Genomic DNA, 50,661 nt, shown 5'->3' with positions numbered 1-50,661 from the left:
CGCACGGCAAAAATACTCATTTTTTTGCATGTCCGCATGCATTTAGTGTATAATGTGCATAATATATTGACTAAAGGTTAGGGTTAGAATCACCATGGTTACAAAATATATACATTTAAGGTATTTTTGTTCAAATTTAGTTAATCCGGTATATACCGGAGTCTGTAATATATCACGGGCGCACCAACTCTGTATTTAGTCACAGCCTTTGTGATAACCAACCGCTGTTTTGACGACGTCCGCGTATAGTCAGGAATAACGTTCCTTAGATGACGTCGCAGTTATTCCGTTTGGTGAACAGAATGGCCGTGAAGCTGATTTTAATGTTAAATGCCACAAAATATGTGCAATTTATAATATTATCTTGTTTACAAATGGAAAGGAAATATAATGTAAATACAAGGAATGAAACTTTTTTTTCAGTGTTCATGCGAAATGAACGACAGAATAGGATCGGCAAATTAAACATGAATCGGTAGCGCTATTCATTGATTTGCCGATCATATTAGTAATTTAACAAGCCTTAAAAATATAAATGATGAAATGTAAAAACTCAAAAATTTAAAAACTCACACCTGCTGTTATCGCATTTAAAACAATTATAAAAAATTTAAAACAATGCCATAAAGTCTCTAAAATACAGTGTCTTAAGATTTTGTTTGAATGTATCAAGTTATTCACTTTTGTGTTATGCTTATTCCACAGTTTTGGACCAATAGTACTTGAATGTTTTGCACTTGTTGTATGGAACAACATAACGACATTCAGAATTTTCTGACGCTCTCAAACCTTGTCTACTATGAACATACTCTGTAAGCAGTGCTCTGCCAATGTGGCAGCTATACATGAAAGAAAGGATCTTAAACTCAATCCTTGCTTTCACCGGCAACCAGTGTAAGTCATACAATGCTTGTTTGGAACTGTCAAATTTCCTCCTGTTAACTTTTGCACACATGTTTTGAATATGTTGCATCTTACGCACCTCACCGTTAGCTACACCATACAGTATGACATTGCAGTAATCCAAATGTGAAATAACTAGAGACAAAACTAAAATTTCAGTGGCTGCTTTGGTTAAATATTTTCGGATGCTCTTAATTCGTAGGTAATTCAACACGACTGTACGACATTTCCGATTTACATGATCTTTAAAGTTCAAGGTTTCTTCAAGAAATGCACCAAGATATCTAATTGTGTCTTCACGTTTGATATCATCACCAGCAATGTTCATCGAATTTGTAAAACAGTTGTTCAATTGAGGACTGCTACCAAACATAAAAAAATCAGTTTTTGAAGTGTTCATTTTCAGTTTGTTTCTATTCATCCCAGTGCGCACCGTTCGAGGTCTCCGACCGCTTGTGATTGTACGGAAGCAGATGTGGAACGAACGCTTTTATTTGCTATATGATTATCAGCAAAACCGTAGACTGATATGGATGTGGGAATGATAGATAATTCTTCAAAACGAATCTCAGCCTTAACCGCTAGTTTGAACTTTAATCAACACAGAAAACATCAGACATTTACCGAGAAATCACCGCAAACATTCACCGTAAACATTCACCAAAAATTCGCAGCAAATCCATTCACCGAATTTTCCAGCAAATGTTCACCGAATGAATTCGCAGCAAATCCATACACCGAGTATTCGCAGCGGCCGATCACCGAGTATTCGCAGCAAAGCTATTCACCGACAAGCGCAGTAAACGTTCACCGCGTATATTCGCAGCAAATCCATTCACTGAGTATTTGCCTTGGCCGATCACCGAGTATTTGCAGCAAATCTATTTACCGAGTATTCGCAGCGGCCGATCACCGGGTATTCGCAGCAAATCTATTCACCGAGTATTCGCAGCGGCGGCCGATCACCGAGTATTCACAGCAAATCTATTCACCGAATATTCGCAGCGGCGGCCGATCACCGAGTATTCACAGCAAATCTATTCACCGAGTGTTCGCAGCGGCCAATCACCGAGTATTTGCAGCAAATCTATTCACCGAGTGTTCACAGCAAACATTCACCGAGTATTCGTAGCAAACATTCACCAAATTTTCGCTGATAACGTTAACACAAAATCTTTTTGCAGCAAATCTTATTTGCATGTGAAAAGTGAACATTAAGTTAACATAAAGTGAACGGACTGATACAAGAACAATTAATCACAGTTAGGTCGCAATTTATTCATTTCTTATTCGTAGGAAGGATTCATATGGGAGAGGGTCTGGTCACTTTTCACCATAAACATGTTTTGGAAGGCTTGACAAAAGACTTCTTGTGAGAAAGTAATGGCCTTATATTGAAATAATTTTTCATTTATTTTTCAAATAAGTGACCTTACAATTAAAGATCGTCTTAATCAACCACTCTGTGAACGAAAAGATGATCCCCGGAGCTAAGAATAAATAATCTTCTTACAACTTCTAAAGTGTTTGTCTGATTTTGAAAATATTTCATAGAAATGTTCATTGGATGATTGCTCAATGATTTCGATTTGTCAAAAACCAAAACTGGTTGCCTGAACTAAAACACAAAAGCTAAAACTAAACCACTTAAAATGATTTTACAGAAATGTTCCTTGTCTGGCCTTCTACAAAAGATATTAAAAACCAGCTTCACTGAACTTGTTATATCTGTTTCAACTGTGAAGTTCTGGTGAGTTATTTAAGGCCACGATGGCGCCATCTGAAATGTTAAAGACCACCATTTCAGCACGTGATCTTTTCGGCAAAAGCGTGTTTATGGTATAAGTTAATTGGCACACAGGGTAATAGATCCTGAAGATTATAGACCATATGTGAATTACGTATTAGACATGTAGGCTTCGGTCAGCCATATAGGATAAAAGATTAAACTTTTGTAATATGACTGTGCATTTTTTTTTCAAAATGTAATTTTAACCCACAATATTGCTTCAGGAATTTTGAACTGTCCCGTTTATCTTTGTTTATGGTCAACTTAATGAATTAGTAATTGGTTGGATATGTATTGACATAACTATGGTGACTAATTTTCGACAGAATACAAAGTCGAGATCTAGTACATAAGCATTTACTTGCTTGTTTTCTGATCCAACATTTCGTAAATGTATATTGTACAAATGTATATTGCAACTATGTTACTTGATCGAATGAAATAAATATGTTTAAAAACTAATGTAAATCTCGCATTTTGGAATGCTGTGAAACTATTTAATTTTGTGGGCATTTAATTTTGTGGTTTTGCCCAAAACGGCTATTTCTTTGCGATTAGCTTTTGGAGATAAAATGAATGGATATTTAATGTGTTCACTGGGATTCGCGATATCCACGAAAAGTGATCCTCACGTATCCACGAAAATTAGTCCCTTACATATCCACGAAAATTAGTCCCTCACATATCCACGAAAATTAGTCCCTTATATATCCACGAAAATAAGTCCCTCACATATCCACGAAAATTAGTCCCTTACATATCCACGAAAATGAGTCTCTTACGACTATTATTGATTTCACACAAACTGCAGAAATTAAAGTTGTAGAAATATCCGAAAAGCAGCCCTCATTTACACAAAAAAATATAGCAAATGTAAAAGAACTGAAAGCGCAGTTCAGAACGTGCGAGAGAATGTAAGCATGGTTAGATGAGAAAGCAGGTATTGTCCGTATAGTTTCTGACTGAGGCGAAGATATATTGAATGAATGTTGCCTTGAAGTACTGAAAGTCCACTCCAACACTTAAATCCCACTGACTGTTGAAATTCAAGTTAAAACAGGATTATCTGTCCATTCAGTGCGATCACCTCGGCCTGTATGCAGCGAAAGAGTGTATGTAGTACGGAAAACGCGGAAATATCCAAAGTTTGACGATTGCAGCCCTTTGCATGGGTCTACCTATTTATGTCATTTTTTTTGCTTAATTTAGACAATGCCTTCAGTAGTTCGTAATTGTTCAAATAAAAGTAGAACCCAGATGATTCGGTGATTTATGGAAAGTAAATTTATTCATAAAAACACACTCTTCTAGCATGAAAACTATGCAGAAAGACGCTTTAAAGCGTTAGTCACGCACTAGAAATCGGTTGAAAATAGAAGACGTTTTAGTCTTACATTAAATCATATTAAAGATATCAACTTGCGAGACATTGCATAATGTTTTTTTTTTCATATTTCTTGCATACTTAATATTTACTGCATATTATGATAATTGATATTTGTACTTTATAAAATTATGTTGTTCTTTAGTGATACTTCTTATGCTTTTCTGGAGGTTAAGTGTGGGGTTTGCTAGCCATTTACTGGTTTAGAATTATTCTACACGTTTAAACTATGTATAATTTGATCTTCTTCTTCTTCTCGTTCGCTACACTTTCAATCCAGCAGCATCGATGAAGGTGATCGTTCTCTGTAGATCCTCTGTCGTGCCGTGGAGCTTCTTGTCCAGTGATGTATTGTTGGGCCATACTCTTTTTCTGTGGTCTTCGTACAGGTGACAGGACTGGAGTATATGTTCAGTTGTTTGAATCTCTCCACATGGACAGCTTGCTGACTCAGCTATTCTCAGTTTATGCATATGTGCATTTAGCCTGTTGTGGCCTGTCCTGAGTCGGAATAGAGTCACCTGTTCTGTTCTTGTGAGGAGGTGGTAATTGTCTCCATCTGTCTTTGGCTTGAACAGGGCCTTAATAAGGCTGCGCTTTTCCTGGTAGGAGATGGTTGTCTGCCTTTGTTGTTGTTGCGCTCCTGTCTTGGCCATCTGGTCTGCATGCTCGTTGCCAGGGATTTCACAGTGTGCTGGAATCCACTGGAGAGCAACTTCTCTCTGTAATGATAGGCTATTTAGTGCTTCAGAGAGTCTGGGCAGTTTGTTGTTCTGCAAGGCTTGAAGTACAGATAGTGCATCAGTTAGAAAGACAATCTTGTCTCCAGTAAGTGTGGAGTCTTTTACAACTGATATAGCCTGTAGTATTGCTTCAGTTTCTGCGTTATAGTTGGTGCAGTATGTACCGGTGGGATGCCAAGCGTTTCTGACTGCCCCCCATGATAGTGGATGACGATTCTAGCTCCTCCATCTTTGACAGCATCTATTGCTGAGCCGTCTGTGTAGACGTGGGTCCACAAGTTGGGTGGAAAATCTTCATCTACCATGACAAGAGAGAGGGAGCGTTTCATAGTGTCATCCATGTCTCTGTGTAGGGACCTGACTTCTGTATTTATGGTGATTGCAGACAGGTCACCTTTGAGGGGGTTGAAGATGTCTGATCTTTCAAGAGGTGCTGATGTTACTTCAAGGTTTAGTTCTTTCTTTACTTTCTTTGTTTCATGTACAAAGCTGCTTCTTTTAAGTCTGTTTTCTGTGAGTCCTTCGATTTTGTTTTTCATCGGATGATGTGGGAGAGATTGGAATTTCTCTGCCTGTAGTAATGTCAGCATTATCCTTCTACTTGCAAGAGGTTGAATGGATGTGACTTATTCCATGGCCTGTATGGGGGTTGACTTCATGGCTCCTGTTATTATGCGGAGAGCTTGGTTTTGAACTTTGTCAAGCACTTGCTGGTTACTTTTGGCAGTTGTTGACCAGGTTGTTGACCCATATTCTAGTTGTGGTCTAACTGCTCCTTGGTAGAGCGTTTTGAGAGTGGACTCATTGGCTCCCCAGGTTGTGCCAGCTAATTTCCGCATGATAGCCAGTTTTCTTCTAGCTTTTCCCTCTGCCTGGTTGATGTGTGGTTTCCATGTCATTCTCTTGCCAAATGTCACCCCTAGGTATGTGGCTGTATCCTGTTGTGTAAGGTATGTGTTGCCAAGCTTGATAGGAGGTGATTTCTGTTTGTTGGAGAGAGTGAACAGTGTGGTGGAGGATTTGTCGGTGTTGATGGTAACACACCATTCTGCAGCCCATGCAGCAAGGATGTCAGCAGCTTCTTGTAGACGGTAGGCTGCGGTTGTTGCATGTTCCTCGGAACACCACATAACAAGGTCATCTGCATATATATAGGGCAGCTTTGACACCTTTTGGAAGTTCAGGTATCAGGTCATTTATGAAGATGATGAACAGTGTTGAGGCTAGGACGCCACCTTGTGGTACACCGTGACGTAGGAGAAATTTTCTGCTTGTATTTCTTCCTATGTGTACTCTGGCCCTTCTGTTAAAGAGGTAGGACTTCACCCATTTAAGCATGTTACCTCCAATTCCATTTCTTGTCAGTTTGGTGATGAGACCATCAGACCATACCTTGTCAAATGCTCTTTGTAAGTCTATCCACATTGTCATGGTGACTTTTTGTTCTTGCATGGCATCTTCTACTTATTGTGCAAGGTATGTTGTCTGGTCCTCTGTGGATCGGAACTGCCTAAAGCCAGCTTGTTCTGTGGCAAGGAGGTTGTTGGTTTCCAGGTACCATTTGAGACGGTTGTTGACAATCTTCTCTATTGTCTTTCCAACACAGCTGGTGAGGCTTATTGGACTGTAGCTCTCTGGTTTCTTGGGGTCTTTCCCTTTCTTGATTATTGGGATCATTATAGCTTCTCTCCAAATTTGTGGGAGTGTGCCCAAGTTCCAGCTGTAGTTGTATATGCTGAGAAGTTTGTTTAATGCTTGATGGCCGAGATGTTTGATCAGCTAATTTGTGATCCCATCTGGTCCTGGAGACTTCTTTGCCTTTAATTGGCGAATAGCTTGTTGTAGCTCATGCATGGTGAGTGGTTCATTCATAGGCTCTGTGCCTTTTGGTGCCCTTTCTCTTTGCTCCTTTCTTGTTTCTCTTTGTTGGTGGGAAGTAACAGGGATGTCGGAAACGTCCTTGTAGTTGGAGGCGAATCTGTTTGCCGCTTGTTTTCCTGTTAATACTTTTCCATCATCTTCAAGTGTAACTGAACCTCCACTTGTGTCATCATCATTCAACTGTTTGGTCAGTCGCCAAAGTTTGTGGCCATACTTTTCTAAGTTCAGTGAGGATGTCTTGTCATGCCAGCTTCTTCTTTGTGCTTGTAGTTTGGTACGAAGAAACTGTGCTTTGGCCTTTTGCAGCTTGATGTTGTTATCCTTTGATGGGTGTTCTTCTGCATCTTGTCTTGCTTCATTGAGCTTGTTATGAAGCATGTCCAACTCACTAGTCCAGTAGGGCTTGTAGTTTTTCCTGGTTCCTCTTGGTATTGACTTTTCGGCTGCTTGTAGCAAGCAGGAGTTGAAGTCCTTGACAACCTTGTTGATATCTCTTCCCTCTACTCTGATGTCTTTGCAGAGTGTGTTGCTCAAGTTTTGGAATGCGCTCCAGTCAGCTTTCTTGTAGTTCCATCTTGGCATAGAGGGTTGAGTAGGTACACTTTTGTTTAAAGTAAGATGTACTGGTTTGTGGTCGCTTCCACCAAGTTGGTCTCCAACTTCCCGCTTGATGTGGCCCTGTATGTCGCCAGTACATAGTGCCAAGTCAGGAGTTGATAGTGTGCCATCTTCTGGAGTAGAAGGTTGGAGGATCGTCAGGTTGGTTGATCAGTGATATGCATTGTTCATCCATCCAGTTTTCTATTTCCTCTCCTCTCTTGTCTAGATGGACATAGCCCCAGCTCTGTGAGTGGCTGTTGAAGTCCCCGGTAATGAGAGTTTTCTTATCTCCAACTGGGATTGTATGTAAAGAAAGAGGTTTGTCGTTTGGAGAATAAAGGTTAACAACAACAAGGTTGTTGTCGTTCCACTTGAGGTTCAGTACCTGTATCTCAGTCATCCATGTGTGATTTACTCTGAATGGCGTTGATGTTATTTCTTACTAATGTAAAGATGCCGCCTTTCTTACGTTCCTTTCTGTCGCACCTAAAACACTGGTATCCCCGGATTTTGAAGCGTTTTATACAACACACATTCACGTTGTGTGTTGACAGAATATTCTCGAGTTCTGCTTTTTTGTTGTAAACTCCCTCTGCATTCCAGTGCATAAGTCTAAAGGGTTGGCTTTTTGTTGAAGGCTTATGTTGGCCTTGTGGGTTTCTTCGTCTTCGCTTGGTAGAGTGAGGAAAACGTGGAGGACCTCCAGAAGTTCTGGGTGGACTCTGTCGAGGCTCAGAGCCTGGCACTGTCTCTCCCTGGAGGGAATTCAGAGATCCAGCACCATATCGATTATTGTTGGACAAACAAGTGTTCATGGCGGTTGTTGCATGATGTCATGGTTCGTTAGAGAGCGCCGTAGGCCTGACATCTCTGACTTCAGCTCTCTAGGTTTTTTTATAGGGTTACCTCACCCTACGCTTCTGGTCAAGACCTTCCCTGGAAGCACAGGGGGGAACTTTTTAGAGGTTCCCGGCTCTAGCTATTTACCCATAGCTGGGGGTCTGTTCATGGGCATCAGGGCATATCCACACGCCGGTGGGCCTGGAATGCCGCATGTCTGGGGGCAGACCGCCTCCGGGTCCCCTGTAGTTCAGCCTGAGGCCGCAAGGTGCTCAGTTGACGTGTGTCGCCACAAGGAGGCACTACATGGGGCTTGTCTGGGTAGAGGCTATGTACTGGCAGGGGAGACTTACGCACTCGGCTCCCTTTTCGCATGAGTTAGCCAGCGGCAGAGGCTGAAAGCTGAAGCATAAAGCACACAACATACAGCACACCACACTAGACGCATCCACAAACCATAAGACACACCGTATAATTTGATAAAACTTTTCGTCATGGTATACTTAGAAAATAATTCATTCGGCAAATAAAATCGATAATGATACTGTTTTTGTTGGACCGTTTTGAAGGGAAAAAAAAGTGTCCTCAAGCTTATTTTCATAATGGCAGTCTATGGGAAAATATCAATTTTGATGACGTTTGCGCGTATAAAATATCCTAAAATATATATTTCAAAGAAACGTGTTTTTTGTTTTCGTTTCAACAACCTTTCTTTAATATATAAACAGAATAAATATGCAAATGGTTGGATGAACTACGTTATAACGCTCAGTTTGCATTGCTTTTTTTTCCGTACGTATTCGTTCCTGGGTGGATGATTAAGTGACCAGAACGAGTTAATGTGTCATATTTTAAAAATTTCGTAATTTATCATACTTTTGAAATGGATGTCATTTTAATGCTGTTATGCTTACATAATAATCCAACAATTCTATGATTAAGGCTTTAAAATATGCAAGTTTATTGTTGGCCATAAAATCTGCCAAAATAGATAACGATTTCTGTTATCTTGTATTAAACAGTTAATCAAGGCCTTGGTGACATAAAACAGGGGTGAAATCACTTGCCCGATATTGAAACACAATCAGATTTTTGCCAATGTATACCCAGTGGATATATCTATATCAAATCTGTATTTGTTTCGCCTTTTTAGATTCAATTTTGTTTTTGCCTTAGGAAAACGAAAACAATTCAACAAGTTATCGAAATATTATCTTTATTTTCTTTTCACCGTATATAATTAAATTATAGCGTTAGCCGAAACATAAACTTTGTGGCAAAAATCTACTAATCACTTTGGAATCTTTCTTGCTTTTATTTGACAAACAAACACACAGACTGACCGATATCTTATTTGTTCTTCATCTTTTCGTCATATACTAGTAACACAATTCGCTTAACACAATTTGTATAAAAAATATGCAAAAATACTAAAAATAGTCACTTAAGGATGTACGAGCGTTTTCTTCAGGATATCCGCCATTTTGAAAAATGTTTCTCCGAATAGTGCTTTATAACAAAAGTTTTGCCAAAAATTAATGATAGATAATTAACATATGGCTAATAATGTACCATTTAAGCAAATAGATTCTACTTTTGGCGAAAAAAATTTTTTCTCCCTTATTTTTGGCTGGTATTTGCCTAAAATTGACGTAAGATTTACAATGGGGTAGGGGTAGGTAATGTCAAATATCTATTAAAGTAGATCAGTTTTGGTCTTGAAATTTTCCTGACTGATATATATAAAGATGAGCTATAATTGAAATAAAAGTTTTCAAGACAGCACATTATATTATCTAGAAAACATATAGTAAAACAAAAAGAACAAAAAATATCAAAATTCACCAATTTTTAACAGTTTTTTCTTAATAAATCTCTTAGACGCATGGTGACCCCAACTTTTTTCTTTCCATTTTGAAGCATTTTTGTGGGTCATTAAAGCTGCAAAATATTTTGAAAATCTTAACGTCAGAATTTTTTTGTAGATCTAAATATGTTTTTCCATTGACAATAAAGTGGGTGGGGTAATTATGTCAATATGGGAAAATGAAAGAGCATTGTTAGTGACATTTATGCTTATATAATACTGGCATCACCTTGTATTCATATTAACCTATAACACCTGAAATCCCTATAACATTAAGTGCGATATTATATGTTTTATAAAGTACCACCATTTTTCTAATTTTACAAAATTTCAGAAATGCTTAAGCAGTGGGTGAAGAAAATGCCCTATAAAATTAAATCGAGTTCGGTGACCTATGTTTTTTCTTCTCTTGTTTGTCTTGGAAACAAATGTTCTTCAAGCTCACAGAGTATGAAAAAAATCTTTACGTTAGAAAAAATTCGCACCTACATCCTTAAATGCTCTAACGAACTGGTTGTAAACAAGTCAGAGTGTTAAGGTAGAAAGTATATATTTGCATTTATCAAATATTTGTCTTCAAACATAAAAAAACATCACTAGTTTTAGGTAGAAACTGTATAAAAGCATTTCTGAAGTGCTAATCGTTTTACATGTGAAGAAGAGTTTTCTTAACCATTACCCTGCTAAATTTCTCATCTTTCAATTTGGACAGTATCATTAACTGTTAAAAGGGGTGCTTACCAAATAGATACTGACTGAATGGCGAACAGTGCAGACCATGATCAGCCTTGGTCTGCACTGGTCGCAAAGGCACTGTGTAGAATCACTTGTCGACAGCAGGCTAAACATACTCAAGGTGTTCCTTTTTATCATTTAATGGTTTCTAAATTAAGGCGCATATAAAAAATGTCGTATTAAAATGCAAATTGTTTTGTGTGTGTTTTAAGGTTGTTCTTGTGGAGATTCTATTTTTGTACCGATATCTTACTGTTCAGAAATTTTAACAACTGTCTGTATAATTCCCCATGCCCAAATCACCATCCCTGCGGTTTCAAGTTGCCTAATGAAAATTCAAATTATGAAATATGTCCTATACTTTTTTTATACAGAAAAAAGATATATGCAACAAAATAATTATAAAAAGTAGTTCGAAAATATTATATCGACAATAAAGAGGGAAAGAATGGCAAACGAACGAAGTATTGAAACTTATAAAAAGAGTTTAACTGCGATGGCACAGATACTAGTATGACATAGATGTTTAAATACTAATACACGCATTTACCATCTGCACACGTATTAGTCCATGTGCACATATAGTTAGAATAAAAAAAAAGAATGACAAACATTTGCGCACTTATTTGTTTAAAACACCTGAGCACATGTACGCACGTACTAGTTACAACGTGCATGCTCGTAGATCAGTTCAGTTATCGCCTTTTCAATATTTTAGTTATTTTGCTTGTTTTCGTTTATTCGTCATTCTGTAGTTCTCCCGTACTTAACGCGTGATTGGGATATTAAAAGCCAGTTTTTTCTGTTTGAGGACGTTTTGTTTTGCTACTCAGTGTGATATCCTTTATTTTTTTAGTTATTCCGAGTAACGTTTTTCACGTGGAGTTATTTTACGCCGAAAATAACTTACAGACCACCGCGAGCTTCGTGCGAGGTGAATAGGGATATCGTTTTTGTCAGAGTTTTTCTAAAATGACAATGGGAGTTGATGAAGACTGCATATACAGGAACATATTTCTAAGTCAAAATGTAACAATTTTCCTCATAAATATAAAGATGCTTAAATGCTGTACGCCCTTCTGTTACGTTTTTTCATCTTTCAAATTATTTAGTTTAAACATGTTTTATTTCAGTAATACATGAAATATTTTCTTATTATTTGTTTAAGCCGTTGAAAGAAACATAAATGACAGTTCTGTACGTAACAAATGAGTGTAACATATCGGATTATATAAAAAAAAAACACACTTATAAGTAAAATAAAAATAGAAACAAATATCGCTATGTAACAACGTCCTTTTGTCAACAATATCTTGATTAGATAAAAATATAAACCTGAAAGTTCTTGTACAAATATTTATTTTGGTATATCAAAAGTGGATTAACATGTTTTCTTAAGGTAAATCTGGAAGGTTTTAAGCGCAAAAAGTTCACGATATGAGATGACCTTTTTATAAATGAAAATGCTATATCAAGTAGCAAATTAAAAAAAATATGAAAGTATTTTCAACATTAACAAGCAAAAAAAGCAAAACAAGAAAATGGCAAACCAAATCAACAAAAAAAGAGAAAAACTATCAAACATTAATGTTGCTGCTGGCTGGTCAATTTAGTGCATTTGTAAACTATAAAGTACTTGAGGAGATAATTGACAGATCGTTGATTCAAGGACCCCGTAGTTGTAAAAGGAGGTAACCGAAAGGGCACCTGACGTCTTTATTCTATACATAATTCTACTCAAAAGAAGTACATTTGAAGTATTGGAGGGTGAAGTCTTGGAGGGTGACACAATTCCGAAGAAGTACCTGTAACTATTTACTTGGACCCGAGTCTACACTTTCTTATGTACATGAAGGATCTCCCATCTATAATGTGTATACACAATTCCTGCTCCTTGTCGACAAAACTGTTGTCTACCGTACTACCATTTCTTGCAGTCACAGCAAAATCGTCCAGGAAAATCTTAACAAGTTAGAAAATGGGAAAACGACAGAAACAGAGTTTGATCCTTCCAAATGCCAGAAACTACACATAAAAAAGCAAAACTCAGTGTCATCAAAACCCAATTACTACTCCATGACAATATCTTAGAGTCTCCAGTGTAAAGTATATGAGCCGCGCCATGAGAAAACCAACATAGTGACCGTTGCGACCATCCGCGCAGCCTGGTTAGGATCCATTCTGTTCGCTAACGGTTTCCCTAATTACAAAAGGCATTAAAAGCGAATAGCATGGACCCTGACCAGACTGCGCAGATGCCCAGGCTGGTCTGGATCTATGCTGGTCGCAAAGCCACTATGTTGGTTTTCTCATGGCGTGGCTCATATACAGGTGGTGACATAACTACAGATTTACATTGGAATACACTCACCACTAGAACATCTTCAAATGCAAACACAAATCTTATTTTCCTTTATCAAACGGAAATATAACAACATGAAAATGTCAACCTTAGAATGCAAAACCCTTGTCCGTCCACAACTGCAATATGTATCTACCATCTGGTACCATACGCTCAAGCAAACATGTACAAAATACACATAATTGAACGTGCACTCCGCAGGGTCACACGTGATGTTTAACATCCCTCCAGTCTTACAGATATGCAAGAAAGACTAGGTCGGCACTCGCTTTAACACAGATAAGTTTCACGTAATGTTTATAAAACCCTACCGTTATTTTCCCAACCATCTACATTATTTAGACACCATCATCTTACCTTGAGGTAAGAACAGATCAACTCATATTTATAAAGATTTGTTTTTAATTTTTAAGAGGCAACTATGGCAACCATCTAGCACTAGACCAGAAAGCAAATGAGCCGCGTCATGCGAAAACCAACATAGTGCGTTTGCGACCAGCATGGATCCAAACCAACCTGCATATCCGCGCAGTCTGGTCAGGATCCATGCTGTTCGCTTTCAAAACCTATTGCAATAAGTATACAGAAACTGTTAGGAACAGCATGGATCCTGACCAGACTGCGCGGATGCGCTGGCTGGTCTGGATCCATGCTGATCGCAAAGCCACTATGTTGAATGCCACTCATGGTCTAATCTTACTTACCATGCTTACATTCTTTTAGTCATAACATTCCCACTTTAGCTGATGTTGGACTCATCAGCTTTTAAAATTTTTTTTCACCTTAACTTAATTAGTTAATTGTATTTTGAAAGGTATTAATGCACAGCAGGCAAGAAAAAGATTGCATGCATGCTCGTGGATTTTACATTCGTTTCTACAAGTCTTGCCACATATTTTTAAGATAAGGTAAAACAAATGGATGAAATTGTTATGTTTAACTCGGGTGAAATTGTCAACAAAATTGATCCAAGTGTTAAAGACTGGATAATTTTTTTTAAAAAAATAAATGACTTAGGGTGAAATACACACTTTTAAAAATCCTTAAGATAAAAATATCAAGTACCCGGTCAACAAGAAAACGTAATACACATTCAAGCAAATTGTTATTTTATTAAGTTTCCATGTGAAATGGTCAGTTTTGTTTTGACAACTTCCATACAAGTGATTTAGATTAGATTTCGCCAAAAGCAAAATAAATATTTTTACATTTATTCTATTTCTTGTTTATGACCATGTTGTAATCACGCCCACCCGCTATACCCGGTACTATATATAATCTCCCGCGGTTGGTCAAGTGGTCATTTCGTGCTGAGGAATTTCTGTACTAAGGAAAAGGTAAGAATCTTTATACTTATTTTAACGAGAATGTATATGCTTTTATTTTGTTTTGAATATTTAATAACTAAAACAATTTGATTTCCATCAATACGGATAAAAAAGCATTTGAACTCTTGCATCTGTCTGGAACTTAGTTAAGATGTAAGTTCATCTGATTCATTATCCTGTGTGTGTGTGTGTGTGTCTGTGTGTGTGTGTGTGTGTGAGTGTGTGTGTGTGTGTGTGTGTGTCTGTGTGTGTCTGTGTTTTTATTTATTTTCATTACGTTTTAATTAATCTCATCTATTTATTTTGTGGTATATTTATTTGTTACAATGTACACATTCTATATAACATTTTATCATAGTTTACATTTTATTTCATTTTATTTTTCATCATATCTATTTCTGTATTATAGTGTTGAACTAGTAGTGTAATAAAAAAAAATGTACTGTTTCCAGCCTTGATTATAAATTTGATAAAGCTTGTTTTTTTTTATATATATTTAAGCCTAATCATGCTGGACACGATTGATTCTGCCTTTGCGACCAGTGTAGATCATATTCAGCCTGTCCATCCGTGCAGTCTGACCAAGATCTGCACTGTTCGCCATCCAGTTCTTTTTTAGTAAGAACCCCTTTAAACAGTTAATGGTACTGTTTCTAATCTTCAAATGCAGCAATTCCTTTTATTCCTTACTTTTATTTTATTCTCATTTTTATCACAATGATGCCTTATATTTAATATTTACCTACATTTCTAAAAATGGACTGGTCTATCATCCAATTTGGACAGTGCCATTATTATTCGAAAGGGTGTTCATTGAAAATTTACGGACCAAGTAGCGAACAGTGCGGACCATGATCTTCAGATTTGTGTGTTTTTTTGTTTGTCTGCCTGTTAGTGATACATACTCTGTCTTGACTGTGGGTCAATAATTTTTGATAGGAAGTGGCTAGGGTTCCGGTAACCGGACCTCTAGACTCCGGGTAATTAATATACTTGAAGTTGTAGTATTATGTACTGTGTTACCAGTGTATATGATAATTGCCGGGGGAAAGCTATAATATGTTGCCATAAAGTTACAGTTATGGCGTAGTTTTTTGTAAATATTTTGGTAAACAGCTTTCACTCGTGTTGGAGATGACAATGAATATTACATTTTGTCGGCGTTTTCCGTTAGTCACTGTTATTTACTTTATCAGTAAAACGAATTCAGCAATTTATGAGCAGAATCCAAGTCTAAAATATTAAAGAAAATTATGTTTATCATTTTAATCATTTAATCCCAAGAAAAACGCAAAATTGATAAAAAATTCTATTACACGCACAAATGGCTAATTACAATTCTAATTATGCTTGTCGCGGTTAAAACACTCTTACGCTAGAATGACGTCACGTTAACGTGCGGTATACGTCGTACAAATAATTCCACTCGGGCTGCGCCCTTGTGCAATTATTACGCCCGACGTATAACCGCCCACCGTGCATAAATAGTGATAAAGCACTCTTTTGCTATAAATTAGTAATGTAATAATTTGCTTGGTATATTCTGAAAGGTAACCGTGTTTTGCACTAGATTTTCTATTTTGCAATTTTTAAACAACTTTTACCGTGCAGTTTTTTTATAAATTTTGTATAACTTACGGTATCTCCTCAAGCTCAAATAGAGACAAATTTCAAAGTGATAGCCACTATCCAAAACATTTGCAGAGAACTCATTTCACCATTAATTTTAATAAAAGAAACATCAAACTATTGGTAAACAATTATAAAACACAAAATAAAAATGTCAATATCATTTTTTCTATGGTGCTTCAAGTAAACGGATTTAATGAGACAGAATTCATACTTCAACATTGAAAAAATAAGGTCGAATGCTGTGTTTCTGTTTTGAATTTTGCTTTCTCCATTTAAAAATAACCTTAGGACAGACGAAAAACCTACCTAAATTTCTTCAACAATATATAATCTAAGAGTGAAAGCAAAATAGAGAACTTTCACCGCGTGTAACTCAATATTTTTAAAGATGTGTGACTCTACCCCTTCTGTTTAAGTAGTAAATTTACTTTGAACACCAAAAAATCGCTTATAAGATAAATATTTTTCCATTTTTGTAGAAAAATCAATAAGAAGTAAAAACTTACTAGAAAAAAGGAAAATAAGGGGAAAAAAATTTGGTCCCAGTAGGGCTTGAACGTACGCCCCAATAAGAATTGCAGTAAAAGTAGGTTTATGGTAGGAATTGAATACTCTTCAAAAAGGAGGTTCTCTATTAGTGATCTAATACCTTAATTCGAAATCGTGTTTTTCTCGGGATTAAAGGATTATAAAATACTTCTGTTTCCGGTCACTTGCAATTTATCGAAAATAAACGAGAGCAAATTTTTGAAATCATCACTTGTTTTTGATAGAAAAATAAAAGTTTCCTCTCTGCAAGTACTGTTTTCAGTCTTCATATTGATTACCGGACCTCTAGACAGCCCTACACGGGTTGTTTAGGGGTCCTGTAACCGGACCTTTAGACTCTGGGTCTAGAGGTCCGGTTACAGGACCCTTAGCCACTGTCTTTTTGATAAGCGTTTAAACTGACGACAGCGTATATACGTTTTGGATAAATTGAAATCGTAATTTCATTTATACAGAAAGTTTTTTTTTTTCTAAAACAAATTCTGCAAAATACAGAGTATTTTGATACTTGTTGTTGTACATTTTCAAATCTGACTTCAAACCCACAAACTACACACTGAAAGCACACGTGACATGTGACAGCTTTGTCACGCCTTAAACCAGAAATCAAAATTTTGATAATAACATGTAACAATTCCTGACTGACATGGTTGACCGTAATGAAAGTATATTTCAAGATAACACATTTTTTGACCCAGGGTTTTATGGAGCTTAGATGTTTTTCATCATACAATTAATAGTTGAAAACACACGGTTAGAGACATATATTAAAATATTTTCTTTCAGATATAGGGCATTTTCTATTTCTGTCAGTCATCATATCGAAACTTTCGAACTGTATACCAATACTGTAACACATAGTGTCATTTTTTTTCAGACAGCAATCACGTGACTACTATGCTCGGCTACGTAGCTTTGTTCGTAGTTCCTCTGCTAAAAATAGCAACAGCCACGTTCACACCATCTGGTAAGATTTACAGATTCTTCTTTTGTTTAAAGAATTCTTCATCTTCTTCCTCTCTTCTTTTCTCTTAAAGATAGCCAGTCTGACTTTTCTTCTTCTTTTTTGTTTAAAGAATTCTTCTTCTTCCTCTTTTTCTTCTTTTGTTTACAGAATTCTTCATCTTCTTCCTCTTCTTCTTCTCTCTTAAAGATAGCCAGTCTGACTTTGCTCAAATGATGGATTTATTTGAAATTTTATCGCCTTTTTATCGCCTGACCGTTTATACTTACTTATGTTCGTTGAGCATTTTTTACATGTTAATGTTTTAGATTTTGATTATTCTCCATGTTCCCAATCCAAGGTAGACTTATAAATTTGAAATTTTGATAAACGTATTTTGCCTTAAGGGGAAATGGGACTGTTGCTTATATGTATATAGGCAAAAATTTTCCTACGGGCAGAATTTCTTTAAACTTTGTGTACTGACTGAGAATTAAGTTTAAAACGGAAATATGTATTAAAAATCATAGGTACCAGGCATGATCTTGAGTTATCTGTCCTTGGAAATCAGAAAATACTAAAATATTCAATTTTCAAGAGCAGATAATTTAAAATCAGGGCAAGAGAACTGTGTATTTTAAATTGTATTTCTGTTTCAGACTTCATTTGCAGTCAGTATACAAAGTTTAAAGAAATTCGGTCCATGAGAAAGACTAGGACTTTGCGGTATCATTTTGTCATGTTCATAGTAAAGGACATTTGCAACAGTCTCTATATTGACATGGGGCAAAAATTTTCTTACAGAAGGAATTTTTTCTTTGTTTTTTTTTTCACTGACAAAGAATCAAATCAAAAACAGAAATATGAAATAAAACAAACCATAGGAACCCAGTCTTAGTCATAAATCATCTGCCCTTGAAAGTCGGAAAATACTGAAAAAAAATCTACTTTCAAGGGCAGATAATTCAAGATCAAGTCTGGGAACCTATAATGTTTGATATAAATTTCTGTTTTAAACTTGTTTCCCAGTCAGTACACAAAGTTTAAAGAAATTCTGCCCTATATACATATAGGCAACTGTGGCAATTCCCCCTTAAGGAATGGTATGAGCATAGGAACAATATATTGCTTTGTAATTCTCAAAGATTTGCAGCAAAACCGGAACTCATTATAAATTTAGAGAGTTTGCAACATTTCGATTACCTCATTTGTTCTTTGGTTCAGATTGTTGAAATATCCCAATATATGAGCCGTGCCATGAGAAAACCAACATAGTGTGTTTGCGACCAGCATGGATCCAGACCACCCTGCGCACCCGCGCAGTCTGGTCAGGATCCATGCTGTTCGCTTTTAAAGCCTACTGCAATAAGAGAAACCGTTAGCGAACAGCATCCGCGCAGTCTGGTCTGGATCCGTGCTGGTCGCAAAGCCACCATGTTGGTTTTCCCAGGGCACGGCTCATATAGCAAATGAAAACGTAAAATATACAAAATATAATTATTGTAATATAAAGATACTCGGCTTTTTAAATACTTGCAAATTAAATGGAGGGGCCTGTCGGTGATTAATTGACCCTTTGTCATAAAGTGACGCTCGAGTGAAGCTCGAATCCACATAGATACGGGGCAAGTGATTTGAAGTCAGCGGCCACGGAGGCTCCACCTATAGTAGTATTGTATGTTTCCGCACTACTGCATGACCTGACACATTTCAATAAACAGCGCGCACAAAACCATTCAGTTCGACAAACATTGAAGATTTCGTTTGATAATAAAATAACAAACGAAAACGTTGAGGTATATATAATAAAAGGGTCATTTTAACAGTAGCTGCCATGGATCTGGGATTCTTTATTTGGCTCCCGTGGATTTTATCAGGTCGGATCACACTCGGCGCTTTCGCACCTCGTGTGATATGAACTGACGAAATCCACACGAGCCAATTAAATACAGCATCCCAGATGAAGCTGCTATTATAATAACACTATTTTACTTCCTGTCGAAAATCATGCGCGAGTGGATTGACCAAACAAGATATTTTTCATGTTGTTTGGTTGTGATTCTTGTAAATTTTAAATATTTTAATAAAAAAAAAAAAAACAAAAAAACTTTTAAGTAGTTGCATTTGTAAATTTTACGCTATTGCTAAGTTGCTAGATTTTATTAAGCATATAAACGTGGCAACAATTTACAAAGTCGTTACAACTTAACTGCCATGAGGAATAAAACCTCACTCTTTGACTCCTACCAAATTCCTATATTACAAAAATAATAAAAAATAATAATTACCCTTTGCCAGGTGACACTCTTACGTACACAGAACTGAGAAGTAACACAGGAACATATTATAAATCATAAATACGCATGTAAGCGTAAATATATGTACTGTATGCCTTTGCAGAAGCAAGAGCACTAATGGAAACAATCTAGGAAGTACTCTGTAAAGGAGTAAATTAAATAGTCTAAGTTATCCGTGTAAAATGTTAATGTACTAACTGTACTGTAATATTCTTCGAAATTTTCCAGTGTCTGTGACATGCGCAATTGGTCCTAGTTACACTGTGTCACTGACTTCCGGTTCTACAACTGGAGTGATATTTATAGACGGACAATGTGCAGCCCAAAGCACGGCCGCTTCAGGGTCGTACACGTTCGACGCTGCTGCTTGCACAGCTGGGACCGTACCTGCGCTGGTAAGTACTACATCAAAGGCGATAACTAACACCTATCTCGGATAAATTTTTCCAGGCATGAAAAGATATTCTTGGAATCAGTAACATATTTTCACTTTTAGAAAAATTTACCTCACAACAGTCGAGTAAATATTTCCAGGATTCAGTAAGAAGTGGGGATACTGTGACACGTAAAAGTAGGGTTTTGTTGGCAAATATTGTATGCAAAGCAGTTCTAGCAGTTCAGTGACCTGCAGTTGCTGTTAATGAGATAAAAATCGTCCTACCCTTCTTTTCTTTGAACTTTAATCGTTACTTTTCCTAAACAGGATTTTAGATACAATGTTGGCGTTTAGGTTATAAAGCGCTAAACTTGAAGTGTGTTTTAGCTCACCCCAAGCACGAAGTAAAGTGCTCGGGGTGAGCTACTGGGAATGATCGCTCACCGACCGTCCGTCCGTCCAATCTTTCCTTTAAAATTTAAAATTTCATACAACTGGTCATTTCATGTTCATGTGTGTGTTTGTGCGTGCATGCGTGCGTGCGTGCGTGCGATTACTAAATGTATTTGAATCAAATTTAATAGTTGTTCCATTTCATCACACATATCATATGAGTAAAAGCCAATATCTCAGGTGCCAAAATTGCATGAAAATGGCCCCCTTTTTACTTAGAATTTCAGGTTAAAGTTTTGATGCGCTTCCACTCTATCTCTGTTAGTACTAACTATATTTGATTCAGACTTAACACAGTTGTGCCATATCATCAGTTACTTCATATGATACAAGGTCCATAACTCTGGCACTAATATTACTAGACTTTTATACTTAAAATTACAGCAAAAAACTAGCCGAGGTAGTTATTTTGTATATGATGACTGATTTCTGCCAGTTTCGTGATAGCGTGTTGTCCCGGGCGAAGCATTTAGCGGTCCGTTCATGGCGTGTTTCAACATGACGCCCATGCCAACACGAAGCTGGCAGAAATCAGACATAAATGGTTAGAGATTGATTTTGGAAATGATTGCCATTTGTATTTTTATCCGTTACAGCCCACAGTTAGCGTCTTATATTGGGCCAATATCGGATCAGTATATCTTCAATCAGATGTTGATGTCTGATATGCGGGCTGAACGTGGGACCAGTATCATTATGTTTTCTGGGAAAGGAATGATTAATATCGAAATAAAATGTGTTTAAAGGATTTATTAAAAAAATTGACTAATAACTCACTGAATTAATGTTCATATGTGTTTGTCTTGTCTTTTGTTGAATTTTATAACAGTACATGTATTTTTTATGCTATTAATGTTTGCCATAAACCTGAGATGTCTTATGTGAAGAAACATTTTTTCCAAACACGCACGTGCGTTTTATTTATTTATTATTTTTTTTTGTATTTCTCAATGTTCTAACAAAATGTAATTGTTACTTAATATTTGTGTTGTATCTGATTTACCCGACAGGGCACGGAGTTCACGCTCATCGTTCAGGAATACGGTACGGTAAACCTGTCCACCGATTATATCGCCATGGTAACCTGTGACCTCAACGGCGCCACAGTTGTCCAGACTACATTTATAAGCGTTCTGTAAGTCATATACTTTGCTAACTTTGCTATTTCTGTCTCATTTCCCCAGGGGACTGAATTCAAGCTGGTCGTGCAGGAATACTCCACCATTAATTTGGCTACTGACTACATCGTCAAAGTGACCTGTAACCTTGACACTTCCAGTGTCGAAAAAGTTGTTACTCTAGGCACCACGTAAGTACTCGATTCAGATTTACACCGTAATGAGTTTTAATATAACATATTTCATTTCATTACATAGATCGAAATTAAATGCATTTTTCGGTATTTCTCCAGTTGTCTCCCCTGATATCAGCGGCACGACGGAAAATGAAGTTTTGCTTTGCAAACAGGCATACTTCTGCTGCCTCGAAAAAACACAGATGTCAAAATAAAAAGCTGCAGACAAATGGTTAATTTTTAGTTAGATTTTCAAAAGATTGTTGTTTTGACATCAAAAAAGCTCGTATGACTCCCAATGAAAACACATCATCTCATTGGACCTAGCGCCGGGTATATTCAATTCTAATAACTTTATAAAAATAAACACTTTTTCATTTTTACCGCTGTGTTCTTTGGGCAGCAGAATCATTACGGGTGTCATATACGCAAACATTTATTCGTATCCTATTGGATGTACGCACATATTGTTTGATACTGACTAAAGGTTAAAGGCTACGGGCGTGTGTTCGTTCAATGTGGGAAAATTAATACCTCCTATGTCCTTTATCATTCACGTTTGTTTGCTATATAAATGACTGCCAGAGACTGCTTGTACTTTGTTCCGCAAAATACAGCATTGACTGTCTTTTCCGCCAATTTGTCAGAAACATTCAACGCTGAAATGTAGGGGAAAAACTGGCTCTTCAAAAATACCTCTTCGGCCATCTAAAGTGAAAAAAATAGTGTTCTGTTACCTATCCGCTTCATGTTACTAGACCAAATGGTTCCCCTGCTGGTTCCTGTAGTATAATCCTAATTCAAGTACTGGTTAATTTAGTAGTCTGACATCTTATAAAGAAAGTATTCTTACTCGAGCGGACTTGTACGAGTGTTATAAAAATATTCATCAGTGGTAGTGCATGAACGCTTAAAACTAAGGATCAAGAACTGTTTCCATCCTTACCTAGAGATGATTTCGCATGTTTTTAAGATGGCCTAATTCGCGAGAAGAAGCTAGGTGTTCGCAAACTTTAAAAGGCCGTAAGTGAAGAACTATACTTTTGAGAATATGTGAGAAAAACTGGCCTTGTTTATTTTGGTTACAGATTTCTTACGAAGCTGTTCCTAGCTATATGGCAATTTCATATAGCTAATGTTTTTTAATTATATTTATTGAGCTGAAGTTATTAGGGAATTGTACATACGTTGTTTACAATAATTATAAAGTATGTAATTATATAATTTATGTATCCAGTATCAAATAATGTGAAATTTCAGTCGGTCATAAGTAACAGATACGATATCTCCCACATTAGTAGATATTATACAAACAGAAAAAGAAAATAGGGCGTAAATAGCAGATAGCAAAAATTACTCGGGCATCGATTTCCACGAATGGCAGTTAGTTTACAAAAATACAGCCATTGAGCAACTCCCTACAATGTATTTTGTATTCGAAAGCAGTAAACAAATAAATATTAACAAATATAAGAGTATATATATAGCAAAATAAAGGAAAAACAAAATAGAAAAAGGAAATAATAACAAACAATTGAACCACACCATGAGAAAACGAACATAGTGTGTTTGCGACCAGCATGGATCCAGACCAGCCTGCGCATCTACACAGTCTGGTCAAGATCCATGCTGTTCGCTTTCAAAGCCTATTGCAATTAGAGAAACCGTTAGCGAACAGCATGGATCCTGACCAGACTGCGCGGATGCTGGTCGCAAATGCACTTTGTTGGTTTTCTCATGGTGCGGCTCAAATAATAAAGAGTATGTAGAAGTTCTATACACTGCAGACACATCTTAAGAACTATTATTTAGGTCAATATTTCGTATGATTTTCGGCATTTTTCCTCAATGTACAAACTTCGGTGAAAAATATGAAACCAGTTGGAGACTGCCGTTTTTACAGTACAGATGCCTGCGACCTCAGTGAAGACCAGCAACAGGAACTAGGGGTCACGTGCTCAAAAGCAATTTCCGCTGCACGAAGTTCACGTGTTCTGCTTGGAATAGCAACGGTGGCTACGATCATTTTGGCGCTGTAAAACATATGCAATGGTAAATATGACCTTGTTCTTTTGAGTTATTAGTTATAATTTCATGTCATATAAACACTTAAAATGTAATTCTATCAACCTTTTTATGCATAAAATAGTATAAAGGAAAGAAGGAAAAATAGTGCCTCTCGAATTTCAGTAGACATTACTGCTTTAACAACACTCTGGATTCAAACTGCCATTTCTTTTTATGATTCTAGCAAAATATATGAGCCGTACCACGATAAAACCAACATTGTGCGTTTGCGACCAGCATGGATCCAGACCAGCTTGCGCTCCGCGCCGTGCCGTCTGCGCATCCGCGCGGTCTAGTCAGGATCCATGCTGTTCACTAACGGTTTCTCTAATTGCAATAGGCTTTGAAAGCGAACAGCATGGATCCTGACCAGACTGTGCCGATGCGCAGGCTGGTCTGGATCCGTGCTGGTCGCAAACGCACTATTTTTGGTTTTCTCATGGCGCGGCTCATATTATTTTTGTCAGTACAAGTATAGAAAATAACGCTATATTTTCGTATGTCTATTTTTATTTTCAGATCAAATGGAACAAAAACTGGAATGATTTGATATCCTGGAATGTAACTTACAAAAAAAAATATTTTAAGAAGCAAGAAGTGATGGAAAATAATCTTATTACATGACAAAAAGTCTTTCATTTTAATTAGTTTGCTATTAACGATTATACGTAATAGTTATTAAGTAAGGTGTTGTATACTAGTACATGTCTATAAATCTATTGTGTTTTTTTCTATTTTATACTCATTTATATCCAAGGCCTTCAAAATTGCACACTAACTACAATTACGTTATGCCGAAAGAAAGGCAGTATTTTATGATAAATTTGTATTCATTTTAAAGCATTCTGGGATCCACTTGTCGTATTGTTTAAAATTCGGACACACTGAACACTTGCAGGTTTATCGGCTCATGTATAGAATCGAGAGCGTACGGGTTTTAACACTGTTGTTTAGATTTAAACGTTTGTGGCTTTAAATAAACATAATTTTGAAAGTTGTATTTTGAGGGTTTTTAGCGCTCTTCACATGCACAATATTTGCACCCGGATGCAAAACATCAGCCTGCGCATAGCAAATCTTTTGTCATGTTAACCTAAATACACTCGTGCAGCACATGCGTGGAGTGCACTTCCACGCCTAGTAGACGTAGTGGAAATCACATTTGATGCAATGCAAACTTTGCGCGGAGTGTTTTCTTTTTGTTGTATTAACAAGCATTCTAACACGATCCGATTCATTTTCCTATTGAACAAATAAGGCTGAAAACAGTGAATTATTATACAACAATTCACTGTTCTGACGTCACAATCATTACGTCAAACGGCATGGTGGCGTGCTGGAAAAGAAACCGATTGAAAACAGGCAAATATTTAATGAATGCCGTCAAGGATGTACTTTAAAGTCTTTGGTAACGTGTTAGAATCGAAATAATATATCTCATTTAGTGATTTGCTCTTGAATAAAGTCATTGTTTGTCGTTCAGATGCGTATTATTATATCACGAGGGAGCAGCCTTCGCATCTGAACTCCAAACAATTATTTATTCAGCGACAAATCACAAAATGATATCAGCTCCAGTGACACAACACTTCATGTGCAATATTAGAAGCAGTGCCTTTCTAACCATGTAAGTATGCATAACATCTGTTTGGACAGCTGTTTCATCTGTGTTTAAGATAAACATTTCAAGCATTAATTATGGACCTTTAAGCAGCTAGTCGGCTTATTTCCCAAATTAACTAACTCAGATAAGAAGTAAGCTGCCCCAAGCAGCCGTATTGTATCGCTGTCTTGACTGGCTGCTTCATACAGGTTTTATTTTAATGGATGGAAATGCATGTTTTGTGTTCGGCATAATTGAATGACAGAAAAATGCATGATCCAAAAATATTTGATGGGGAGAGGGGAGAAACCAGTTTAGAACGAATGAATCATTGGCGAGGTGCATTTTTTGGTCTAAATTTTGAGGTTCTGGAAGAGGTACCCCCTCATTATAGGGCGGTGTGTGTGTGGGGGGGGGGGCGGATCTTCCCCTGAAAATTTTTGAAACACATGTATAAAACGGTGGCCCCTAGTGCATTTTTGTTCTAAATTTTGAGGTATGGGAGGTGTAACTCTATATGGAATCTGCATAAATGTAAACTAAATCTCTAACACAGTGTTACTTCCCCTAATAGGTACATCACGTATAAACTGAACTGAATTTTAGCCGAGTTATTTCTTTTTAAAATTTTGATATACAAAGTTTGTCTCTCAGTAGTTAAATATTATATTTTGCGTGTGAAACGAGCAAAATACTGAAAAACAATGCAGCAATACTAAAATAGCTAAGGTGTTGAGACGCGCACCTGCTAAAAATGTAAACAATCAAATCATTTGACAGTTTCAGTTTGAGTAGCCTACAATCAGAGAATGCTGCAAAATATAAATCTACATTGAATACTTTCATTATATTCATAAAGGTTGTGGCATCTAAATGTAAATTACCCAGTAGATTATGGCTAGCATTTTAATCAAATGGTTTTAGAAATCTACCGTCGTCATGTGATTTGCTCGGAGGCAGGGATAATTGTTTGGGCCATCCGCCTCAAAAGATCGATATCAGGCGAGGCAACTCTTTTAACTGGATCAGCTACGTGACCACCGCTGTGGTCTGACATTAACACTTTATAACCGATAGATGTACATGACGTCGTTTTGTATTGTAGGGATAAAGCATATTTTTACGTGTTATAACACACGTTTACGCCCTTTTAAAACACCCACACGAGCTGAAATACTGTTAAAGCGGTCAGGAATTTGACTTTAAGTCTTATGATCTCATTTTGTCTTACACTGAAGACTTTCTTATGTTATCGCATAGTGCGACAATTTTCCTTTGATCTTTGCAGCATGTTATACATAGTAACACACATTATTACTACAAAACTGTGCTGATATCTTACAAAACTGTTGCGATATATATCAACACGGAAATCTCTATGGAGTTTCATAAGAAAAAAAGTGTTCCGATATATATCAGCACAGTAAAACTGTTCCGATATATATCGGAACACTTTTTCTCTATTGAGGTCCTATCAAGGGAGTATAATTTTTTCCTTTCAAAGAAAAGATGATTTTAGCTCCAATTTACAGTTCACAGAGAAAGAATTGTCACAAACACCTACATTTATAAAGTAAAAGAATAAATAAACTAGAATTTTCAAAAACTTGATAGTTATTGCCAAATTCAAAAATACATGAAATATATGAAATTCTGAGATTTCTCAAATGTTTCTTTTTCTTTGATTTTTTTTACAAACAAAACAACAAGTTTTACAATATGTCTGGCCAATGAAATGCAAAGATTTAAAACCAATGCAGAAATTTGTTGGGTACTTTTATCTGGGGAACACATTTTCTAAAACAGAAGATTTAGTGTTTCAGTCAGCGAGGCGCAGAAAGGGAATCAAAATAGTAAAAATAATAATAAACAAATTTAAATGAAAATAATATATAAATTTTTTTTGATAAACTATGCGATAAAACAGTTATAATATGTAGTGCTCGTGTGTTACCAGGATATATCAGAGCTAGGGGTAAATCTCGTTATTTTTCTCTTCACGTATGCGTCTTCGTGACCTACCGGCCCTCATCAACGATAATGTGCGAGAGGAAAAAAAATACCCTCGATTGTACCCCTACTCCCCTGAACTATAATCCTGGTAACACACTCTCACACATACTATAACTATTATTCTATTAAGATTATCGTGTTGAAGGACAGGTCTGATATGATATTAATGACGTCATTTTGATTGATAGCGGAGATGACTATGACGTCACAGATGTGATCGGCCGACTGTCATCACCTAACATTCACAACGTCCTTCGAAGCAGTGTGGTAACAACATATCACAACGGAACGGTCGGAATTGCTGCCAGATTCGTTCTGTCAATACCATCGGCCGTAAGCAGGTAAGTAAATGATTCTACTAGCATTAGGTTTGGGTATGTGTTACATTCACACACGCCGAATCTAAACAACTGGATATACGGGTGTAGACACATTATCAAATATTTTTCTTGAAAGCCTAGAGTTCTTATAATATGTATCCTTATATACAATATAGGTCCCTAATTAAGGTAAAATATTTGATTATTGTGTCTAGCACCTGTGACAAGGATCATGCTATGGTAGAGGAAATATTAAAAGTTTTGTTTTTTTAAATGAAATCAAGAACTAGAATCTATAATGTTAAAAGAGAATTATTTTCCTCATATCAACATGATCAGTTAAAGGATCTGAATGGCATTATGTATGCATACTTAGATGGGCAATGTTGTAACTAACCGTAACTCCTGTTAGGCTACTCTCCTTCAGTGTGTTTCAGTCTAAAATAATTCATTTGATGGCATTGAATTGATTTGTTCATTCACTGTTTTTTTATTTGATTTATTTTATCGGTGTTAGATTTATTAACTCACTGATTTCTACGATTATTAGTCTCTTCCCGGTGTAAGAACATTGTAAACGGTTAGCACCCCCGCCCCTTGTCAGTCATGGGATCCTGCGATAACTGTTATAAACGGGAGACAATCAAAATCCCCTTGATCAAAATCCGCTTCACTAGAAAATGACAGGGCCTAAATTAAAATTAAGTTTGTTTGACCTTTACCGACCCAGTATTTTTACAGTGGGTAGGTAGGTAGGTAAATAATTTTATTATATTTTAGATTTTTTTTAATGTTTGTTGTCTCAGTAATAATAAAAATTAAAGTCTATTTATTAATACCTATTGCTTGTAGATAATCTCGGAAGATGCTCTGTTAAAATGTGTAAACCTAGCCTATTCATGCACCACAGTATGGGCACAGACTAATTGCACATAAGCAAAATTACCCATCTTGAGATCTTCTGTCTATACTTTTCTTAAGAGATAATTGTGGTTCGTGTATTCACTAAATTTCGAGTGCACAAAGATATTCACGAGTGGGCAGCCACGAGTGAAAAAACTTGTTCACGAGTAATTACCGTGATTACATCGATACAACATTTTTGTTTTAGTCTAAAACTACTTTGTGTTATCATAAATCGAATTTGCGGAACTTATCGAAGCATGCAAGTCCTTTTACGACGTCACGTCATTTGTTTCATACGCTCGTAAACTTTTGACGTTAATCTGTATCAGATTTGTAATTTCACTGAGTGCTGATTATCAGATAAATTCACCGTTATTTGATAAACACCGAAACATAATAAATATATCAAAGTTGACTACATCTGCGCTTAAAAGTACAAAACGATATATAGTCGCGAAAATATTTGGCATCTAAACACACTACTGAATTACAGCTTATTTTCAACAAGTGTTTGATGCTTAATTCAATAGATAATAACTTTTTATGAGTTTTAGGTTTTTACAACGGTTATGGCAGTATGAAGCAAAAGTGATAATTTTTTAGCTTCAAGCTACTTGCACGTATTGGTCATGTTACTAAGAACAGAAACAAGATTGGGTTTCCCCGACATCAGACATTTATTATGCCATTGTCCTGGCAAAAGAAGTATAAGATTTTTATACCTCTTTGTTCTGGCATTACAAAATTAAAATATTAAAACTATCTAGCTTGTCATATTTCAAAACATTTACGTTCGTGTCAAATTCTTGAAATTCGGAAACTGAGATTTTCTCATTTCGAACAAATGCATTTCAAAACGATCTCTGATTAAACACATTTTGAAATCAACAATTAAGTAGGTTCATAATATATTTTCACAGGTAATCAAATTTCCCACCACTCGCCTGTCAATTGTCGTAATACTGTCACTGTTATGAAAGCAGTATTATGTACAAGCAAATTTCAAATATAACACATAGTAGACAAATAATAATCTATGTACATTACGTTTCCTTTGTAATCAATCATATTTGTTCTTCTTAAATTTCGTTTTCACAGCAGACATTTTTCTTTCAGGGTATTTTAGTAATCACCACCACCTAGTTGCTCTCCATAATAACTGCATCGATAGTAAAAATAATCACAGTCTAGCCCGTATTTTCCAAAAATGTTAGACTAGTTATTTTCACTTTCTCAAGACTTATTTCCCGAAAAATGATTATTTTGTAAAGTGTCCCAAAAATATGGACACAATAATCATAATCCACCCAATGTTGAAAGCGTAAACGATTATCAGTAATTATTCTGTTGATAAACTTAGTCCTTGTCCTTGTTTTCATCATCAATTAACACCCCCCTCAAAGAGCTAAAAGAAGTATGTAGGTATCATGGCATCTGAAGTGGAGATCAAAGCGTTACAGTTGCCCGAGATTGTCATGGAATTACGTCATGTTTTCGCGCCATATAACACATCACTGTTTGATCGTACCGTCTCGGTTCTTTGAATTAATCAAAAAAAAAGTTTCTTCTTTAATTTCTTAAAGCGAATTCAATATCCTGTATAAACTGACAGGTAAATGTGTCAAACGATAATTGTGGATATCCTACCTCTGTGAGCTATTTTGCCGCACTAACATAAATCTGTTTGCCAAAAGTCGTTTTACGCCATGTATTTAAACTGCTGACGCTTTTTCATTATTTAAGATTTTTTTATTCTTCTTTTTTTTTCTTTTTTTTTTTTTTTGTACCTTCTGGTCAAAAGTCTGAACTTTATGCCCATAGAATTTATCATTTATTTACTCTTAGAAAGAAATAAGTAATTTTAAGATCGCACTGTTTGAAATTTTACAAAGAACTCAATTTAAATTTGACCGTTTTTATAGAATTTTGCCTACATTCCTGTCGATATCTTATTAAAATCGTTATAGAATTCAAACAATATTACTTCTTAAGCGGTGCTAAAAAAATATTGATGCGATAATAACAAAAAATGAATGCATTACGCGCGTTTTTTTTTTGTGTATGTGTAAACAAAAGTAACGTCGAGTGATGGAAATTAGATATTTCGATAGCTCGCACGTGCTCGTGGAATGGAAAAGTACCGGCATGACGTTTTGGTTTCTTTACGTTTAGCGGGTAAATTAGATACTAGATTTGTAAAATTATGTCCTTTCGTCAGATTGCCTTCCGGTTATAAGCGGGTTGATTGTCGTCTGCATCCTATGGCCTTAGGCAACGTTATCGGCATAGTTGACACGTTTTCGGAATACACGAGATGATAAACAGTCCGCTTTATCGATTTCTACTAGCCGACCGCGGGTTACTTTCTCACTTGCCATAATTATGTATGCATTTGTTAAATAAAATAATCGCCAGTTTCAAGCACCAAAATAAGTTTTTCCCTTTGATAAGAAAATAAAAATATTTTTTTTCTCTGGAATGCAATAAAATTATTTGAGTCGGGGCAATTTTTTCGGGTCGGTCGGTAAAGGTCAAACAAACTTAATTTTATTTTAAGCCCAGGGTGTTACAAAATCCCCTTCATACTTTTGCAGGGGGTATCATAATCCCCTCTGTGATTTTTACTTATTTCATCAAGTTCAAATACAACTATATAGGCTACAACTTAAAAGTCTATTGCATAAAGCACGTAAATACAATGCCTTTAGCAAACATAATATAATTTGGAGCACTAATATCTATATATCTATAATGTTAATCACAGAGGGGATTATGATAACCCCTGCAAATGTGTGAAGGGGATTTTGTAACACCCAGTCATTTTTCAGTGGAGGGGATTTTGATCAAGGGGATTTTGATATACACTCGTTATAAACGAGTACTGGATCTAGACAGTTTTTCATGGAAAGAATGCCAATATCAAAAATATGCAAATCCTTTTACTTTGTTGCTGTTGCAAAAAAGTGTGGTTGCTATAGCAACAAATCGTCAAAATATATGACAAAAAGTAGGCATCCTGCATGTTCCATCCTACAACAAATTTATAATATGAGCCGTGCCATGAGAAAACTAACATAGTGGCTTTGCGACCAGCATTGATTCAGACCAGTCTGCGCATCCGCGCAGTCTGGCCAGAATCCATGTTGTTCGCTAACGGTTTCTCTAATTGCAGCAGGCATTGAAAGCGAACAGCATGGATCCTGACCAGACTGTGCGGATGTGCAGGCTAGTCTGGATCAAAGCTGGTCGCAAATGCACTTTGTTGGTTTTCTCATGGTGCGGCTCATATACTTAAACTGTGTTTGATTTATTCATACACTGTTTTTTGTTTTTGATTTCAGCTGTGTTTGATTACCAGATTACTACCTTGGCAGTTTCAGCCACTGACTCTGTCAATCTTATATCTGCCGGGTAATTATCTTTTGCACCTATGCTCAATTAATCATTTTTTAACAAAGTCTTGTAACGTTTATTTGAATGTAACCTTGCCATCTATCCGTCCGCCAAAATCTGGATCCTACGATGACTTAGGAAGTACTTGAAACTATTTTAATGAAACTTTGTATGTTGATAAATGACGCTGATGAGAGATTATGCACACCGTTCTATTTTAGACTGCAGTCGTTACTTGCTAACAATTAGATGCACTGAGATGATATTTGGTGTTAGTTTTTGTATATACTCGTATCAACTTTTCTGCTAACGTGAGTGATTGTGCAATAAGTATGAAAATCCACCTAGCCCAGTGCAAACCTTATTGTATATGAGATTGATATGTTTATTTTTTTATTTAGATGTACACAATTTGCGAGCATCATTGCGCAACCCAGTGCACAGTCAGGCGGCGATTTGACCGTGTCTTTTAGCTTGTTTATCCCAAAGGATACCAGCTCTTCTCCAAGTCTGCCGGGAACCGGGTCCACCACCGTGACCTTCACCTTTACGATTGAAGTCTGTGACTCATCATGCACCGCGGTATGTAATTAAACAGAAAGATTGGTAATTTATTTTTGTAACATTAATTTACATAAAATGCTTAACAAACACATCAACGCCAAGGATGACACAAACATATGAATATATTTGTTTGTTTTAATGTAAGATCGGCATATCTTTCACGAGTGAACACAACATGCAATATTTTTGCGTGTGGCTTAGCGACGTTGAATAAAAATGTTACACACGAATGATACGTTGCTTATGGTGTGAAGAATATTTTGATCCGTAAAACAAACAAAGGCTATTTATATCTCCTATTTTGATTAAGTATTTGTCTTTTATATATTTTTTTTGTACACATCAGAGTAAAAATATATCTGGTTCGGAGAATCAGCCCAAAAACTCACTAAAATGAAGAAAAAAGTAGGGGCCATGTATCCTTCCAAGAGAGATTTCTTTTGTCACGCTTGTATACTGCAAACTCGCACCAAAACCACCTCGCTGTCAACTGGTATTACTACTCATTACTACCTAAACTGAGTTTTAATTTACCAAATACAACTTTCTGTTCCATTTTTTTTCTCTATCAAAATGTCAAAAATGCACCCACAATAAAATTTACACAAAATGCCCTAATTAATACAGACCTCAGTGTTATTTACATGTATGCGTTCAAAATGCTTATCTTTTCAGAAGCTTAAACTTGATGAATTTCCCAGCAGTTTATTACTTATGGACATAACGCTTACGTGTCTTGAAATCTCACCTTACTTATTATGTGTATTTTTCAGCCTACTTGTGGCGGCACACGACGAAGGAGGAGTGTTGATGACGTCACCAATTCTACAGTCGAAGTCGAGCTAGCAACATCTCTCGTGATTTACCCAGCAGGTATATATATTACAACGTCATATGAGCCGCGCCATGAGAAAACCAACATAGTGGGTTTGCGACCAGCATGGATCCAGACCAGCCTGCGCATCCGCGCAGTCTGGTCAGGATCCATGCTGTTCGCTTTCAAAGCCTATTGCAATTAGAGAAACCGTTAGCGAACAGCATGGATCCTGACCAGACTGCGCGGATGCGCAGGCTGGTCTGGATCCATGCTGGTCGCAAACCCACAGTACATGGCGCGGCTCATATTATTTTTAATTTTAATAATTACTAGCTTTGATCCGGGATTCAGATTCTGATACAACAAATTCAACCTTTTTTTTCTTTTGCCCGTTATTTTGAAAAAGAACAAACAAACTGAGATTTAAAAAAAAAATGAGTGAAATCCAGATTAGATGGCGTTTGGACAGTGAAGTAATTATGATCAGGAAAAGATACACCGTATTTCTAAATAAGAGAATTTTCTTAAACGATGTGTGGCAAAACTTTATGAAATATTTCTAATCTAAATTATGAAAGCTTCCTAGGCAATCTTTTGATGCGACCCGACAAAGTTTATTTAATAAAATATTTCGTAGAAGTTGATATTGGACATAATTTGTATGAATGTTTACAACGCTTTCTCTCATATTAACTGAACCATTAAGCAAATACAGTGCAACCTCTGTAGAACAACACTCTTTGGGAGATACAAATATTGACCGTTATGTAGAGGTTGTTGCTCTGGAGAGGTAAATTTGATAGTCTATTTCAGCTTAGAGAAATTTTAATGATGTTGTTATAGAGAGGTTTTTGCTTAATAGAGGGCCGCTCTAGAGAGGTCGTACTGTAACATATAACAAAAATTTAATAATTTATCTATATGTTTAGGGGTACCTTTTTTTTTTTAATTATTTGCGGATTTTTTTCCGAAAATATTTCATTTTATCTGTTATATTTGAAGAAGTCATTTTTGTCCCGCTTTCTACAGAGTCTATTATGAGTATATGGACTGAGGTGGGTCTATTTAATGACAAAAAGGATAAAACAAACATTAAAATATTTAAAATATTTTTTTAGAAACATATTCATAAAGATCCGAGAAAACCCCTTTAATTTGTGGGGTTCCGTTTTTTTTAAATTTCCAAGTAGGCCCATTTCTATTTAAGTTTAAGTAATTTTATCCTTCTTTTTTAATAGACAACTTTATCGATTTTCCGTTAGGTCGATATTACTGAAAGTTCGTAATGAAACCTATGGCATCTACAAGAAAATCAAAGCCTTGAAATTTCCGATGTTTGCGGGTTTTGGTAGCTTTATTTTCTGTTTAAATGCAAGTCTATGAATATACAGGAATGAGAAATAAATACAAATTTAATGTGCCTCATATCTAAGATGAACTCTGCCTGACCAATATTGTGATGTAGCCATGGGCTGGAATACCTTATCATTGATAGATGTTATATAATCTAAATGGTCAGTGTGAGTGGATACAGGTTAAATAAGAACTGCTTGTTCATTGATAATTCATCCGCATTGTTCATGAATGGGACTGTTTTGTGTAGCACATGAACATCCTTTGGATGTGATTCGGAATAAAATAAAGATGCTATATGATTGTCAGAAATACACTTGTAACTTTGGTAGCGGGATAAACCCGCAAACAAAAATCTTCAGATTTGTTTGCTTCGATTTGAAACTGGACAAAAATCTTTATTATTTCAGATATGTAGAACAATATAAATATTGATATGCAACCGGTGTAACAGTCTTTTAAAAATGACTTTCTACGACTGATTTTTTTCACAGGTCACAAATTGGCCGAAAAAATGGCACTTCCAGAGATGCAAAATGAAAACGAGGCTAACGTGTGCTTGTCTAAGACCCCGTTGATTGGTGTGATGGTCGCGCTTGCAGTTACTCTGGCTGTGTGCATGGGTATCACGGCATGGATGTTCTGGCGCCTGAGGAAGCCCACTACCAAACGAGACATGTCCGAGTTCTCAAACATGGGATATAAGTCTTAAATTGTTAAAATTGCAAGCAAAAATAGAAAGTTAACAAACAATTTTCTGGAAAGTTTTCTTTTATAACCTTTTGATCTAATATAATTTTTCTAAGAGAAAAAATACTTTTTTCCATGACATTGGTTTGATGCCGAGTCAGCATAGGTCAAAATACACAGAATCAAAGTAAACAGAAATAATGGACAATATTTCCTTCATTTGTGTTTTAAGCAGTATGCTTATAATAAAAGTTATTTTATCAATAATTTTAAAATGTCCGAAACATTGTGGAATGATGGTAATGATTACAATTTACTCGGACTCTACCATATACGCCCTGTGTAGAAACTCAAACTTTAAATTAAAATCATCAAAGTATTAAATCCATATAATATTTTAGTGAAACACAAGATTTTCATACACGCAAAATGATGAAACTGCTTTATATATCTTGTTTCGTTATGGTCTTTGTTGATGTTTTTGTATTTATATGTACTAATGACTGTTTTGTTAAGTTTCCTCTTCAAGTTTAAGAATAAACTGATTTCGGTATCTCTTATACATTATTTTACTATTTTTATTATAAATTACACTCACTCCTAGAATATGATATATTTTTTGTTGTTGTAAAATTGTGAAAATAGCCAGTTTATATCCGATGTCCAATATTACAATCAGTTCTCTCAGAAAATCTCTAAAATAGACTGGCATTTGTCACTATTATATAAAATTAAAAAAAAATCACAAAAAGTTGAAATTTTGTGACAAATTCTTTATTATCAGTCTATTGGCTTGTCTAGGCTATGATGTGCAACTGTCATAAGCGCACGTTATCACATGTACTAAAGATACGCAGAACTCAAGTGCTTAGATTTTGTTACCAGGATTTACTTTATTCTCTTTAATTTAAATGTGCTGTATAATGTGTTGATATTTATACATGTTTTGTGAATAAATAGTCTTTAAAAAACATCGTTTGCTATTTCACGTGATGTTGCTGTTGCTGATGGCAGTGGTAGCCAAGCGTAATATACTTTTTACTTTTATTTACATGTACTCCCAGATGAAAGTACTTTCTAAACTCTGAAAAGAATGAAATAAACTAGAATAGAGCCAGACGCGTACGTTGAAAATTCCCCTTTTGGGGGTTATTTCTTCGATACATAAGGCCTGTACCTTTCACGACCATTTATATGCGTACTCGTGTTTACCGGAAAATTCTCAAGTTAAAATGATTCATTAGGATAATCTTTAGTACTAAAAGTAACATTTTATGTCATCTACTATTTGATCCATCGAATCCGTAACACGGTTATCTGGGTATTACGACTTTATTTAGCAAAATTCAGATAATTATATTGTATATATCACTTTTTTCTAACATCATTCCAAAGGTCTCCGATGGTGATTATAGATTATTTTGAAATTTTAAAAATATCTTTACGAGTGTTTATTTTATCGCCCAAAAATATATTTGTCCCAAAGCAAAAAACGGGCAAATAAAGATTTCGAATAATAAATGCTTTGCACAGAAATAATTTGCTTTGAAGTTTACTAAGATACCCCGTCAAAATTGTTTTAGTGGTAAATTAAAGAATAATCTAAGTATTTTGAACGTTTAACCTCTGGCGGCAAGTGATTTTGCCTTTGCGACCAGTGCAGATCAAGATCAGCCTGCACGTCCATGTAGGCTGATCTTGGTCTGCACTGTTCGCTATTTAGTAAGTAATTTTTCAATGAACACACCTTCGAATGATAAATAGTACTGCCAAAGTTGAATGAAAGACCTGTCCATTTTAGAAATTTAGCAGGGTAAAGGTTAAAGAAGTTCCTGTAACCACCCTTGGAGACCTTTAGAATATTGTATAATCAATGGTACGGTATTTAACCCTTATCATGCTGGACACAATTGCCTTTGCGACCAGTGTTGATCATGATCAGCCTGCACACCCGTGCAGTCTGATCAAGGTCTGCACTGTTCGCTATTTAGTCAGTATCTTTTTGGTATGCACCCCTTTTTTACAATTAATGGCACTGTCCAAATTGAAAGATGGACAAGTTCATTACTGAAATGTAGCAGGGTCGAGGAAAACGTTGTTACAGAAACTGTAGGTCAAACAGTTCTCTGGTCTCACGCTAATACATCTTCAGGTCTGCCTTTAGGTAAATCTTGATCAGGCAGCTAAAAACAAAACGTTTATGTAACTTGAAACTGTTTTCAAGTGTTCTTCCAATTACGCATTTTTTCCCTATAATCTTAAAGGCACCCGCTACAGTTTTTCCGTACGGGTCGATATTTACCCCAACACCGTGCCAATTTGGTTGTGTTTCTAATCGATGTAGCTCACTGCAGAGTTGGTGCGGTCTTCTGCGCATGCCCGGAAGTGATTATCTAATGTCGCGTACGGCAAAAATTCGCAAATTATTGTATGTTCGCATGCATTTAATGTACAAAATGTATAATATACTGATTAAAGGTTAGGGTAAGTATCACCATATATACATTTAAAGTACTTTTAGTTCAAATTACTTCGGATGTGCACAACCACATTATAGTGCTCTAAATTCTGTTTAAGTTTCATAGTTCTAGGTCAAATATATTAAAAGTTATGATGCAGAAATTGCCATATTTATAGTACCCTATATAGTCAACACTAGAAACTTCTAAGGGCCATAACTCTGGTGCAGACCTGGGTTCAATTATTTTCAAAAGTAATTAATTAATTACAATTAGAATAGAAATGCTTCAATTAAATTACAATTATAATTACTTGCTTTTTACAGAAGTAATTAATTGATTACAATTATTTTAAGGAAAATAATTAATTATTTTTTTAATTATTTGGCAATATATTCACAAATAGAATCATGATATTACTTAATGTCATTTCTCATTTCTGAACATTTTTCATGTGTAAGTTTAATTGTTAATGTTTTACTGTTTTGGGATCTGGTACTTTAGTTTTTCAAGTAAATTTTTGAAATTCTGACTTTCAACCACAGAAAGTGATATTTAATCCCCTGCTATGAACACTGTAAGTGCTTCGTTCATCAAAATCTGCCGCGGATCATTCAAGGAGTACTTGTTACATGTACTTCCAGTCAAATATTCAGAAACTGAAGTCTGACAAGCGAGACTAGTGTGAAATTTATACCTCCAGGTGATAACAGCTACTGCACAATAACCTGTATTTTTGCCAATATTTAATTGCCATATGTTTGTTACAGTTTGCTACATGTAATTGAAGATGGTGAACATGTATATGAAATTTTATATAAATATTTGTTGTGTTTGTACCTAGGTGGGTTCTCATATTTAAATGAATAAGGCAAAATAAACTAATAAACATTTATTCATTCTTCATTCATACATATAGACGTGTGTGCATTTCTAACGCTATCAGAGAACTCCCCTCACAGAGAGCCTGCGGTTTAACCAAGCATGCTACATGTAATATGATACACTAGCGTATACAACATCACTTTCCTTCTTTTTTTTTTTTAAATTATGCATTCATTAAATATTTACTGATTCTAAATTAAAATAGGAAATTGAAAATAATGCAGTTTAATATAAAAGTACAAACTGAATTCAAAATTCCATTACGAAATCTATTTATTTCTAAAAAGCTATTAATATAATTTCCAAAAATGTTTTTTCCACTGTCACAATTCATTCACGCAGTTCAATCAAAACATTAAACTAAGTTCAAGATAGTTCATGGCATGTCGACACATGGTTGTAAAATTAATCCATTTGTAAACAATATAGCAATTTAGGGTGGTAATGAATTAATGTTCTTGTCATATCAGATTGCATATTTGTCATGTTATCAGAAATTTAAACTTTGTGGCGGTTACCACAACATTTTAGGTGCAAACAATGTTTAATTCCATGTTTCACAAATGTCAACTGTACTCATTTTCACAGACGTAATCTTTGTATTTTTCTGGTTTTTTCGACATGCACTTTTTCTTTTCATGGGACGTATTTTCCGAAAACGGCGTTTCGTACTTTTTTAAATGAGTGACATCCCTATTATACTGCACCCCATCCCTCTCTATGGTAACCGAATTCCCGTGTTTCTGCGTAACAGTATAAGGTTTAGACGAAAAACGCGTGTCTGTTTTATCTTTCTTTTTGTTTCTTAACAAGACTAAATCACCTACAGAAATGGAATTTTCTACCGCATTCCTTTTTTGATCCGTATACTGTTTTGATTTTTCTTTTTTCTCGCAGTCTCTATCTCTTACAGATTGATCGGAAAGATCGAATTTTCCGTATTCCTGTAAGCATGGGACTTTGGTCCTAATTTTACGACCGTACAGTAATTCTGCTGGACTTACACCTGTGGTAGCATGCGGGCTACTGCGATACATCAATAAATATGTCTGAAGCTCATGTTTCCAATTACGTTTTTCAGCAATTGCTATGCGAATACGCTTCATTATGCTTGACATCTGTCTTTCTACTTGCCCATTTTGATTTGGCGCTAAGGGCGTAGAATGTGTTAGTTTAATGCCATGTTCTTTTAGAAATGACTTGAAATAGTCACTTGTAAAATAACTTGCATTATCAGTCCTTAAAAGGAAGCATGTTCCGTGTCTCGCAAACATTTTCATAAGAACTGTAGCAATATTTTCCGATGTGGTGGATTTTACGATTTCTATTTCCATAAATCGGCTGTAAAAATCTATTACCACGACTAAATGTTCACCTGTCGGAAGTGGTCCTAATAAGTCACATGCTAAATATTCCCACGGTCCACTAGGTAGTTCCGTCGGTTTTAGCGGCTCCGGAGGCGCCGGAGGGCCTTCTAATTGACAACCATGACAAGATTTACAATATTTCTCTATATCTTGATCTATCTGTGGCCACCATACGCGTGTACGAAGTGACTGTTTCATTGACACTATACCAGGATGACCACTATGTGCCGCTTCGAGTATTTTCGATCTTAATTCTTTTGGTACCACTATTCGCGTACCTCGAAGCACTAAGAATCCGATAGCCGACAATTCGTTTTTAACAATCAAATATTCCTTAAATGGAATTTTGTACCATAAACCGTACATCAAACAATCACGAATTGAAGACATTTCAGGGTCGTATCTAGACGCTTTTTCTATTTCTCGCGTTGTTACCGCTTCAGGCGTTGCGGCACGTGCTATATTCAGAATATAGTTATCATCATCTATAAAATATGACATCCGTTTTTCTTTATCATCAGCCAATAATCTACTCAGACAATCTGAAATGTTCTCGCGGCTTGGGACATGGCGCATTGTATATCTATATCCCTGCAATCGCAAGACCCATCTTTCGATTCGCGCACTTGGTTTTGACTTTGGCGCGAAAATGTACTGAACAGCTTTACAATCAGTAACAAGTTCAAAGTCAATGCCGTGTAAATATGTGTGAAATCTCTCGACTCCAAAAATAACGCCAGCACATTCTTTCTCGGTCACGGAATACCGCCTTTCAACATCAGTTAAACTGCGGCTAGCATAACAAATAACACGGTAATCATTGCCTTGACGTTGAGTGAGAACAGCTGAAAGCCCATAGGGACTTGCGTCGGTCACGACTTGTGTTTTGGCATTTATGTCGAAATAACCTAATATTTCCGCGCTTGCCAATTTCTGTTTCAATGTATCAAAGCTATTTTGCTCTTCGCGGCCCCATTTAAACCTGACATTTTTTCGTGTGAGTCTTCTCATCGGTTCTGAAATTGAAGCCAGATTTTGAATATACCTAGCATTGAAATTGACTAATCCTAAGAATGACCTAACTTCCGCGGCATTTCGTGGTGCTCTTGCGTTGAGCACATCGCGCACTTTACTTTCGGTTGGACCAACCCCGTGTTCGGACAATACGTTTCCCATGAATGTCACTTTTGACATTTCAAATTGACACTTCGATGAGTTTAATGTGAACCCTTTTTCATGTAACACTCTGAGCACATTTTCTAAACACTTCTGGTGTTCATCTTTTGTAGGCGCGTGCACTATTATATCATCCATAATGTTACGTGTACCAGGGCAATTTTGTAGAACTTGTTCAAGCACTTTCTGAAACATTTCACTAGCACAGCTGACTCCCTGGAGTAATCTTTTGTAACGGAACATTCCAACATGAGTTATAAACGTAGTTACTTCCCTTGAATCAGGATGAAGCTCGAGTTGATGATAGGCATTTGAAATGTCTAGCTTACTATACACTGTTGATCCGTTCAAATCGTACAGCACCTCGTCCACGGTAGGAATCGGGTGTCGTACCCGCTTCGCAGCCGTGTTGCTTCGCCTGATATCGATAACAAGCCTAATATCGTCGTCTCCTTTAGGCACTACAACAACTGGGCTTACCCAGCGGCTAGGACTGTTTACTCTTTCGATTATATCATTGTTTTCTAGTTCTAATAGCTTTTTTTCTAGCTTTTCTCTGAGACTGAAAGGTATACGCCTTACCGATTGGACAACTGGCTCGATTTTTTCATCAATGGGAATTTGCAATTGAAAATCTTTCATTTTCCCTATTCCTTTGAACCGTCCAAAACTGAGAATTCTACGTCATCAATAGTCATTGAATTGAATTCAATTTTCGCACGAAATATACCAAGCAATTTGAGTGGTTGTTTGCTTCCATAAGCGAACACTTTCTTGTCTGTGGATTTTTTATGTGTTAAGCATTGAAATTGTTTCTGTGATTTTAGAAAATTCCATGTACTTTTGTCAACAATGTTACAACTAGCTCCTGAATCTATAACCATATTCAGCGGAATATTACCGACGTTGACTGTTATTTTATTTGACACGTTCCCAATTGATTTGATATTAAACAGATATTCGTTTTCACCGTCTGAGGATGTTTCATTTTCAAGTGATCGAACTTTCTGTTTTGGTTGTTTCTTTTTCCTTTTAGATTTACACTTTACTGCAAAATGTCCAATAAAGCCACATTTTGTACATGCTGCACGTGCTGCTGGGCAATTTGGGTCCTTAGCCATGTGACCCCTGCGGCCACAGCTGTAACATTCTACATGTGTTGTCGGTGCCTGTTGACGAAATCTGCCTCTACCTCTGTTCGCACGTTGTTGTCTTTGACGCATAGTCGATTGTTTCAGTTGAAACGTGGTGTCATCTTTTTGTTGCTGTTGTGTACTTTGATTTTCCATTTTTGTGGCACTGTCTTGTGCACGTTCGAACGTTGATGACAGTTCCAAAACTTTTTCTAATGTTAAATCTTTATTACTGAGAAACTTTCTGCGTAACGTTGTAGATGTGCACTTTTCAATAATCTGGTCTCGTATTCTGTCATTTGTGTCATTAAAGTCACATGAAATACTTAGTTGTTTAAGTCGCGTAGCAAAGTCCTGGATAGTTTCATTCTGTTTCTGTTTTTCTGAATTGAATTTGTGTCGTTCATATGATACATTGAGTTTCGGCTTGAAATAATTATTCAATGCATCAACTGCGGCGTCAAAATTATTGTCATTTCCAGTATTATCCAGTGTTTCGAAAATCCCTTGCACTTCCGGTCCTACCAGATGCAGCAGTAGTGCTCGTTTTTGTGATTTGTCCGTGACGCCCGAACCGACAACGAAGTATTGAAACGATTTCAGCCATCGCTCCCATTTGCTTGGCAAGCTACTAGGGTCTCCTGTCATATTAAAGTGTTCTACACTAGGTACAGATAATGCTTTTGCCATTTTCTTTATTGTTAATTTTTTTAACCCTTTCACGAATTTAATCCAAATTGTTTTACAATTGTTGCCTTTTTACTGAAACGGAATTTAATCCTGCACACATTTTTGTTTTTAGGAATTTAATCCACAATGTTTTGTCAACTTGTTTGATTCACGGAATTTAATCCAATATTTTTTTTTTCTGTTCGGAATTTAATCCAACTGTTTTAGTTTAATGAATTTGTCTAACAAAATCAAATCCATCATTTTCTTTCCGGAATTTAATCCGAAAATTTAAAACTCATTGATATCCCATCCTCGTCGCCATTTGTTGTGTTTGTACCTAGGTGGGTTCTCATATTTAAATAAATAAGGCAAAATAAACTAATAAACATTTGAGCCATGCCATGGGAAAACCAACATAGTGGGTGTGCGACCAGCATGGATCCAGACCAGCCTGCGCATCCGCGCAGTCTGGTCAGGATCCATGCTGTTCGCTAATAGTTTCTCCATTTCCAATAGGCTTTAAAAGCGAACAGCATGGAGCCTGACCAGACTGCGCGGATGCGCAGGCTGGTCTGGATCCATGCTGGTCGCATACCCACTATGTTGGTTTTCTCATGGCATGGCTCATTTATTCATTCTTCATTCATACATATAGACGTGTGTGCATTTCTAACACTATCAGAGAACTCCCCTCACAGAGAGCCTGCGGTTTAACCAAGCATGCTACATGTAATATGATACACTAGCGTATACAACATCATTCCCAACCATTTCCTAGATATGGCTCCGGACGGACGGAAAGACGGACGGACGGACAACGCCAAAACTATATCCCTCCGACTTTCGTCGGGGGATAATAATAAAGATATATCTCAAATCTGTTTTACTGAAATTGAAATAATTATAAACGAACCAAAACTAAAGGAAGTACTTTAGAGACCCGACTTGGAACGATGTCACGATTGTAAAAACGTACGTTATTGTGTGGCCTAAAATGATAATAAATAAACCATCTATTTTGTATTTAAAAATGTCTATGACTTCTAAGTGTTTCCCTTTTGATCCTTACTTTGATCACCTCGGTATTTGTGCTTCGATACGGAAATATACGATGTTTCACCACTGTATTGATCTGAGTGTTTTCAAAAGTCTCTCTTAAATATGTAAAGAGGTTATCATATAAATAAAATGTAAAGGTCACGTGATGTAGTGATAAGACATGAATTTTGAGCTCTCGATGTTTTGGGGGAATTTATGGAAATATCGCAAAAAACTGGATTATTTCTGTTAAGAAAAGTGTTTATTAACATTAAGCTACATGCCTGCAAAGAACAAATCTAGTGGAAAGAACTCTGGAAACCAGAATAAGCAAAATAAAAGTTGTAGTGCCTGTCCGGTCTGGTCCGACATACGTGAGGATAGCCCTACCAGAAGTCGAAAAGGGTGATTTCCTGTGGAGCATTCCAGCCGGTTAGACGTCCTTCATAACCAAACTGACAATCTGCCGAATCACTTCTAGATACTACTGTATCCACCATTTAAGGTTAATGGTAAATTGTCTTGGGCTATATTGAATAATCACCAATTACAATATTGGTGGCAGAGGTGATTTAGAGCCCAATTTCGTCGACCAATAAATCGCCACCTAGCAGATTTTGATTTTTAGACTTGGCCATTTTGCCGATCTAAAAACTTGTAATTTGGGTGAGATAAAGGACCAAGTAAGGCGTTATTGTATTTAGACGATTACGCTCTTGGTCAGATACATTTAATATTTTATTTTGAGTGTATTTACTCGAATAATTGAAATAATTATTCGAGTCTCGCGGATAACTGTCTGCGCATGCGTCATCGGAAATCCACAGAGTCGGCTTTACAGCTTCCTTTGGTGAACTTTTCAGGATCCATAAAAGGTATATTTTTTGGATTATTGTTGAATTGAAATAATAACAATTATTTCTATATTGTTTGTTGTTATTCTTTTGATTTTTATCGAAGATGGCACAGAAAGAAGATTCAAAAGGTAAGCCTTTTGCTACAGAATTAAGTGCACAGGTGGTCCCAATTAATTTTGCGACACTTGAGCAATTAAAAACAATACCGGGCACAAATGAAAAAATTGCCAAGGCACTTTTGTCCGTTCGTGAGGCTACTGGGAATTTAACCCCAGAAACACTGTCGGTAATTTGTCGTAAGACATTTACGGAATCAGAGCTGGGTAAAATTGATTTTACCCGGAATAAATTGTGGGTACAGGTGGAAGGTGATGAACAGGCTAAGACTCCAAAGGAGCATAGCATAGCATCGCGTATAAAGGCCGAAGGTATAAGGTCTGCTCATGCTAGACCTGGGGTTTCGCCAGTAAGGGCCATCCCCAGACCTATTATTATGTCTGCAATGGCTAATAAGGAATTTCAAAGTAAATTTCAGCCATTGTTGAAAACTCCGGCCGAATTTGTATCTGCAATACCGGCGGGCAGGAGTAAAGCACCGGTACCAAGGACGAAATTAAAGTTCGACCTTGGTGAAACTAGCTCCCCTAAAGAGGGTGATGGTAATGTGAAAGCAACCAAACCATCGCCAGAGTTAGAGGTGAGTGCTGACTATAGTAGGACAAGGAAGTCAATAAGTTCATTGCCAAAGCATCTGACCTTTGACGGTAAAGGCAGCTGGGAGGCTTTTGACTTAAAGTTTACCAGATATGCAGAGGTCTGCGGATGGTCAGATGTAGACAAATTTGATGGCTTGTGCTGGGCTCTTACTGGCAAAGGTATTGAATATTATGTATTAATACATGGTAGTGGGGACGTGAACTCGTACAAGAGTTTACATAGTAAGTTGGAAGCGCGTTTTGGTGAACAGGAGCTGCCGGCAGCAGCTCAAACACAATTTCAACAAGCTTGCCAGAAAAATGGTGAGTTGTTGGATGATTAAGCAGACCGGCTTTTGACTCTTGCGGCGAAAGCATTTAAAAGTCTGCCAGATTCATTTGTGACCAATCAGGTCATAAATCGTTTCTTTCAGGGCCTACTGGATAAGGATGCTGGACAGAATGTGTTCATGCTTAATTCTTCGAGCATCCAACAGGCTAAACAGATGGTTCGAAAGTACCAGCAGGGACATTCGGCCATATATGATAAACCGAAACGCGAACCCAAGCGGCGTGACCCAGAAAGGGTTTACGCTGTGGGTGAAAGATCCGGAAGTGCTGGAGAAGCACCGATAATAGAACCGTCATGGTGGCAATTAAGCAATTGCAGCTTAAGTTTGATATAGTTATGGCGGTTAAGCACAACCGAGATAGGCCAAAGCCTAAAGCTAAGAAAGGGCCTTTCCGGTGTTATGGGTGCGGCAAGGAGGGACATTTCCGCAAGGATTGTCCTAAGTCAAGAACCGATCAACAGGATCGGTTAAACTACAAAGGGTCGGACAAGGCAGTGGCACCCGACCCTAGATAAATTTCCTGTTCCGGAAGAACATAAAGACCATTGCAATAGCACTTGTAATAACCAGGTTAAGGTGGAGGTTGAATCTGATCTTGAGCATGTTGTTGTATGCCAGGTAAAGTCGGCCTCTCAATTTTCCATGGGAATTCAAGTGGGCGATCAACCGGTAAAAGCAATTGTGGACACTGCTGCACAGGTCACAATTATTTCAGATAAGGCCATAATTCCTTGCGGCATAAGCCCCCTAAGGTCAAAGAGGTTAAACTTATGACTGCTGGGAGGGAATTATGGATAAACGGCTTCACTGTCGGCCCCGTCCGGTTGAAAATAGGATGGTATAAGGAGAATGTATATGTTGCCCCAATGGAACAACAAATGTTGTTAGGTTTTGACATGCTCTGTGATGAAGGCCAATCGATTTTAGACATGGGTAGGGGTATAATAATCTTTGACGGCATGCACATAACTCTTGATGTTGATAGCATAAATGGTTTTCCTTCAGTATCCAGGGTTACTGTGGCTAAACGCAGGGTTATTCCGCCTCATTCCGTGGCCCATGTGAAATGTAAGATGGACACAGAACTTACTGATTATGTCATTGAGCCATTGGACCAGTCTAAGGTATGGAAGCCCTAGGGTGGTCAGGGAAGGGTTCACTGATCCAGTAGTTTGTGTTGTTAACCCCACTGATAGGTATAAGTTAATTTCAAAGGGATCTGAGATAGGGAGAGCTTATCCAGTGTCCGAAATTATTGAAGTGGGGGAGGAGGATGAGGAGTATAAAATAAATCAGATTTCTGATCTGGGTTGGCAACAGGACACTTTTCCTAGGCCGGAGAGTGGTAGTGCTCTCCCGCCCCACCTTCAGCAAGTATACTCCGATTCCTGTGAACATTTGAATGAAGAGCAACAGCAGCAGTTGGCTCAGTTGCTTATTGTGTACCAAGATGTGTTTGCTCAAGATGAGTTTGATCTTGGTAATTTTACTGCAATGGAACATGTTATTGAAACGGGTAATGCCGAACCAGTTAAGCAACACATGAGGCGCACGCCTGTGTGTTTTGCTGGTGAGGAAGAGGCCCATCTCAATAAAATGTTAAAGGCAAGGGTCATCCAAGAGTCAATATCTGACTGGGCTTCCGCCCCAGTACTTATCCGGAAACGGGACGGCACAGTCAGATGGTGTATTGACTATAGAGCCTTAAATGAAAAATCTCAGAAAGATGTGTTTCCTTTGCCCTTAGTGGATGACTGTCTAGACACTCTGTCAGGGAGTGTATGGTTTTCGAAGCTTGATGCTAACTCTGCCTACTGGCAGGTTCCCATCAGGGAAGAAGACCGGAAAAAGACTGCTTTCATAACAAAATACGGTCTTTTTGAGCATGTGCGAATGGGATTCGGTCTATGTGGAGCACCAGCCACATATGCCCGAATTATGAATTTAGTCCTCAGAGGCCTAACATGGAAAGCGGTGTTAGCCTTTCTGGACGATATAGTAGTGCTTGGCAAAAGTTTCAGAGACCATATGGTTAATCTGAAAGAGGCCTTGCAGAGGTTTCGCACATACAAGCTGAAACTGAAGCCTAAGAAATGTATCTTTTTTCAGAAAGATATAGAATTCTTGGGAAGGAATGTCAGTGGCAATAGCTTAGCTATGTCTAAAACTGACATTGAAGTGGTCCAGCAATGGCCGGTTCCAACATGTGCAAAGCATGTGGAACGGTTTATGGGCTTAGCGAACTACCATAGAGGCTTCGTTAAGAACTTTTCGAAGTTAGCTGAGCCTCTGTATGCTGTGACAGGCAAACGTCAATTTGTATGGCGGGAAGAGCAGGCTAAAGCTTTTGAAGCTTTAAAAGAAGCTCTGACGCAGCCGCCTGTGTTGGCCTTGCCAACCGAAACTGATAAATTCATCCTGGACACGGATGCCTCTAATAATTCTATTGGAGCAGAATAACTTCAGGTCCAGGATGGCAAGGAAAAGGTCATTGCATATGGTAGTTATGCTCTTACAAAAGAGCAGAGAAATTATTGTGTCACAAGGAAGGAGCTGCTTGCTGTAGTTAGATTTACTAGGCAGTTCAGACACTATTTACTTGGCAGACCGTTTATTGTACGGACTGACCACTCGAGTCTAAGGTGGTTACTGGGGTTCCGAGAGCCTAAAGTTCAACTGGCGAGATGGCTAGAGGAGATGTCTCAGTATAATATGGTGCTGCAGCACAGGGCAGGTCGTGAGCATGGTAATGCTGACGCTTTGTCTAGAATGCCGGCTGAGGAGGGGCATTGCGAAGAGTATCATGCTGGTACACATCTGGAACAGTTGCCTTGTGGCGGGTGTAAATATTGTAAGAAGGCCCATGAAAGTTGGGAAAACTTTTATGAAGAAGTAGACGACGCAGTGCCGTTGGTAAATAAGGGTAACCTAGACAATACCTCTGTGGGTGGCCATCACGGAGCATCTGGGAAGCCCGGGACCAACAAAGGCATGGGTACGACTGTCTACGGGTATCAAGACGGAACCAACACTAAGACTGAAGGTGGGAGTGGCAAGTCAGCCCTTGCAATAAAAGTCTCAGATGCAGAATGCATTTCTGAGAGTAGCCTTCCAGATGACGTAATTTTATCTGGCATGGATGTAGACCACTCTGTGGGAGTCAGCCCTATTGTGGTAGGTATGTTCAGGGATGCTGTAGAACTCATTCCCTAGGAGGTGTCTGAGCACAGCCCAGGAACTGAAGTTACAAGCATAAATATGGTAACCACAAGGAAGGGTGCCAAAAATCAGACTGAGGCTGGTAAGGGTCTCGGTGATAAAGTCAATTCTGGACAATCAGGTTCAGTGTCTACTGGAGGGCAACCAAGTTCACAGTCTAAGGTCCGATCTCCCGGAAAGGACAAAGGACTTGCCGTGCCTACGGGTGCGACAGGTAACTCCGACTCTACACAGAGTCAGGGGTCTATCCTTCAGAGTTCGATCTCGGTACCAGATCAAGGAACTCTGAGGGATAAAACACGACTGTGTAGTTGGGGGTTCTCAGTAGCAGATTTGAGAGATGCTTAGAAACAGGATGAGGAATTGCTGTTTGTTTTGAATTGGTTACGAGAGAGAATAGATCCCGATCCGTCCGATCTGTTTCGTGCCAGTCCAGGGGCTAAGTCAAATTGGTTAAACAAAGAACAATTTCTTCTGTTACATGGTGTTTTATACCAGAATGACTCAGAACAAGATGACATTCGTCTTGTTATGCCAAAAAGCCTGAAAGAGGAAGCTATAGCACTCAATCATAGACTTCCATCTTCGGGGCATCAGGGTGTGAAACGCACTAAGGAGAGGGTTAAGGAGAAATTTGTCTGGTATGGGTTAGGCATGGACGTTCGACAGTATGTGTCGCAATGTGAAACCTGTAATCAGAATAAGAAAGCCGATCGGCAAGGAAAGTGCCGATTGACTGAATACCAGGCAGGTTCGCCCATGGAAAGAGTACATATTGATTTCCTAGGCCCCTTACCTAAAACTCCTAGGGGAAATGAGTATGTGCTTATAATGGTGGACCAGTTCACCAAATGGGTGGAATGTATATCACGCCCTAGTCAGTCCGCAGAAGTTACTGCACGGGCAGCTGTGGACGGTTTCTTTACAAGGTTTGGAGTGCCCTTTGAGATATTTTCTGATCAGGGCAGAAACTTTGAATCGAAACTGTTTACGGAGGTCTGTAAAGTTCTTGAAATACACAAAGCAAAGACTACTCCATATAGACCTTCTGCCAACGGTCAGGTAGAGAGGTATAATCGCACTCTGATGGATGCGGTTAGATGTT

The 50,661-nt window shown here is 37.2% G+C and overlaps 3 protein-coding genes across 3 annotated transcripts; 1 reads left to right on the top strand and 2 right to left on the bottom strand.

Annotated features, from left to right (window-relative positions):
- Positions 1–17,467: 17,467 nt before the first annotated feature.
- LOC123534427 (uncharacterized) lies at positions 17,468–36,677 on the top strand. Its single transcript, XM_053518906.1, has 9 exons — positions 17,468–17,580; positions 20,082–20,248; positions 21,867–21,991; positions 27,848–28,000; positions 29,489–29,505; positions 32,227–32,296; positions 32,680–32,860; positions 33,616–33,715; positions 35,507–36,677. The coding sequence occupies exons 1-9, from the start codon at positions 17,511–17,513 to the stop codon at positions 35,722–35,724; spliced, it is 1,101 nt and encodes a 366-aa protein (XP_053374881.1). The 5' UTR covers positions 17,468–17,510; the 3' UTR covers positions 35,725–36,677.
- Positions 36,678–39,612: 2,935 nt separating this feature from the next.
- Positions 39,613–42,231, bottom strand: LOC128547153 (uncharacterized protein K02A2.6-like). The gene has a single exon (XM_053518905.1). It carries the CDS (start codon positions 42,229–42,231, stop codon positions 39,613–39,615), a length of 2,619 nt encoding a protein of 872 aa, XP_053374880.1.
- Positions 42,232–42,236: 5 nt separating this feature from the next.
- Positions 42,237–43,412, bottom strand: LOC128547152 (uncharacterized). The gene has a single exon (XM_053518904.1). The coding sequence runs from the start codon at positions 43,410–43,412 to the stop codon at positions 42,237–42,239; it is 1,176 nt and encodes a 391-aa protein (XP_053374879.1).
- Between the last annotated feature and the right edge of the window lie 7,249 nt (positions 43,413–50,661).

Source organism: Mercenaria mercenaria, chromosome 12 (assembly GCF_021730395.1).
Source record: "Mercenaria mercenaria strain notata chromosome 12, MADL_Memer_1, whole genome shotgun sequence".
Lineage (NCBI taxonomy): Eukaryota > Metazoa > Mollusca > Bivalvia > Venerida > Veneridae > Mercenaria > Mercenaria mercenaria.
This window is presented reverse-complemented; position numbering and strand designations above follow the sequence as displayed.

Bases quoted from the DNA above. Each gene is read 5' to 3' on its own strand.
- LOC128547153 (XM_053518905.1), bottom strand. From the start codon at position 42,231: ATGAAAGATTTTCAATTGCAAATTCCCATTGATGAAAAAATCGAGCCA.
- LOC123534427 (XM_053518906.1), top strand. From the start codon at position 17,511: ATGCTCGGCTACGTAGCTTTGTTCGTAGTTCCTCTGCTAAAAATAGCA. The intron at 17,581-20,081 runs GTAAGATTTACA...GAAATTTTCCAG, and splicing joins AGCCACGTTCACACCATCTG to TGTCTGTGACATGCGCAATT. The intron at 33,716-35,506 runs GTATATATATTA...TTTTTTTCACAG, and splicing joins TCTCGTGATTTACCCAGCAG to GTCACAAATTGGCCGAAAAA.
- LOC128547152 (XM_053518904.1), bottom strand. From the start codon at position 43,412: ATGGCAAAAGCATTATCTGTACCTAGTGTAGAACACTTTAATATGACA.